This window comes from Arachis hypogaea, chromosome 6 (genome assembly GCF_003086295.3).
Source record: "Arachis hypogaea cultivar Tifrunner chromosome 6, arahy.Tifrunner.gnm2.J5K5, whole genome shotgun sequence".
Taxonomy (NCBI): Eukaryota; Viridiplantae; Streptophyta; class Magnoliopsida; order Fabales; family Fabaceae; genus Arachis; species Arachis hypogaea.
The window spans coordinates 73,603,682-73,675,770 of record NC_092041.1 but is presented as its reverse complement, the minus strand read 5'-3'; the positions used below and the strand labels follow the sequence as shown (position 1 = coordinate 73,675,770).

Here is a 72,089-nt window from a genome sequence, read left to right as displayed (position 1 = left end):
AAATGATAAGCTAATTTTCGTGGATGTCTATTTGCCAGGCTGTCCACCTAAACCAGAGGCCATTATAGATGCTATAACAAAACTTCTTAAGAAAATATCTCGAGAAATTGATGAAGATCATATTAGGTCTCAACAAGAAAATAGGTGTTTTACTACGAACCACAAGTTTCATGTTGAACGCAGTACTCATACCGGCAATTATAATCAAGGATTTTTCTATCAACCACCATTCACTTCGGAGATAACCTCGGACATATTTTTCAAATATAAAAAAAGTAAGCATCCTGCCACGAAGCGAAGTAATTAATTAGACCAAATCCTTTTTGTTTTTTACAACAATATACAATAAATAAAAAATAGCAAGTCAATCTTCAAGAATTTCACCGTAATGGAAATGGAAATGGAAAAGACTCATACAAAACTTATACAACAAAAATAGCAGGAGAAATAAAAAATGCAGGGTCCTTTGTCTGCTTGGTTAGTCAAACATGGACTTGTTCATAGATCTTTGGGTTTCGACTACCAAGGAATCGAAACTTTACAAATAAAGCCCGAAGATTGGCATTCCATTGCTGTCATCTTATATGTATATGGTTACAATTATCTACGTTCCCAATGTGCCTATAATGTAGCACCAGGAGGACTGTTAGCTAGTGTGTATCATCTTACAAGAATAGAGTCTGGGATAGATCAACCGGAAAAGGTATACATAAAAGTATATGTACCAAGGAAAAATCCCTGAATTCCTTCTATTTTCTGGGTTTGGAAAAGTGCGGATTTTCAAGAGAGAGAATCTTATGATATGTTAGGAATCTCTTATGAAAATCATCCGCGTCTGAAACGTATTTTAATGCCCGAAAATTGGATAGCATGGCCTTTGCGTAAAGATTATATCGCCCCCAATTTTTATGAAATACAAGATGCTTACTAAATGATAAAAATACAAAAACAAATCTGGCATTTCGACAACCAAAAAGAAAAATATTCAAGGAATATCCATTCATTCTCTTAGAGACCAAAAAAGTAATTGAAGTTCAATCAGACAGAATAAAAGAATAATGGAAGTCCCATTCCCATATAGGGATTGGATAGATAACAAAATTCACAACAATAATGTTGGTATTGCAAAAGAGATTTGGGTAAGGATTCATTGAGATTGTAAATTTTGAACAATACTTTTTTCGTATGAGCCAAGCCAATAGGATGAACTGAAAAAGTTCTGCATCATGAACTATGTAACGTTCACATCAATATCTATTCTATTATATTGCCGCGAAAAAAAAGGAACATGAAAGCAAAGGAGATGCAGAAAATAGAAATGAAATATCAAAGGAAAATACATAGGTCCGATTCTCTTTGTAATGTATCCGAGATTTTTTTTGACTATTCCCACCCTTGAACTTTCCAAGACGAGACTTTTTGATCTTTCAACCATTTAATATAACCATTCGAATATTATTGAACTATTAATATTCTTTTGGGAGCCCTCCACAAAAAAAGGGGGTTCACTTTTTTACATATTCTATTTAATTTAATGTTATAGACATAAACATATACCGGGAACATACACCTATTCTTTACTCATCTAGTAAACATCTCCAGACACCTAGATGGATAAATTAATATGTATCAACATCCGATAAAAAAGAATACATATCTATTATTCACAATCCATATTCCTATTTCATTTTAATGAATATAGATTATGGATAAAAGATACTCATACAAATTCATCATGTGCCAGGAACCAGATTTGAACTGGTGACACGAGGATTTTCAGTCCTCTGCTCTACCAGCTGAGCTATCCCGACCTCTCTTGAGGCATCATATTAATCTTATTAGATTACTTAAATATATGTCAATGACTCCATATCAACTAAAAACAAGACAAAAAAATTCTAATTAGAATATATATTATTATTATTAGCATATATATATAAGAATATATTATTCTTATTCCATAGTCCAAATAGATTCCAATGTATTCCAATACATATTCCAAACAAATACTTATGATTGTTGATTGTGATAAGAAAAAGAAAGAAAAACTCTACTCGAATCCATTTGTGAAAGACTATACTAAATAAGACACATAACGAATTTCCAAAATTGAAAAAAAAAACTAACATATGGGAAAAAGAATTAGAGAGTTAAGCAGGTCTTTTGGGGATAGAGGGACTTGAACCCTCACGATTTCTTAAGTCGACGGATTTTCCTCTTCCTATAAATTTCATTGTTGTCGAGATTGACATGTGGAATGGGACTCTATCTTTATTCTCGTCCGATTAATCAGTTCTTCAGAGGATCTATCAGACTAGGATGGAGTGAATAAATTGATCAGTTAATATGAATATTCAATTATTTCTTTAACTTGGAATTGATTTGATTCACATCTTTCATTTGTGATAGACATCTTTCCATTTGTGATATAAGGATTCAAAAATAGGGATTTCGAGTAGTGTATTCATTAATCAATTGAAATAGTATTTCAGTACAAATACGTAAACAAGTCTATATACATATTTCTGTATAGCCTTTCGAGAATTTCATTTGTACAGAAGGATTCCTTTCCTCACGCGAAAGGAAAGGTCGTCAACTCCATTTGTTAGAACAGCTTCCATTGAGTCTCTGCACCTATCCCTTTTTTATTCTCGCTTTCTTAATGTTTATTTCCTTTCCGAAAACGGGATTTGGCTCAGGATTACCCATTGTTAATTCCAGGGTTTCGCTGAATTTGAAAGTTATCACTTGTTTATTCCTTGTTGATACTCCCATCCACCATTAGCATATTAACATGAATTATTTTGTGGTGTTGGGTAGCATTCCATGGAATTCTCTTGATTAGCATATCCTCACTGATTGGATTGCTCAAAATCTATAGTTTCTTGGTGATATTCACAGCCACCATTAGAATAATAACTTGAATCATTTTGTGGTGAAGGGACATATCCTATGAAATTGCCTTGCTCATCTTGTGGTTCTGAGACATATCTCCATGGATTGGAGTGATCAGAATTTGTATTTTCTTGGTGATATTCCCAGCCATCATTAGAAATTGGTGATGGTGGGTAATATCCCATAAAATTTGTTTGATCATAAAATGAGTTGAACTCCATTTGAATTTTGTAAAACACAACCCCAATGAAAATTGAAATTCATGTCACTCAAACACCTTGCTATCAGCAGAAAACAAAAACAAAGAAAATGCTTAATCTAGACTTCTCACCCACTTAATTATTGTTGATCTAAATCAATTCCCAGCAACTACGCCAAAAACTTGATGGGTTGGAAAATGAATTCCAACACAAAACTACCGGCAAGTGTACCAGGTCGCATCAAGTAGTAATAGCTCACTTAGAGTGAGGTCGATCCCACAGGAATTGATGGATCAAGCAATTTTAGTGGGTGATTAGTTTAGTCAAGCTAACATTGGTGATTTGAGTGAAAAGTGAGCAACAGAAAGTAAATTGCAATGAATTTTAAATTGCAGAAAGTAAAGTGGCCAGAAGCTTAAATTGGCAAAAACTTAAGGAGCAAGAAAAGTAAATTGCATCAAATGTAAAAGGGGGCTGGGTACTGGAAAATAAAAAAGGCAATAGATCAATCAATCAGAACAATCACATAAAATGTAAAGGTGCAGGAAAGTAAATCAAGCTCAATATGAAAGTGAAATTGCAGAAGAGAATTGCTCAGATTGTAGGAAGAGCAAATCAAGCTCAATGGAAAATGAAACTGTAAAATTGAATTCAAGACTGAAATATGACAATTGCAGAAAAGTGTATCAAAGAGAATTTCTATTCTACTCCTACTCCTAATGCTCTCTAGCAGAGCCAGCCTACTTTTCATCTTCAAACATTCTTCTATTTATAGGCTTCTTCTTGGATCTTCAGTGTACTTGGATGTGGGCCTTGGCCTTAATTGAAGCAAAGATTAATTGGATTGTTGCCTAACAAAATTGAGGAGAAAGAGTGTGCCAATTATGCCTTTCTAGTTGCTGTCACTCACGTTTGACCCAATGTTAGAGTGCCAACGTCTCGCTACCCACGCATACGCGTACCGTGCGCATCTGCGCACTTGGATCACGAAGCTCATCCACGCGTGTGTGGTATGTACGCGTCTACGTGGATGCTCAAAAGTTGAATTTGCACGTACACGCCATAGACGTGAGCGCGCCCTTGTGCTTTTTTAAACTTAAAATCCCAGATTCAAAATCGCGCGCGTTGGCCTTCACGTTTGAAGTAGCATTTGGGGTCCAACGTCGCCTGTCGACGCGTATGCGGCATGCGTGTGTCCGCGTGGATGCTAAAATTTCCCAATCCACGTGTGTGTGGCATGTGCGCGTCCGTGCCCCTACAATTTTTCATGAAAGCTGGGAACAAAGAATCGAGCATCGAACCCTCACCAGAAGTGTATACACTCTAATTACTCAAGTGTTTAAGGTTCGATTCTCTCAATTCTCTACTAACCTTGCTTTCTTAGACTTGCTTTTCTTCTACCAATCAATAGAAATTTAATGCACAAATACACAAATCAAAAGGTCTTTTAAGGGTTGTAATGGGGTCAAGGTCAAGGTAGGATTGTATTTGGTCAAGTGGACTAAAATCTGAATCCTTAATTAACCTAAAATTTTCACCTAACTTAGGACAATCCATATAATCATAATGTAAAATCAATAACTACCCATTAACTGTGTTTTGCCACATATTCATGCATCCGAATTTGAATACAACTCATATGCATTGCTACCATCATTTACTTTGGGGCATTTTTTCCCATTTTTATTGTTTGCTCTTTTTCTTTTCTTTTTCTCTTTTTTTTCTTTTTTTCTATTTTTTTCTATTTTTCTTTTCTTTTCTTTTGTTTTTCTCAATGCATATGTTTAAAGTATTAAATGCAAAAATATGTGCTCAACGATTATTTTGCACATTTTCCCAAGAATATACAACACCCAATTCTCAAACCAAATGTTTCCAAACCCAATTTTCCCACACTTAAATCATGAGCACTCTCACTAGTCTAAGCTAACCAAGGATTCAAATTAGGGACATTATTATTTTTCGCTTAGAGTTTGTGATGAGCTAAAGTAAAGAATAAATAGGGTAAAATAGGCTCAAATTAGTTTGCAAAGGATAATGAAAATGTTAAGTCCATATGGGTATGTAGGCTAAGTGAAATAAAGCCTCAATCATATAAGTATATGCATACATTAAACCAAAACAAAATATTGGTTGATAAAATGCAACCAATCAAATAGGCTCAAAATCTCACTAGTTTTGTGTGTTCGAGCTCTAGACCATGTTCCAAAATAAAATTTCTTCAAACAAGTTTAACAAAAGTTTTAATTCAAATTAGTGAAATACTCTAAAAAGTTTTTTAAAAAGAATTCATCATTTCAACCAAGTAATGGTAATGTATGCACAAAATCAAACAAATATGCAATCAAACATGCAAATGCAACAATGAACTAACAAAGAAAAACAAAAATTGGTGTTGAGAAGAAAGTGACTAACCCACGAAGATCGGTATCGACTTCCCCACACTTAAAGATTGCACCGTCCTCGGTGCATGCTGAGATGTGCAAGTGGACGGTTTGTGAGTTACAACTACTGCGCTTACTCCAAAGAATGCGCATATGGACTTGTTTGTCTCCCCATTAAGAAGCTTTTCCTTTTCCCTCTTGGTGGCCATCCTGAAAAAGGGAGAAAGGAAAGGGACATGTAATTCAAATAGCAAGAACCGGGAGGAAGAAAGTCCAAGTGATAATCAATGCCAAGGTAAAAGATAATGTCTTAAATACATGGTCGCGACTACATATAAATAGGACATCAGTTGAAGTCAATGAAGGCATTTTAAAGCAACTAGATGCAAGAGGTTTAAAAGCATGCAAGCGAAGGTATGAGAAGCATAACTCAAGCATCAAGTAATAAATGTGCCAAATAAAAGAGCATTTGTAATGATGACAATTGTGAATGATAATCCCAATTCTATGTGGAATGCAAGTGTTTTGAGAAAGAGGCATTTTAAGTAAAAGAGGACTAAACAAAATAGAGTTCAAGATGCCATACACTTTTTCACAAACACTTGGTGAGCAAGGTAAGGTAGGAATGAAAATAATATAATCTAAATGTATCTGAGAGCCAAATTAAAATATCAATTGTCAAATCACTCTGCATAATATTTACAGGCTCAATTACAATAAGGTAGAACTCAAATAAAGCTCTAACACCAACATAAAAATGTATGAAAATGAAAAAAGAAAGAAGAAGAAACCATGAAGTTAAAATGCCATGAATGCGAGTATGCAAATGTAAAAAAAATAGAAGAAAAGAAAGGGAATAAGGATGAGAGAGGAGGAGAAAAGAGTGGGAAGGGAGGAAAGAAGGAGAAAAGAGTAAAGAGAGAAGAAGAAAAAGAATGGAGAATAAAGAAGAAAGAAAAAGAAAGAAGGAGGAAAGAAGAAAGAAGTTAGAAAAGAAAATATAAGATATGAAAAACAGGGCTGCGCAGGGTTCAGGTGATATTTTCTGCATGACGCGTACGCGTGGTCTATGTGTACGGGTGTGATGCGCAGAGAGGGAGGCGACGCGTAAGCGTCGGTCATGCGTATGCGTGACTATGTTTGTGCTACTCGCACGAGGGCATCGTGGCACTCGCACAACCCTCTAATCGTTTTGGGATATGTGCCAAAATGTCATATGACGCGTGCGCGTCTGGCACGCGCACGCGTGGTTGTGCTTATTGTGAAAGTGACACGCACGCGTCCACAACGCGTACGCGTGATGTAATTTATGCCTCGAGCACAGTGCCAGCACCAAGCCAACCCAACTTTCGGCCAATACACCTTTTACATCAATTTTGCTGGATCACGTGTGCGCGTATTGATGCGTACGACTGAAGTGCCAAATTCTCAGATGACGCGTATGCGTGGTGATGCTTGTGTGATTGGCACACTTTCTGCACTGTTCCCACGCAACTTTCTGTTCTTTTTTTTTAATTTTTTTATGCAGATGAAAATGCAAACTATATGCAATACTAATGAGAAGAGTCACTAAAATAAAACTAAGGAGAGAAAAGAAAGAACGATCATACCATGGTGGGTTGTCTCCCACCTAGTACTTTTAGTTAATGTCCTTAAGTTGGACATTTGGTGAGCTTCTTGTCATGGTGGCTTGTGCTTGAACTCGTCTTGAAACTTCCACCAATGCTTGGATTTCCAATAAGCGCTATCAATACCAAGTAAATTTCTCAAGCTTTGATGGAGTTCTTCACAAGCTTTGAGCTCCCAAATTTGATCCTCATATATTCTCGGATCCCAAATCTTGTTTCTACACCCGTCTTCAAGTGGATCATGATTATTCCATCTGGGTGGTTCAGCCTTAGAATTCTCATTTAGGCACCCAAACATCCTCCTAGACCCAATTAATTGAGAATTATGCAAACCCCTACAATCAGGCCATGAGCTTCCAACTATAACGAGCCTAGGATGGTGTTGCGAACCACTACCCATCTCCCTTTTACTCTTAATGCCACAAAGAGCTCTAAGTTGACAATCTGTCTCAAGTAAACCATATTCAAGTGGGAAAGTAAAGGTCAAGGATAAGAATTTTACCCACTTGAATGTTGTACTAGATGGTAATGGCTTTGGGAGAGTTGTTTCTAATGATCTTGCAAGCTCCACTCCCTTGTGCTCTTCTTTGAATTCTTCCACCTCCTTGTATGCTTCTTCAATTTCAACCTCTTCCTCTTGGTAGCTTTCTTCCAATTCAATCTCCTCTTCATTGCTTTCCAAGGGCATGGAAGGTTATGCTTCTTCTTCTTTAATCTCCATGTCAAGTCCAATGGGAGAGGATTCAATTGTAAATAAGGAGTCATCAATGATTGAGTCCATCTCTTGATCAACCTCTTCAAAGTCTTCAACCAGGCTATGCCTTGGAGGTTGTACACTCTCCTCAACATCAATTTCAAACATCTTTGAAGGAGGCTCTATAACTTGACTTTCCCATGGAGGTTCAGCATCTCCTAAGTTTTCAACCACTTCTTTCTCTTCAATAATTACGGCTTCCTCCAATTGTTTTAGCATAAAATCGTACTCCTCCTTGATGATTTTCTTTCTATGACAACTCCCTTCAACTACTTCTTCATCTTCAAGGGTCTCTCCTACCTATACATTTTGGGCCTCCTCTTGCTCCTCTGGAAATAAGGCCACGTGTAACCGATCCATTGTGATTGCGTCCCTAAGACAATCCCTTCTTTCTTGTTTCATGTTAATAGCATCATTGGGATCATGTTGCTCTTGGATTGATGGATGTGGGTGCTCTTCCATGGAAGGTGGTGATGGGATGGAAAGATCATTATGTGGTTGAAAAGAAATTGCACTAGAGCTTAAAGGTTGAGTATTCGAGGTGGAGGATCGGTCCATGCGGGATATAAGAGCTTGGAGAGTAGAGGTGAGACTAGTGATAGAGACAAGTGTGGTATGAAGCTCTGTTTGCCCTTGGTAAATAACACCAAGGGTGTTGTCATCCAGTGGAGGTTGGGGTGGATAGGAGGGTTCATTATTTTGGAGAAAGGGTGCATGGTAAGAAGGTGGTTCTTTTTGGTAAAGGCATGGAGATGGTGAATATTGAGGTGGTGGCTCATGAGAGTAATTGTGTTGGAGTGGGGGTGGTTCTATGTATGGTTCATTTGGCTCATAAGGTGGTTGGTATAGTGGATATAAGTTAGGGTCATATGGAGGTGAATGGTGGAACGGGGCTTGTGAGTATGGTGGTTCAAAGCTATGTTGAGGAGGGGGTTCATAGACATGTTGTGGTGGGTATTGAGTGTCACGTAGAGGTCCACCATAACCATTGTCTTTGTATGCATCATGGAATGGTTGTTTCTTGTGGTATATTGGAGGGGGTTGTTGCCAAGAGGGTTGATCAAATCCTTGTGGCTCCTCCCATCTTTGCTTGTTCCAACCATGGTGCATATTGTCATTATAATCTCTTCGTTCTGCAACATAATTTGAACTAAACTCATAGCAACAGGGGTGAGAATTCATAGTAGTTAATAAAGATTAAAAACAAAAACGAACAAACAAGCAAAAAAGCAAATATTTATAATAACCAATAATAAGGCACACGTTTGCAATTCCCCAGCAACGGCACCATTTTGATGAGAGAACTTTTGTATGGTCTAGAATTCACAAATAACTCTCATTGCTAGTATAGTTTCTAAACCAAAAAAAATCCTTCATGCAAAAATTTGGTTGTCACAAGTAACAAACCCAATAAAAATAAACTGAAGTATTCAAACCTCGGGTCGTCTCTCAAGGAATTGCAGGGAAATGTTCTTGTTATTGGTTATGGGTTTTTGTTTTCTGGGAAATTTGGAGTTTGGGCAATGGGCACATAAATGATTATAAATTAAAGCAATGGAAATTAACAAGAGGTTTTATGTAATTAAATTAAAAAGTCTTGACTAGGAAAAGATTAATCTGAAGTTCTATCATTGTTAGATTTCCCAAGATTAATTAGTAATAGGTTGTTGTTCTACTTGGTTATCCTTCATTGAATAAAGGAAACTCATGTTGAGAGCCAACTTCTATTCACAAGAAAATAATCATTTCCCTTTAGAAGGGTTAGTGTTAGTAACTAGAAAGCTGGCCAACAACTTCCAATTACCAATTAACTCTTGAGTATTCCAACTCAAGGGTCTCAAATATTAATCAACTCCAAAGTCAAGTTAAAGCCTATTCCATTGACATGGATGCCAAATTCGCATTCATGTAAAGGGAGTAGGAAGAAGACATAGCAATTAAACTCAATTGAAAATAATCAAGAAATAATGGAAATCAAATAGGAAGTAAAAGAGTAAGGAAATAGAAAACAAACTAGAATGATAAAAAATTCACAGAGGTAGTAACTCTTTGTAATATCCAACTCAAAAACATAAAACTAGGAATCCTAAATCCTAGAGAGAGGAGAGAGCCTCTCTCCCTAGAAACTACATCTAAAACCTAAAAATGTGAATAATGAGAAGTGTATGATGAATCAATGGATTCCCCCACTCTATAGCCTCTAATCTGTGTTTTCTGGGCTGAAAACTGGGTCAAAAACAGCCCAAAAATTGATACGTACAGGTCGCGGCTCTTTCACGCGTACGCGTCGTCCACGCTTACGTGTCACTTGTCTGCGGCACAATCCACGTGTACGCGTGCTTCACGCATGCGCATCGCCCAACAGCCAAGAAACTGTGGCAAATTATATGTCATTGCGAAGCCCTTGATGTTAGCTTTCCAACGCAACTAGAACCGCCTCATTTAAATCTCTATAGCTCAAGTTATGGTCGATTGAGTGCAAAGAGGTCAGGCTGGACAGCTCAGCAATTCCTTCAGTTTCTTGTATTCCTTCCACTTTTTCATGCTTCCTTTCCATCCTCTAAGCCATCTGCCCTATAATCTCTGAAAACACTTAACACACATATAAGGCATCGAATAGTAATAAGAGAGGATTAAAAATATTGAATTAAAGGCCAAAGAAGCATGTTTTCAATCATAGCACAAAATCAGGAAGGAAAGTGTAAAACATGCGGATTCTGTGAATAAGTGTGAGATTAGTGGATAAAATCCACTCAATTAAGAACAAGATTTACCAGGAAAAATTGGTGCATCACCCGGCCAAGGATGTAAAAATTTAGGTCATTGTAGATTTTCTTGTTGACAATTCGAACCATCTGAATGACCAGGGGGCTAATATAATTGATATTGAAGTCGATTATTGGAAGTTATATTTTGATGGATCGAAGCACAAAGATGGTGCAGGAGTAGGAATTCTTATTATTTCACCAGAATGAATTTCATCAGAATTTTTATTTGAGTTGAACTATCCTTGCTCGAATAATATGGCGGAGTATGAAGTTTTATTTTTGGGCCTCGAAATATTGATCGATAAAGGGGCTCTGGAAGTTCAAATTCTTGGGGATTCTCAGTTAGTCCTAAAGCAGATATTGAAAGAATTTAAATGAAATAATAAGAAGTTATAGAAATATTTAGCAATGGCTTGGGAATTATTAACTTCTTTTCGAAAATTTTCTTTGGTTCACATCCCAAGGATTCATAATGAAATTGCTAACGAGTTAGCCCAAATTGCTTCGAGATATAGAATCGACCAGAAACTTAAAAAGTTGGCTAGTATCCATCAAATATTAGTGCCTGCGGATGAAAGGGAAGCTTTATGTATAGGTGAATGGGAAGATAATGATTGGAGAAAGCCTATTGCTGAGTATTTAAAGAATCCCAACATCCCAGTTGAAAGAAAAGTAAAACTACAGGTGATAAATTTTGTCTTGGTGGCTGATGAGTTGTATAAGAAAGGAAATAATGAAAGTTTATCGAGATGTTTAGGCCAAGATAATCAAAATATTGCTTTGGGCAAAGTCCATCCATAAAGGGATATGTGCTGCCCATCAGGCTGGGAAGAAGATGACATGGGTGTTTTATCGTAATCATGTGTATTGGCCAACTATGATCAAAGATTGTATTGGATATGCAAAAGCATGTCAGGAATGTCAAAGCATGGTTCGATACAATAGATCCCAGCATCTAAGTTGCATTCAATCATAAAACCATGGCCATTTAGAAGTTGGGCTTTGGATCTAATTGGTTTGATTCACCCTCTTTCATCGAAACATCATAAATTTATCTTGGTTGTAATTGATTATTTCACGAAGTGGGTTGAAGTAGTTCCTCCGATGGAAGTTGGTCAAAGTGAAATAATTGACTTCATCGAGGAACATATAATCCATCTATTTGGAATTCCTCAAACATTGAGTACTGATCAAGGAACCATGTTTACTGGTTAGCGAATTAAAAATTTTGCAAATTCGAGGAATATTAATATGGTCAGTTCAACTCCTTATTAAACACAGGCTAATGGGCAAGTTGAGGCAGGAAATAAAATCCTGATAAGTTTGATCAAAAAGCATATTGAGAATAAACCTCGAACGTGGCATGAAACTTTAAGCCAGATATTATGGGCTTATCAAAATTCACCAAGGGGGTCGACAGGTACTTCGCCCTTTAAATTAGTTTATGGCCATGATGCGGTGCTACCATTAGAAATTAATTTGAATACTTTGAGAGTATCAAAGCAAAATGACTTGCCAGTTGATGACTATTGGAATGCAATGTTTGATGAGTTGAATGAATTAAACTCAGAGCGAATATTGGCACTTGAAAATATGATTCGACAAAAAGAAAGTGTTGCTCGAAGTTATAATCGTCGAATAAAAGAGAAATATTTTAGTATAGGTGAGTTAGTTTTAAAAGTTATTTTGCCGATGGAAAAGAAATCGAAATTCCTTGGCAAATGATCCCATACTTGGGAAAGCCCTTTTCAAGTGATAGGGTCATATTTTGGAAATGCATATCAAATCAAGGATATCGAGTCAGGAAAAATAATTAACCCGGTTAATGGAAAGTACTTGAAGTGATGTTATTGTTTACTAAATTAAAGTCAAACATGCATAAGTACAGGAAAAAGGAAAACCATTACCAAAACTAAAGCCTAAAGTGAAGAAATTCAAGGTGCCAGGAGTTTTGCCAAGTCTGAGCGTAGCCTTGCCCTCTCATTGTTCAGAGATGAAACTGCCTCAGTATATCTAAATTTTTCATATTGGACCTTGTCAAGTTGTTTCCCACATTCTTCTTGTTTGGTCTCAATAGAAACAATTTCTTGGATGAGTTGTTGTTGTTCCTGCTGGGCAATAGCCAGGGGTGTGGCTATATCAGCTCTTCTCTTGCAAATTTTAGCAAGCTTTTCATTAATTTGGGCCAATTCTACTTCAAGTTTTATCTCTTCCCTGTCATAATGAGCTTGGACAGAGATGGCCTGGGAAATTCTCAAATTGAATTCTTCACGGGAAGCTTTGACTGGATGAAGGGATGCAGTATAGCCTTCTACGTCAGTTTTGATTTCAGCTTCCTCATTTTTTAGTTCTTGAAGCTTGTTTTGGAAAGCTACGCTATTGTTGGTCAGTTGTTTGAATTGGTGGATTATGGCAGAATGTGGAGTAGAAGCCAGAAGTATAAAGGCAAAATTCAATAGATCAGATAAAAGCTGGTTGAGAACTGCATCATTGATCCATGCAGCAGGTGGATGATCTAAGAGTTTAAGAAGTGACCGAAGTTGTTCTCGAGTATCAACAATCAACTCGAATGAAGGACTATATGTAGAAGGTCTAGGGAGTATCGGGGCAGGAATAGGCACTTCGTCCTCTTGAATGGCTTGATTTAAGATGGAGATCAGGCTAGCCAAAGTTTGAAATTCAGCTTGATGGAGAGGATTGGATGCTCTTGGAGGAGAAGGAAAGGTCTTTGGGACTCTGGATGGAGGAGAATCGGAAGTAGTGGTTTTAGCAACTCGAGAGAGGGAATTAGAGTCAGGGACTACTTGATATTCAGTAGAAAGTGCAGCTTGATTGATCGGGGAGGCATGTCCAAGGATCAGAGTCTGTGTTGGTGAATGCAGAGTTTGTTCTTTTCTTAAAGCAATCACTTATGTCCTGGTGGGAAGCGGAAAAGCAACTTGTAGTGGTTGATTAGACTCAGTAGCTTGGATTGAATCATGAGATGTGGTGTAAGGTCCCACATCGGTTGGAGAGGGGAACAAAGCATGCCTTATAAGGGTGTGGATACCTCTCCCTAGCATGACGCGTTTTGACGAGTGAGTGTGGGGGGCTTCGGCTATCATCCCTATCATCAAAAGCAAAACCGTGAGGCCTTGTGTGCCAAAGCAGACAATATCGTGCTAGTGGGTGTCTGGGCTGTTACAGATGGTATCAGAGCCAGAGCCCGGATCGATGTGCTAGCGAGGGTGCTGGACTCCCTTAGGGGGGTGGATTGTAAGGTCCCACATTGGTTGGAGAGGGGAACGAATCAGCCTTATAAGGGTGTGGATACCTCTCCCTAGCATGACGCGTTTTGACAAGTGAGTGTGGGGTGCTTCGGCTATCATCCCTATCATCAAAGGCAAAACTATGAGGCATTGTGTGTCAAAGCAGACAATATCGTGCTAGCGGGTATCTGGGCTGCTACATGTGGATTGTCCCTGGTCAGGTTGTTGTTGTTGAAGTGGTTGAGTAGGTGCCAGAGGTGAGGTGGTTAATTGAGCAGCAGTAGTGGGCTGACACACAAGGTCCACAATTATAAGTTAATATTTAATCTGACTTAATCGAAATATGTAGAAATGATAATGTTACCAGAATGAGTCTTGGCTTTCGATTGAATTGAGGACTCGAATCTGAATCAGCTGTGTCCTCCGATTGAGAAGAAGAAATAAGGATGCTCCGGATGGATTGCTCACTTCCATCAGAGGTCTCACTCGATAGTTGTAACCATATATGATGAAAAGATCAAAATCAAGGGTTGTTAAGTAAATGTGATTAAGAAGTATTTCAGTTAAAAGTGCATGGGTATATGTAGAAATAGTTACCCTTCTGAAAGTTCTTGTGGGAGTCCTTCGACTCTTGTGTTGTGGTTGTTGTAAGGAAGCTGTGGTGTCAGCTTTTCTTTTTTGAGATTTTTTGGGAGAACATTCAGCAGCAGGGGCTGTTCGAATGGCAGATTGCTGGATTTCCTCTAAAGTACGACTGTACATAGAATAATAAGTAGTCCACCATTCGAAGCAAGATTTGGTGATATATGAGCTGCGATCATAAATGAGGAAATTGAAATGCTCCCTTTGTTGTTGATTTTTTAAGAGGCAGAAATCAAGTTCATTTTGAGAAGTCAGAGTGATGTGGCAAAATGGTTTGTTGTTTCGAGAAAGAATGGTTGGAATGGCTTGTGAGAAAACCAGTTGCTTGGCTGTAAAATAAGGGGTGTATAGGGTCACCTTGAACCTTTCTTTTTTGTGTTAGGGCAGCCGTGTAGGGATTACTTGAACCGCCAGCAAATTTGCCCAATTTTGATTAGCCAGCTCATTTTACTCGGTGTCATTTGGAAAGAGTAAATGATCAAGCCATGCAGGACCACAATTTCGATGCATGAAAAGAGCGAAATTGAGGATTTCATTGTAAAAGTCTTTACAGGAATGGAAGAGAGAAAAAATAGCCTAAAATTGATCTTCGTCCGATTGTGTATCTGGGAAGTTTGGCTTATAATCAGCCAATCAGAAGCCTTCGATATGCTATTTCTCAGTAGCACCATCTCCAAGCTTTGTCATATATTTTTCGAAAATAGCATTAAGCCATAGTTGTAGAAGCCAGAGAAGGCCACCGGTACTGATCAGACAATTGTCTCGGAGACAATGTACAAATTGACAAGCTCTTCAGAAACATGCCCTAGAAGAAGTTTGGCCAAATTAAGAGTATTTCCTTCATAAAGTAGAGCAGCCAGGGGAAGGAAAAACTTCGACATCTGAACACTTAGAGAACAGAAAATAATTGCATTTAGCCAATAAAACAAAAAGGCTACATGCTTGTCATCTGTAATAGGAATGCCCTCTGCACCCATGTTTTGAGCAATGAAATTACTATAGGAATTGGTGGAGACAATATTGAATTGGTGCCTGGGTTGCATGTCAGAAGTACAATCTGGAGGATTTATCGGAAGCCCTATAATAGCGGATTATGAGCGGATATTTTATACGCTTTTTTGGGGGTAATTTCATGTAATTTTTAGTATGTTTTAGTTAGTTTTTAGTATATTTTTATTAGTTTTTAGGCAAAATTCACATTTCTAGAATTTACTATGATTTTGTGTGTTTTTCTGTGATTTCAGGTATTTTCTGGCTGAAATTGAGGGAGCTGAGCAAAAATTTGATTCAGGCTGAAAAAGGACTGCTGATGTTGTTGGATTCTGACCTCCCTACACTCGGAATGGATTTTTTGGAGCTACAAGAGTCCAATTGGTGCTCTCTTAATTGGGTTGGAAATTAGACATCTAGGGCTTTCCAGCAATATATAATAGTCCATACTTTGCTCGAAGATAAATGACGTAAACTGGCGTTTAACATCAGTTCCATGTTCCATTCTGGCGTTAAACGCCAGAAACAGGTTACCAGTTGGAGTTAAATGCCCAAAACAGGTCACAACCTGACGTTTAACTCCAGAAACAGCCCAGGCACGTGAGAAGCTCAAGTCTCAGCCCAGCACACACCAAGTGGGCCCCAGAAGTGGATTTCTGTACTATCTATCTTAGTTTACTCATTTTTTGTAAACCTAGGTTACTAGTTTAGTATTTAAACAACTTCTAGAGACTTATTTTGTACCTCATGACATTTTAGATCTGAACTTTGTACTTTTTGATGGCATGAGTCTCTAAACTCCATTGTTGGGGGTGAGGAGCTCTGCAGCGTCTCGATGAATTAATGCAATTATTTCTGTTTTCTATTCAAACACGCTTGTTTCTATCTAAGATGTTCATTCGCACTTCACTATGATGAATGTGATGATCTGTGACACTCATCACTATTCTCAATCTATGACACGTGCCTGACAACCACCTCTGTTCTACATTCGAATGAATGAGTATCTCTTGGATTCCTTAATCAGAATCTTCATGGTATAAGCTAGAATCCATTGGCAGCATTCTTGAGAATCCGGAAAGTCTAAACCTTGTCTGTGGTATTCTGAGTAGGATTCAGGGATTGAATGACTGTGACGAGCTTCAAATTCACAAGGGTTGGGCGTAGTGACAGACGCAAAAGGATCATTGGATCCTATTCCAGCATGAGTGAGAACCGACAGATGATTAGTCGTGCTGTGACAGAGCACCTGTACCATTTTCACTGAGAGGACGGATGGTAGCCATTGACAACGGTGATCCACCAACACACAGCTTGTCATAGGAGGAACCTTGCGTGCGTGAAAAAGAAGACATGGAGAAAGCAAATATTCAGAAGACAAAGCACCTCCAAAACTCCAACACATTCTCCATTACTGCGTAACAAATACTCAATTCATGCTCTTTCACTTTTTATAATTGAAACTAAATAACCATATTGGTATCCTGACTAAGAATAATAAGATAACCATAGCTTGCTTCAAGCCAACAATCTCCGTGGGATTCGACCCTTACTCACGTAAGGTATTACTTGGACGACCCAGTGTACTTGCTAGTTAGTTGTGCGGAATTACATAGTGTGAGTGTAATTTTCGTGTACCAAGTTTTTGGCGCCGTTGCCGGGGATTGTTTGAGTTTGAACAACTGACGGTGAATCTTGTTGCTTAGATTAGGAAAATTTTGTCTTTTGGGTCAGAGTCTTTTATTTTCTTTTCAAAAATTTTTCAAAAAAATATTATTTTTCTTTATTAATTTTTAGTTTTTATGTGAGTTTAGTGTCATGTTTTAAGTTTGGTGACAATTGCATGCTTTTCTTTGTCTTTCAATTTTCGAATTGCATGTTCTTTGTTCATCTTTGACCTTCAAGTTGTTCTTGTCTATTTTCCTTGTTTGATCTTTAGTTTGTCTTGTTTTGTGTCTTTTCTTGTTTTTCTTGTGCTTTTTCAAACTACTAGTTTTCAATAAAAAATTTATTTATTAAAAATACCTCTTTAAAACACGTTACATTTATAGCTCAATTGGCTAGAGCATTGTGTTTGTGTTCTTGATAATTGGGTGTCTTCCTTTTAAAACTTTTTTAAAAATAATTTTTCTTTGATTAAATCTTGTGCCAAACTTTAAGTTTGGTGTTCTCTTGTTAATTTTATTTAGTTTTCAAAAATTTTAATTTGGTTTTCTAAAAATTTTAAGTTTGGTGTTTTTTCTTTTGTTCTTGGTGTTCTTGTGAGTCTTCAAGGTGTTCTTGAGTCTTCTTTGTGTTTTGATCTTAAAATTTTTAAGTTTGGTGTGCCTTGGTGTTTTTCCTCCAAAATTTTCGAAAACAAGGAGCATTGGATTTAAAAATTTTAAGTCTTGTGTCTTTTGTGTGTTTTCCTCTTTCATAATAAAATTCAAAAATAAAAAAATATCTTTTCTAACTTCTTTTTAAGCAATTATTTCGAATTTTTTTAAAAAAAATTTTCAAACTTCAATTTCAAAACTTTTCAAATCTTATCCTTTTAAGATTTTTAAAAATCATATCTTTTCCAAAAAATCCTAACCACTTTCTCTCTCCTCACTTTTTCGAAAATCCTCATAAAATATTTTCAAATCTTTTTTTATTTTATTTTTATTTTTATTTTAGTTTTTATTTTATTTTATTATTTCGAAATTTTTTTAAAAAAATATAATAAAATAAATAAAACTTTTATCTACATCATCTCCCTTACTCCATCATAGACCTAAGTGGAAATGAACAGTCCAGAAGGACTCTGGGGTCATATGCTAACCCCACTACTGCTTCATATGGGAGTAGTATCTGTATACCCTCCATCGGAGTCAGTAGTTTTGAGTTGAATCCTTAGCTCATTATCATGGTGCAGCAAAATTGCCAGTATTCCGGTATTCCACAGGAAGAACCTACAGAGTTTCTGGCACAGTTTTTACAAATTACTGACACAGTACATGATAAGGAAGTAGATCAGGATGTCTACAAATTATTACTGTTTCCATTTGCTGTAAAAGACCAAGCTAAGAGGTGGTTAAATAACCAACCTAAGGCTAGCATAAGGACATGGAAACAGCTGTCAGAAAAATTTCTGAATCAATATTTCCTTCCAAAACGGATGACACAGCTAAGGCTGAACATCCAAGGCTTTAAACAAGGAAATAATGAATCCCTTTATGATGCCTGGGAGAGATACAGAGAGATGCTAAGAAAATGCCCCTCTGAAATATTTTCAGAGTGGGTGCAGTTAGACATCTTCTATTATGGGCTTACAGAGAAAGCTCAGATGTCTTTGGACCACTCAGCTGGTGGATCTATACACATGAGAAAGACAATTGAAGAAGCTAAAGAGCTCATTGATACAGTTGCCAGAAATCAGCATCTGTACCTAAGTAGTGAGTCATCCATGAAAGAAGAGGCTAAAACAGTAACTGCTAAACTTAGTCCTGTAGAACAAGTTACTGAATTCAATCAGCAATTAGATTTTCTAACAAAATAGCTAGCCAAATTCAAGGAGATATCACAAGACACAAGAATGGCCAATATGAACATAGAAGTACAGTTGAAGCAAACAGAACAGTAGTTATCAAAACAAATAACAGAAGAGTGCCAAGCAGTTCAATTAAGAAGTGGGAAAACATTAAATACTTCACTTCAAGGCAGCAGAAAGTCAAGAAATGAACAAACTGATACCCAAAATCCCTCTGAGGACAGTAAGAGCCCAGAGAGGACTAATTCTGGCACTCAAACGCCAGAAAAGGGTGAAGAGCTGGCGTTAAACGCCCAACCCATGCTCAGTTTTGGCATTCAAATGCTACAAACAAGCAAGGAGTTGGCGTTAAACGCCCAAAGGAAGCTCAGTTTTGGCGTTCAGACGCCAGAAACAAGTAAGTAGTTGGCGTCTAACGCCACTCCAGCTTCCAACCCTGGCATTCAAACGCCAGTGAGGGATCAGACACATACAAGTGCTGATAGCAACCCCTCTAAAAAGGCTTTTTTAACCACATCTATAAGAAATAAACCTACAACAACTAAGGTTGAGGAATACAAAGCCAAAATGCCTTATCCTTAGAAACTCCGCCAAGCGAAACAGGATAAGCAATTTGCTCGCTTTGCAGACTATCTCAGGACTCTTGAAATAAAGATTCCGTTTGCAGAGGCACTTGAGCAAATACCCTCTTATGCTAAGTTCATGAAAGAGATATTAAGTCATAAGAAGGATTGGAGAGAAATTGAAAAAGTTTACCTCACTGAAGAATGTAGTGCAGTCATTTTGAAAAGCTTACCAGAAAAGCTTAAAGATCCCGGAAGCTTTATGATACCATACACATTAGAGGGTACTTGTACCAAGCAAGCTCTATGTGATCTTGGGGCAAGTATCAACCTAATACCTGCATCTACTATCAGAAAGCTTGGTTTGACTAAAGAAGTCAAACCAACCTGGATATGTCTTCAACTTGCTGATGGCTCCATTAAATACCCATCAGGCGTGATTGAAGACATGATTGTCAAGGTTGGGCCATTTGCCTTTCCCACTGACTTTGTGGTGCTGGAAATGGAGGAGCACAAGAGTGCAACTCTCATTCTAGGAAGACCTTTCCTAGCAACTAGACGAACCCTCATTTACGTCCAAAAAGGGGAATTAACCCTGAGAGTCAATGAGAACGAGTTTAAGTTGAATGTTGTCAAAGCTATGCAGCATCCAGACACCCCAAATGACTGCATGAGCATTGATATTATTGACTCTCTAGTGAAAGAGGTCAATATGACTGAGAGTCTCGAATCAGAGCAAGAAGATATCTTTAAAGATGCTCAGCCTGATTGGAAGGAACCAGAGAGAATAATAGAACCTTTGAAAATCCCTCAGGAAGAGGAGAAACCTCCTAAACCCGAGCTCAAACCATTACCACCATCCCTGAAATATGCATTTCTGGGAGAAGGTGACACTTTTCCTGTAATCATAAGCTCTACCTTAGAGCCACAGGAAGAGGAAGCACTAATTCAAGTGCTAAGGACACACAAGAAAGCTCTTGGGTGGTCCATCAGTGATCTTAAGGGCATTAGCCCAGCCAGATGCATGCACAAAATCCTATTGGAGGATGACGCTAAGCCAGTGGTTCAACCACAGAGGCGGCTGAATCCAGCCATGAAGGAGGTGGTACAGAAGGAGGTCACTAAATTACTAGAGGCTGGGATTATTTATCCAATTTCTGATAGCCCCTGGGTAAGCCCTGTCCAAGTCGTCCATAAGAAGGGTGGCATGACAGTGGTTCATAATGAAAAAAATGAACTGGTTCCTACAAGAACAGCTACAGGGTGGCGTATGTGTATTGATTACAGAAGGCTCAATACAGTTACCAGAAAGGATCATTTTCCTTTACCATTCATAGACCAGATGCTAGAAAGACTAGCAGGTCATGAATACTACTGCTTCCTGGATGGATATTCAAGTTATAATCAAATTGCAATAGATCCCCAGGATCAAGAGAAAACAGCATTCACATGTCCATCCAGAGTATTTGCATACAGAAGGATGCCATTTGGTCTGTGCAATGCACCTGCAACCTTTCAAAGGTGCATGCTCTCTATTTTCTCTGATATGGTGGAAAAATTTTTGGAAGTCTTCATGGATGACTTTTCAGTATTTGGAGACTCATTCAGCTCCTGTCTTGACCATCTAGCACTTGTTCTAAAGAGGTGCCAATAGACTAACCTGGTTTTAAACTGGGAGAAATGTCACTTTATGGTGACTGAAGGAATTGTCCTTGGAAACAGAACTTCGAACAAGGGAATAGAGGTGGATCAAGCTAAGGTAGAGGTAATTGAAAAATTACCACCACCTGCCAATGTTAAAGGCAATCAGAAGCTTTCTGGAGCATGCAGGATTCTATAGGAGGTTTATAAAAGATTTTTCAAAAATCGCCAAACTTCTGAGTAATCTGCTAGCTGCTGACATGCCATCTATCTTTGATAAGGAGTATCTGCAGGCGTTTGAGACTCTGAAAGCTAAGCTGGTCACAGCACTAGTCATCTCTGCACCAGACTGGACATTACCATTTGAACTAATGTGTGATGCCAGTGACCATGCCATTGGTGCAGTGTTGGGACAAAGGCATGACAAGCTTCTGCACGTCATTTATTATGCCAGTCGTGTTTTAAATGACGCACAGAAAAACTAAACAACCACAGAAAAAGAGTTACTTGCAGTGGTTTACGCCATTGACAAGTTCAGATCTTATTTAGTAGGATCAAAAGTGATTGTGTACACTGACCATGCTGCTCTTAAATATCTACTCATAAAGCAGGATTCAAAACCAGACTCATAAGATGGGTGTTGCTTCTGCAAGAGTTTGATATAGAAATAAGAGACAGAAAAGGGACAGAGAACCAAGTAGTAGATCACCTGTCCCGAATAGAACCAATAGCAGGGGCGTCCCTCCCTCTTACTGAGATTTCTGAAAAATTTCTGGATGAGCAACTCTTTTCCATCCAGGAAATACCATGGTTTGCAGATATTGCAAACTACAAGGCTGTGAGATTCATACCCAAAGCGTATAGTAGGCAGCAATCAAAGAAATTGATCACGAATGCAAAGTACTATCTTTGGGATGAACCATATCTCTTCAAGAGATGTGCAGATGGAGTAATCCGTAGATGTGTGCCTAAAGAAGAAGCACAGAAGATCCTCTGGCATTGCCATGAATCACAATATGGAGGACATTTTGGAAGTGAGCGAACAGCCACAAGAGTCCTCCAATGTGGCTTCTATTGGCCTACTCTCTATAAAAACTCCCGAGAGTTTGTACTTAATTGTGACAGTTGCCAAAGATCTGGCAATCTGCCTCACAGTTATGCCATGCCTCAACAAGGGATCTTGGAGATTGAGTTGTTTGATGTATGGGGTATTGACTTCATGGGGCCTTTCCCACCATCATACTCAAACATTTATATTCTGGTGGCAGTGGATTATGTATCCAAATGGGTGGAAGCTATTGCAACACCCACTAATAATACTAAGACAGTGCTAAAATTCTACCAGAAACATATCTTCTACAGATTTGGTGTCCCTAAGGGCGCTCATTTCTGTAATAAACAGCTTTACTTTACTATGGTTTGATATGGAGTTAGCCACAGGGTAGCAACTCCATATCATCCACAGACAAATGGGCAAGCTGAAGTCTCTAATAGAGAACTTAAAAGAATCCTAAAACAGACTGTGATTAACCGTAAAAGGGATTGGGCAAGAAGCTTGGATGATGCTCTGTGGGCATACAGAACAGCATTCAAGACTCCTATAGGGACCTCTCCATACTAGCATGTGTATGGAAAAGCCTGTCACTTGCCAATGGAACTAAAGCATAAGGCCTACTGGGCAACCAGATTCCTAAACCTTGATGCCAAGTTAGCTGGAGAAAAACAATTGCTCCAGTTAAATAAGCTAGAGGAATTCAGACTCAATGCTTTCAAAAATGCAAAAATTACAAAGAGAAAGCAAAAAGATGGCATGACAAGAAGCTATCATCCAGAGTCTTTGAGCCAGTGCAGAAAATTTTGCTGTTTAATTCTAGGCTCAGATTATTCCCCGGAAAATTGAAATCCCAGTGGAGAGGACCATATGTGATTACAGGTGTGTCACCATATGGATACGTAGAGCTTCAGGATAATGATTCTGACAAAAAGTTCATTGTTAATGGACAGAGAGTCAAACATTATCTTGAAAGCAATTTTGAGCAAGAATGCTCAAAACTGAGACTTGATTAAAGCTCAGAAATAGTCCAGCTAAAGACAATAAAGAAGCGCTTGCTGGGAGGCAACCCAGCCATTAACAAAGCTTATTTGTTAATTAATTGAATTTTACAGGTACATATTAATTATCTTTAAGGTAAAATAGCAATTGCATGAGTTCACAGAGCTATAGAAGGATTCAGAGGATAAAACAGCAAAAAGAAGCTCACTGGTACGAAAAAGCCAGTAAGAGCTATTTTGGGCGTTAAACGCCCAAAAGAAGCATCTACTGGCATTTAACACCAGTAGAGATAGCCATCTGGGCGATAAACACCAGAAAGAAGTAGCTTCTGGGCGTTTAATGCCAGATTTACAGCATCCTGGGCGTTCAGAAAAACGCCCAATGATAAAGGAGTTTCTGGCGTTTAACGCCAGCTAGAAGCAATAGCTGGGCGTTAAACGCCCAGACCAAGCAACAACTGGGCGTTAAACGCCCAAAACATGCAGCAGTTGGGCGTTTAAAGCCAGGATTGTGGAAGGGAGGAAGTTTTTGTTCCCAACTTGATTTTTTTCAAATTTTCATGTTTCCATCCATAATTTCTTGCATAAACATATTACAAATCCTAATTTTTCAAATCCCTTTTCAAAGATATCAAATGTATCTTAATTCTAAACATAAATCTTTTTTTAAATCCTCTTCAACTTATTTTCAAATCTTTTTCAAAACTCAATTATCTTTTTGAATTCTTTTCAAATCCTTTTAAATTCTTCTCAAATCTTTTTAAACTCATCATATCTTCTTTTCAAAATTCAGATTTATCATTTTCAAATATCTTTCATATCTTTTCAATTTTAAATTGCATCTTTTTCCTATCATACTTATCTTTTACAAATCATATCTTCTATCATATCTTCTTCAAAATTTTCGAAAACCCACCCCCTTCCCTTTAAATCCTAGTTCGGCCTCCCCCTCTCCTCCACAATTCGAACTTGGCTCTCCATCTATCCCTCTCCTTTCCTTTCTTTTGCTTGAGGACAAGCAAACCTCTAAGTTTGGTGTGTTTATCTGTGATCACTAAACCAATACCCACTAAGATCATGGCTCCTAAGGGAAAATAAACCACTCTAAGAGGCAAGAAAGAGAATATTCCAAAACCACTTTAGAATCAAGGGAAGTTCTTAACCAAAGAACATTCAGAACATTACTACAAAATAATGGGTCTAAGGTCAGTGATCCCGGAAGTTAAATTTGATCTGAAAGAAAATGAATATCCGAAGATCCAAGAGCAAATTTGAAACAGGAGCTGGGAAATCCTAGCTAATCCTGAAACAAAGATGGGAAGAAATATGGTTCAGGAATTCTATTCTAATCTGTGGCAAACAGACAGGCAGAAAATAGCTGGAACCTCCTTCTATGACTATCAAACTCTGGTCAGAGGGAAGATTGTTCACCTCCATCCTGACAAAATAAGAGAGATCTTCAAGCTGCCTCAACTGCAAGATGACCCAGACTCCTTTAATAGGAGAATGATGAGAACAGATAAGGGCTTGGACAAAATCTTAGAGGACATATGCCTCCTTGGAACCAAGTGGACAACCAACACAAAAGGAGTCCCGAACCAACTCAAGAGAGAATATCTAAAACCAGTCGCCAGAGGCTGGCTGGACTTCATTGGGCGTTCTATACTGCCCACTAGCAACCGCTCTAAAGTCACCATCAAAAGAGCAATAATGATCCATTGCATTATGTTGGGAAAAGAAGTGGAAGTTCATCAGCTGATTTCTTGTGAACTTTACACAATTACAAACAAGAACTCCAAAAATGCCAAATTGGCTTATCCAAGCTTAATCTCTATGCTATGTAGAGATGCTGGGGTAAAGATGGGAGTAAATGAGTATATCTCAGTTGAGCAACCAATCACTAAAAAGTCAATGGAAGGACAACAAGTGCAGGACGACCCCATCAAGAGGAAAGCACAGGAGTTCCTCCCGGAAATCCCTCAAATTAAATATTGGGAGCGTCTTAAAGCATCTATCACCAAGTTGCAAGAAGCTATGGACCAACTAAAGAAAGAACAGCAAAATCAAAGTAGCATGCTTTGCAAACTGCTTAGGAAACAAGAAGAGCAAGGGCGTGAACTGAAGCAACTGAAGCGTCAGAAGCTGTCTCTTGAAGAGCCAAGCACCACACAGATTAAAGGAGTATCCACCTTCCAAAATAAAGGTTGTTGAGTCTTAATCTTAGCCTTAACTCTGTGATAATTGATCTTATTAGGAATTTACCTTAGAAGTTATATATGAGTAGTAGTAATTAGTATCTCTATTTTGATTTTATCTCCAATTAAGCTATAATTTATTTTTCTCATCATCATCAAACATGAATAAAATAGTAGATTTTTAGAATTAGGAGGCAATATTTTTTCGAGTTTTTAATAAGGAAAATTCTAATTATTTATATGTGGTGGCAATACTTTTTGTCTTCTAAATGAATGCCTGAACAGTGCATATTTTTTATATTGAATTTTATAAATGTTAAAATTGTTGGCTCTTGAAAGAATGATGAACAAGAGAAATGTTATTGATGATCTGAAAAATCATGAAATTGATTCTTAAAGCAAGAAAAAGCAGTGAAAAAAAAAAAGAGAAGGAGCAGTAGAAAAAGCCAATAGCCCTTTAAACCAAAAGGCAAGGGTAAAAAGGATCCAAGGCTTTGAGCATCAATGGATAGGAGGGCCCAAGGAAATAAATCCAAGCCTAAGCGGCTAAATCAAGCTGTCCCCAACCATGTACTTGTGGCATGCAGGTCCAAGTGAAAAGCTTGAGACTGAGTGGTTAAAGTCATGATCCAAAGCAAAAGAGTGTGCTTAAGAACTATGGACACCTCTAATTGGGGACTTTAGCAAGCTAAGTCACAATCTGAAAAGGTTCACCCAGTTATGTGTCTGTGGCATTTATGTATCCGGTGGTAATACTGGAAAACAAAGTGCTTAGGGCCACGGCCAAGACTCATAAAATAGCTGTGTTCAAGAATCAACATACTAAACTAGGAGAATCAATAATACTATCTGAACTTTGAGTTCCTATGAATGCCAATCATTCTTAATTTCAAAGGATAAAGTGAGATGCCAAAACTGTTTGGAAGCAAAAAGCTACTAGCCCCGCTCATCTAATTAGAATCTGAGCATCACTTGAAACTCTAAGATATTATTTCTTCTTATTTCTTTTTATCCTATTTTATTTATCTAGTTACTTGGGGACAAGCAACAGTTTAAGTTTGGTGTTGTGATGAGCGGATATTTTATACACTTTTTGGGGGTAATTTCATGTAGTTTTTAGTATGTTTTAGTTAGTTTTTAGTATATTTTTATTAGTTTTTAGGCAAAATTCACATTTTTGGAATTTACTATAAGTTTGTATTTTTTCTGTGATTTCAGGTATTTTTTGGCTAAAATTGAGGGAGCTGAGCAAAAATCTTATTCAGGCTGAAAAAGGACTGCTGATGTTGTTGGATTCTGACCTCCCTGCACTAGAAATGGATTTTTTGGAGCTACAGAAGTCCAATTGGCCCTCTCTCAATTGGGTTGGAAATTAGACATCTAGGGCTTTCCAGCAATATATAATAGTCCATACTTTGGTTGAAGATAAATGACGTAAATTGGCGTTTAATGCCAGTTCCATGTTCCATTCTGGCGTTAAACGCCAGAAACAAGTTACCAGTTGGAGTTAAACGCCCAAAATAGGTCACAACCTGACGTTTAACTCCAGAAACAGCCCAGGCACGTGAGAAGCTCAAGTCTCAGCCCTAGCACACACTAAGTGGGCCCCAGAAGTGGATTTCTGTACTATCTATCTTAGTTTACTCATTTTCTGTAAACATAGGTTACTAGTTTAGTATTTAAACAACTTTTAGAGACTTATTTTATACCTCATGACATTTTAGATCTGAACTTTGTACTTTTTTACGGCATGAGTCTCTAAACTCCATTGTTGGGGGTGAGGAGCTCTGCAGCGTCTCGATGAATTAATGCAATTATTTCTGTTTTCTATTCAAACACACTTGTTTCTATCTAAGATGTTCATTCGCACTTCACTATGATGAATGTTATGATCTGTGACACTCATCACTATTCTCAATCTATGAACGCGTGCCTGACAACCACCTCCGTTCTACATTCGAATGAATGAGTATCTCTTAGATTCCTTAATCAGAATCTTCGTGGTATAAGCTAGAATCCATTGGCAGCATTCTTGAGAATTCGAAAAGTCTAAACCTTGTCTGTGGTATTCCGAGTAGGATTTAGGGATTGAATGACTGTGACGAGTTTCAAACTCACAAGGGTTGGGCGTAGTGACAGACGCAAAAGGATCAATGGATCCTATTCCAGCATGAGTGAGAACTGACAGATGATTAGCCGTGCTGTGACATAGCACCTGGATCATTTTCACTGAGAGGACGAATGGTAGCCATTGACAATGGTAATCCACCAACACACAGCTTGCCATAGGAGGAATCTTGCGTGCGTGAAAAAGAAGACAGGGAGAAAGCAGAGATTCAGAAGACAAAGCACCTCCAAAACTCCAACACATTCTCCATTACTGCGTAACAAATACTCAATTCATGCTCTTTCACTTTTTACAATTGAAACTAAAGAACCCTATTGATATCCTGACTAAGAATAATAAGATAATCATAGCTTGCTTCAAGCCAACAATCTCTGTGGGATTCGACACTTACTCATGTAAGGTATTACTTGGACAACCCAGTGCACTTGCTGGTTAGTTGTGCGGAATTACAAAGTGTGAGTGTAATTTTCATGCACCAGCGGCTACATCCAAAAGAGTCATACCAATCATTCCACAAAGGAGGTAGAAATTGTTGGTTGTCCTGTTCCTAAAGCAGGTTATAGTTCCAATCATCCAAGGGAGCGTTGAAGGTGAGAAGTGGGAAAGCCTTAGGAGTTCCTGAATCCCCAAAGCCCCCCCCCCCAAGCAGCCCTTTTTGTAGGGGGTAATGCGCTGATGCCAGGCTGTGAAGTCAGTCTCTCAAGGGTTAATCTTTGGATTATTTCTGAAGGATTTCCAATTGATGAAGAAAGAGATATTGAGGGTTTGGTTGATCAACAAATCCTCCCCTTGAGCACTAGGAAAGAAAGGTAGTTTCTTGTTTGCTCTTTCCAGGGTTTCAACAGGTCCAATGAAGCAATGAACATCTCCACCTACTGTGAATGGGATTAGGATTCTTATATCATTGATTTGAAGTTCTAGTTGTCAATGACCTCATCATTGACTTGATTCAACACATGGAGGGCTGGAGGAGCTGGTGGTGTCACCACAGGACCTTTGCCTTTGTCCTGAGTAGCAGCATGAGATGAAGAAACGGCCATTGCAGAATAGAGAAGAGTGAAGTCTGGGGATTGAAGAATAATGGTCATGTAGAAGATGAATGCAAGAGAAATTGAGAGAATAAAGGTTCGAGAAAGTTCAACGAAGACAGAAAGTGTCAAGTTTAAAGGGGTTTTACTATAGCAGTTATCACATATGGAATTCAAGGTGAAAAGAGGTAACTTTGCAAAGAAGGTGAAGTGGTGGAGAGAGAAAGCATGAATTGTGGGAGACGTGTCGAACGGGTTAGTATTAATATGGAAAGTTAAATGGTAATTATTACTGACTCAGGAGATTGGAATTTGAAATTGAATTTGGATTAAGTGTTTCATTTTTCAAAGGTGATTTCGAAAACAAACACATTAATCCAAGGAGGCAATTTGTTGGTCGAAAAATATTTCGATTGGAATGAATTAGATCGAAATGTTGAAAAGTGCATGTGCAGGTATAAGTTGAGGGTTACTCGACACAATGCAAGCTCGATTTCGGACACATTATTAAATCGAGTGAGCTTAGTCGAATGGATATTCGAAGGAAAAATTGAATGGACGCTCGGAGTAAGTGAATTGAATGGTTACATAACTGGAGAAGTTGAGGGCTTTCACCACGTGAAGAATTAATCAGTAAACGTTTTATTAGCCAAAGAATGGGAACAGTTACCAGGGAGTGCACATACAAGATTACACCATGTAATTAATTATCAATTACAGAAGTAGACTATAAATACTAGAAATTTTTAAGGAATAAAAGTTAGAACTTCACTTCAGAAAATACTTAAGCACACTCACATCCCCAATGAATTTCTGAGTCTGCGATCAAGTCTCTTTTCTGTAGGGTTCCTTCTATATTTTTATCTTTTCAATTTACAATTTATGCAAGAACTTTACTTTCCATGTTTAATTTACCTTTCAAACAATTTTAATTTCCTGATCAAATTTACATTTCAGCATCTTTTAATTTCCATGTCGAAAGTACTTTGATTCACTCGAAGGCATTTAATCGCTTTGTTTAATTTTAATGCAATCTTTTTCAATTTCGGTCAATTTACTTTTTAATTTATTTTGTTCTTTTACAAATCTTAATTTAATATCTATTTCAAAACTCGTCTACTTCAAGGCGCTTTGATGCACTTATAGAAAACTGGTACCTGCAAAAGTGGAGGAGGTTTTGCTCCCAGACTATTAGAATCGAACCACCATCGATTTGTTAAAAATAGAAAAAACACATGGATGTAGGGGTTAAAATATTAGTGAGGATATGTATTTTAAATTTTAAATTTAAATTTTTTACTATTTTATATTTTTTATTTACGTAAAACCAGATCAACCGGTTTAACCAATGACTCACCGATTGAACCAGTGATCCAGTAACCCAATAGTTTGACCGATTTGATTATCGATTCAGTTCTAACAACTATGGTTAAAAATAAGGAAGAAAAGTGAAAGAGGAGATGAAAAAAAGAGGAGGATCGTGACATTAAAAAAATGAGAGATAAAAAATGTGCTTGATTAAAATATAATTTGGAGATAATTACCAAAGTTAGATATTCTTGAGAGTATATTTTTACTTTACCAAAACAAATATATAAGCTACCAGTATATATGACATTAGTAATATGATTATCTTTATTATTAAGTATCCTTTAGAGTATTTTAATATATTTAAGTTAATGAAATAGTATTGGTATTAATTTTTATCGATTAAATTTAGATCTAATTATTATATTATTAAACTTATCTCAAAGTTGATTTTTTTTTCTTAAGATTCGAGTTCAGTTTGACAAATAGAGTTTAACTATATCACTCAAATTTTTGAAACTTGATTTACTGTGAAACTTAATTGACTGTAACCCTAAGTAAAAAGTTAGTTTGCTATAAACTTAAGTTGCTATACCTGTTCCTTTTCTGAGACAAAAACGGGCGCATATCAGACGAGTTATACTTCAACATCATGGCTAATCTATTACTTGTATAATGATCGTGGCTCCTGAAGCCACGCGTCATTCTCTCAATTAACCAGAATAAAAAATCTCTCCTATTATCTATCTATCTATCTTTCACTTCAATTTCTCTCTCTCCCTTTTGAAACTCTAAATCCCCCCTTCTGCTTTGTTCTCTCCTCCATAGCCCACAAACTCATTCAGGTCCATATAATTGCTGCCCATCCACGATCTCTTTATGGCTCTTCCTGGTTCTCAAAACCTCATTTCAGTAAGCCATATATCTCCATCTGAAACGCCATCTCTTAAATACCATTTTCGGCAACCCCCATCTGGAAACCCTAACTCACCGAGCTGAGCGGAATCTTCGTCTCAAATCACAATCACGACGATGGCGCTGTTAGTTTCAGCTGGTGAAATGCCAGCGATGCTGGGCGACTAAGATATCTATTGCGTTGTTGATGCACTCTTGAACGTCAACAGCCTTGGTAATACATGTTGGGTCGAGATCTCAACCAGCGCTCCCCCGTGAAGGTATTCTCTCGATTTATTTTTTTGTCTAGGACTGGGTCTTTAATCTCTTTGATTTAGGATTTTTCTGTCTGTTTTTGTTGTATTTGATTTGAGGTTTGGTATGTTTTCTATTTCTGGATGGCTTCAGATGTTCTGGAGGTTTAATTTTAGGAAGATTAAGAAGATTGGTTTCCGTATGTGTTGTTGCGGTAAAAAAACCTCTGCCTTTATGATCTTTGGAAGAAATCTGACCATTCTGGTAGTTGCTATAGATGATTTGTGGCGTCGCCTCTGTGCCTTGAATCTTCCCCATTTCGTTGGGTAAGTCACATTGATTTCGCATTATACCAACAACATCAAGCTGTATCATTTTTGTTCATTGCAAAATATAGTCTTCAAATTAATCTTCATGTCTCTTCAAGAAATGGTTTTGGTATTATGTAGGCCGGTAATGATAATAATACAACAGCAACTCTCTATCTTTTTGATCCATATATACATTTTTGTTTCACATGAAAATGTGGCTGGGTGTTGATCTGATTGGGGGAAAGTGGGAGAAAAGGTAATTGCAGGAAGAAGATAGAAAACATTTGTGCTTTCAGCAAGTGCAGTGATTTGATAGAATCTCAAGAGTGGTTTGGAATTATATATTGGTATTTGTACCTTTTTAGTGGTTGGTGTTCATATCCATTATTTTCTTTTGCATTATTAGTGTCTAGAGAAAATGAGTTATTTGGGTGTAGGTGTTAGTCCTAGAACAGTTCCAGCGTACCATAGCACAAACCTAAAATTGTTCGATAAGAGGATCAAGATAGCTGAGTTGGTGTTAAGGTTTATGATTCTTGGTCTTGGAGTTGTTGCAGCTGCTCTTATTAGAACTGATTCACAAGTGAAGGTGTTTTTCTCCTTTGAGAAGGAAGCTAAATTCACTGATGTTAAGACTTTGGTGTAAGTATCTATTAATCTATGTTCTATGTTAATTTCTAGCAATAAAAGTGTTGCATATTTTGTTGTCCTAATTCATTAGTTTTGGATGGATTAAAAAACTTTGCAGATTCTTGGTAGTTGCGAATGGTTTGGCTGCTGGATACTCTTTGATTCAAGGACTCCGTTGTGTTGTGAGTTTGATTAGGGGAAGTGTTCTCTTCAACAAGCCCTTGGCTTGGGCCATTTTCTCTGCTGATCAGGTATCCTTTTATATTTGAAAGATCACATCCTACTTTTTTTGTTGTTTTATACATTATGGTCAAAACACAAGATTATCAAGATTCTTGCATCAACATCTTGCTTTTTCTTCGAGCATTTTGTTGCCATGTTAATTAATATCACTTATTTTTTTATAAATTCATGCAAAGACATAATAAAAAAATAATTTGTCATTATGTCCATAGTGATATAACTGAGTGACAATATATATTTTTTTATTTTATAATTTTAAGTTTTCTAGGTTCCACAAGTTTAGGTAAACTTTTAAGTTTGATAGGCTTAATTTAAAAAAGAAATTTTATTTATTTGTTCTCACAATTAATACTTAATATTAGTTTATTTGGGGCCAGCTTTTAACATTTATCCATGAACCTTGCAATTCTGGTCCCTGCTGTGAATAGGTCGGTCTGGTGTTGATGAAGAGCTTCGGGTGGTGCTTATTAAAGGTCATGTAAAAGCTACTTGATTAGTAAGTTGTGTTTTAGTCCCAATTTGATAGTGCTAAATATTGTGGCTAAATTTATTGAAGGTTATAAAAATTCATGAATCTATAAATTCTAAAACTTTAAATGTTTCAGATTTTACAACTTTTGTGTTTGTTTAGGATTGTTTTAAATCAATTTTGGGTGACTTCATTGTATATCATTATTTAAATAAAATTTTACATTATTTAAATAGGTTCTTTTTATATCATTGGTCACTCTAAAGAGGTCTTATATATGTTTCTTATACTGTGTTCATTGTTGCGTGTTCTGAATGTTCAATTTCAAATTCCTCTTTTGTTGTGAGAGTCACAGTTTTCTCACCTCTTTCTAGCTCATTGTGTTGTTTTTTTTATAAAATTTGTTTTAGTATTTGGCCTCTATTTTTTCTTTCAAGTTTTTCATCCCATTTCAATGTGAGAATTGCCATGGATACGATAAATAAGATTAATCCTAAAGTCACCTATCTTTTGCTGGGAATTTCACATTTTGGAGTTCATTACAGGAGAGTAAAAATAGGAGATAGATAGTAAATACTGCACCATAAGCTTTTGACACTAAGAGATAGTCAAAATCCTTTATGGCTAGATTTCTTTTTAAAAAGAACCAATTATATGCATTACCAGCTATTCCTCTCGCTTTACATCTCATATTTTTTACTTACCAAGTCTTGCATTATCATTTGATAAAAATATGAACTCATATCAGTTCCAAGAAGTATTTAAATTTTGAAGTATGCATTTAAGTTTGTATTTCTATTATCATGATAAAAATTGAGTTTCATGTTAACTGTATGACTAAGCAATAAATAATTCAATTAAGGAGCATCATTGATATGTTTATTGCTTTTATGCAATGAACAGAAGGGTCAAAATAGTAAAAATATGCTTCTGAAGTTATTTGTGATATGTTTTGTGAATTTCAGTGAATAATATTCTAACTCATGAAACTGAAGTTACTTCACGGCTAATGAACACGCTCCAGAAAAAGGACCAATTATTCTCTGATTTCGAGGTCAGTTCCTTAACCAAAAAAATGAAAAGCAACTTTTAACATTCAAGTGCATTGTTACTTATACTTTGGTAGCTGCTTTCATTGCCCTGTTTACATATTTTACCTTTTTCTCTCACATTTGGTTAAGTTATACGTAGGCCAATCTTGTGCCTATCTTGCTATTTCAACCCACTATGATTTTCAATTGATGCCTTTTACATTCTATGTTAATGCACTCTTTAATGAAAAGAAACAAAAGATTGGACAATATTGTTAATTGTAAGTGGCCAATGTACAATTTTGGAATTGATATTTGAATTGTAAATCATTTGTTATTTGTTGGAAATTCAAAAAATTATGTGCACAATTGTACAACTGTTAAAATTAACTTTAGATTCCAAATGTGAGTTTGACTATAACTTTACTTTGCTTAAAGATTTTGTCTTTATGATAAATATATTTTGCTTCTTGATTAAAAAAAATAGAAGATGAAGAATACTTTGGAATTTTAAACTTAGTCTATGAAAATGTAGTTTTTTTAAAAAAGAAATTTTAGCTTCTTTCTTTATAATAATACCATTTTGTGTAAGAAAATTGGAAATAACTACGCATTGAACTGAATCTCTTACTTATTCAGTGAAATAACTTCTTTTGAGCTAAAAGTTTGTTCTTATTTCTCCTTATTTTTGAGAATTCTTTGATGGATTTGCACTTTAATTTCGTTGCATGTTTAATGAGGTTCAGTAACCAATATATTTATGTATTTGCCACAAAACACTCAATTTTATTTTGTAATGTCATAGATTCTAATGACCATTTTGATTTCGAAGTATTTTTTTGTTCATTCATTACTTTCGAAGTATTTCTTTGTTCATTCATTACTTGGAGATGTTGGTTTGATTTTATGAATTTCAGAGGGATAGAGATAAGATGCTTTAAGTACATTATAAAGATATGGCAAATGAGGTGTCGAATAATTTCAGGTTCATGAAGAAATAATGGGATGGTTTAGCACCAAGCATGTTGAGCTATTAAACTGGTTTATTTTAATGAAAAAATTGTAACACTAGAGACAACTTATGTAGTTGTGGGATTTTACCAGCCTCTATGAATGTCCAATGTGTGGTAGAGCCAGAGAATGTACGCCATCTTTTCTTTAGTTGTGATGTAGCATTGAGTATTTGGGGTGATGTACTATATAATATGGGTCTGCATTGTAGATGAGCTAAGGAATGCTTCAAGTCATGGATTGCAGCACCGATTCCAGCGAGGTATAAGCAGCAGTGGGAGATAAATACACATATTTTGAAATGGGAGATAAAGTATTGGAGTCAAGCTTGGGTGTCGAATAAAGAAGAGCGCAGGAGAGGAGAATTTAAAATTCAATAATATAATGATTTGAGGAGTGGATGAAATATGTACATATGCTTTGTCTTATTGTAGTCTTTATTATTATTATAGGATGGTTTTTATCTTCTTTGCTTGATTTAGAATAGTAGTTTCTTTAAGTTGTTCTATTTAGCAAGATAGTAGTGGGTTTATGTTTTGCTTTAAGCCTTTGTAACTACTATTGACCTTATGTCTCTGATAGGTTTAGTGCGTGATTTCTTATTAAAAAAAAAAGATGCAGGCAAGACAAGCTATTAGCTCTAAGGTATAGCAATAGGGGACTAGGGGTAGAAGGTAATTTTTTTCGGGGTTAAATTTCTATTTTCATTTTTTTTATTGAACAGTTTTATTGTTTTAACTGCCATTACTAATGTTATTGTCATTGATGATGATTATTAGTTTGGGAGAAATTATGTGTGATTTTTTTATTATGGAGGATAGGGTATAACTTTAAAGGTTATTATTATTACTTCTAATCAAGTACAAAAATTGCACCAAGGACTCCGTGGAGCTACTGCTACTACTGCCTAAGATTTTCAAAAGTTGTTTTCAAAAATTTGTTTTTTTTTTACTCAATTTATAGGATTGCAGGGATTTTATATATTAAGACAAAGTTCATTGAGATATTACTTATCAATTTTAAGTTCTTTTATAATTTTTTAACAAAGACTTTGTTTTATATCAATGAGCGTTTTTGACATATATATTTTTGCTCATTATGTTAGCCAATTCTGTTATATTAAGATTTGTAATTATCTAAATTGTGGTGAAGCTGTGTTGATTTTTCTGTTTTGAAGAAAAATTGATTTGATCAGACTTAGACAATACTCATGAAAGGCAAGAGAGTTAGTTAATTAGTACAGAAATTATACTATATAAAATAAAATAAAAAATTGTCTTTTTTCAGGTGAAGTATCTTTTCATTTTTTTTATTTATGTTCTCTCTTAACAAATATTTTTTTAAGCATTTATAATATTCAAACATAGAGAAAATATTCACACCCTAATTTATTAATCTTCTATTCAATTTTATCAAGTTAAAATCTTCCTTTTTCATAAAATCTTAGAGCATTGCCTAGAATAGCAATTAACTGAATTTAACACCATGTGTGATGTGTTTAATAAGTAACAAATTTTTGAGAGATACTTTTTAGTATGTTATTTTTTTCATTTAATATTATAACGGATAAATAAAGAACAAATTATTTTTGTACGTAAAAATTATACAAAATAAATTAATTATTATTTTTAAAATTATATACTAAGTTTGATTAATTCGTTTATAATGTTTAATTTCATTAAAAATATAAAAATCACATTATATCACTCAATAACCTATTAAAATTACAAACAATTCAAAGTCTCAAATAATCTCAATCGTATTTCATTGATGGGTCACTTTTACAACATTTAAGAATAAATAATAAAAGAAAAAATAAAAAGGAAGAAATAAAAGTTAAAGAAAGTCTATCAAAAAAGTCTATTGCTCATATTTATATTTTTTTTTTTTGGTGACTCATTCATCTGTATTTGAGAAGAATATAAAATTATTGTTTTATAAAATGCAATAATTTTTAAAAAATTTTACCAAATTATTTTACTTACAAATAAAATGAAAAATTATCCTATTAAGACACCATAAATTTTAGAAAAAGTATTCAAATTATGATATTTTAGAGTTGATGTGTTTATTTTTTTAAGATAATATAAATTATATATTTTTTAATAAAAAATAATTAAATATTTTTTGAATTAAATTGAATAAAAAAGTTTAGCTAATAGATATTTTTTACCCGTGCGTTGCGCGAATTTTCTGCTAGTTGGCTACATACACGAGCACAATAATAAATATAAAAGTTGTTATTTTTATTGATACAATAATAAATTATCAAAAATAAATAGCTAAATTATAATGTTTGGACATTAAATAATTAAAAATTAAAATAATAAAATTAGAACAAAAGCTCGGGTATAGCAGGGATTAGGCAAGTTGAAAAAGCCTCCCTCCATTGTCCAAACACAAAATAATATTTATTCATTCTGTCACAGTGCCTCTATTCTTATCTAACACCACCCACAATTTCTCAAACCACATCTCTTTTTCTTTCCCACCGCTTGCGTCCAAATATCTCTCTAATTTCCAACTCCTCTTCACTTTCTACATTCGCTAACTACCATGCCACAGGTTGATTTGGAAACACTCGTTTCAGCCTGCGCCGGCGGGTCCACCGACCGCAAAATCACCTGCGAGTCCCTAGCCCCCGCCGACGAAGACGCCGACGCCCATATTTATCCTCCGGAGCCTCACCCTGATTCGCCGCCGGAGTCATTTTGGCTCTCCAGAGACGAAGAATACGACTGGTGGGACCGCAACGCCGTCTATGAGCGCAAGGATTCCACAAAAGGAAACTCAAACTCCAATTCCAATTCCACCAACCTGAATCCTAACTTCAACGCCAACAACACCAACTCCAACTCGCAGAGATTCTCTCTTAACATCAAATCCAAGGCAGCAATCATTGGCCTTCCGAAGCCTCAGAAACCTACCTTCGTCGACTCCAAGCACCGTCGCAACCACAAGTTAGGAAACTCCGGGCTGTTTCCAAAGCGGAGCTCCTCCGTCGCTAAATCGGAGTCATCGCTCAACGAACCATCGTCGCCCAAGGTGTCTTGCATGGGAAGGGTTAGATCCAAGCGCGATCGTAATCGAAGGTTGAGAAACTCCCGGAGATCCTCCTCCGTCGCCGAAAACGAGAAACCGGCCAGAACACGCAAAAAACTCGGTTTCTTCGAGAGTTTCCGCGCAATTTTCCGCACCGGTCGAAGAGATAAACCAGACAGAAAAACCGGTTCTTTTCCGGGTGCGGATTCATCCGCGGAGAATAGCACGGTTATTGAGGCGTCGTCAAAGGCGCGGCCACGGCGTAGCACGGGGAGCATGACTGACGCGTCGTTTGCGGAGTCAGTCACGCGAAATAGCGTGTCGGAGGGTGAACCGCCTGGTTTGGGAGGAATGATGCGGTTCGCGTCAGGAAGGAGGTACGAGTCGTGGGTAGCAGGTGAGCCCGAGATCCACGTGGCGCAGTAATATTGGTCAAGGTAAAACTGCTTCCACGATGGCTACGACGAAGTGGGCCCCACCTATCGCCCCTGGCTGCAAGCAATCGATAAAAAAAATCTCGCGAGTCAGTGTTTGTGGGGACCGCAATTTGAATAGTCCGTTTGGATGGGTGATGTGACACGTTGAATAATGAACAGAACGTGTATGGAGGGTTGAGGCAAGGTGAGTCTTTTTTTATTGACGTGATTGATTTTGGTTTTGTTGGTGTCTTCATCACTGTATATTAGCAACTGAGCTATGTAAATAATTAAATATACCAGTCATGGGTTTGTTGTGCCTTTCTTATCTGAAGTGAGGAGCTGTGTAAATTTTCTATTTCAATAATGATCTCACTGTTACTTTAAGTGCATGTTTATTTATGCTTGATTTCCTGTGCTTTCAATTAAAGGAAATCATCATCAGGCATGATAATGTTAGTAATAACTTGAACTGAAGCTATGCAGATAGAGAATTGCCATGAATCAATGGATTACACATAACAGACATTCGGAAGATTCAATATTATGCCCGAGTGTTTTAAGCCATCCTTTTCTTTTTTGGTGAACTTTTAAGCCATCCTTTAAAATCATAATACAATAATGTAACTTTTACTCGTCTAGAAACCCAGAAAGATTATCGCAGAAATAAATGAAAAAGGCGTAACTTTTCTTATGGGAAATGTCTAATACTAGATTATTAGTGTACGTTTGAACGAGCTTTTGTTAAATTGAATTTTTTTTAAATAAATAAAATAAATAATTTATAGGGCAAAAAACAGAAATAAACCAAGGGTGGAAAGAATTTACATGAATCAGTCAAACTGAAAATTATTTCACGAATGAGCCAAAGTACAATACTATATAATTCGAACCAGCTTGGTTCGAACTACAATAATACATAATTCGAACCAAGGAAGCTCGAATAATGATGGAACTCGTGATGAACGTAATTCGAACCTATATGGTTCGAACTAAAATTGCATATAGTTCGAATTACACTTTTGGACGCTTCACCAAGTAATTCGAACCTAGTTGGTTCGAATTAGTCAAAGTTTGCCTCGAATAGTAATTCGAACTAGGCTGGTTCGAATTACACAGGACTCCGCTATATAAGGAGTTCAAATCAGCCTCATTCCAATCAGTTTTCCATCCTCATACCCCACCAAATCCTAGAGAAAATGACCCGGATTTGATCCGACAAAGACTCGAACAGAATACTCAGCCAATGGGGGACAATCCGAAAAGGCTATATCGGTTGGACGTAGTTGCTCATATAGCCGGGGTTATCAACGACGAGGTTAGTAGATAGAAAACTTTATGCTAGCGGTTTATCCGAGTTAGTGGTTTTGCATGCTGTTTTAGTTGGTGGTTTAGTTGGTGGTTTATGTTAGTGGTTTTATGTTAGTGGTTTTGTATGCAGTTTTGTTGATGGTTTATGTTGGAGGTTTTATTTTGGTGGTATTGGAAGTGGTTTATTATGTGATTTTGTGTGCGGTTTATGATAGTGGTTTTGCATGTGGTTTTCGAAGTGGATTTGTATGCGGTTTATGTTAGCGGTTTGAGCATGTGGTTTTGCAACTGGTTTGTTATATTGTTTTTGCATGTAGATTCTATTAGTGGGGCCCATTAGTGGTTTCTGGTGTTGGTTTTTTTTGTCAGTGGTTTTCTACGTGGTTCTAATAATGCGATGCATGTAATGTGCAGCCATAGCGATGCATCAGGAGCATGCGGCGGCAGCAGGGCATGCGACTCGATGAGCGGTATATTCCGTACTTGCAGATGACCAGATTATACCATCTTACGAGGTTGGATGATAGATGGTTCTAGTTAGATGAGCCCCTTGTCAGTGCCTTCGTCGAGCGGTGACGTCCGGAGACGCACACCTTCCATATGCCGTTCAGAGAGTGCACTATCACACTTCAGGACGTGGCGTACCAGTTGGGGTTGCCAGTGGATGGGCATTATGTCAGTGGTTGCCTTACAGATTTTCAGATATACATCCAGGGTGACCGTCCAGCTTGGGTGTGGTTCCAGGAGTTGCTTGGAGTGATTCCTCCTCCGAGCCAGGTTCAGAAGTTCGCAGTAAACTGCACCTGGTTCCAGGAGACTTTTGGAGAGTGCCCTAAGGGAGCCGATGAGGAGACTGTGCGACGCTTTGCTCGTGCCTACATCATGATATTGTTGGGCACTCAACTGTTTGTCGACAAGTCCGGGAACCGCATTCACATCAGATGGCTTCCCTACGTAGCTAGGCTTGAGGAGATGGGGACCTACAGCTGGGGGTCTGCAGCACTGGCATGGTTGTACCGGTGCATGTGCCGAGTGTTGAACAGACATGTGGTCAAGTTAGCGGGCCCACTTCAGCTACTTCAGTCCTGGATCTTCTGGCGCTTTCCTAGGTTTAGGCCTGCCGGGTATGATACGTGCAGCTGGCCGTTGGCCTCGAGGTACTTTAGTCAAGCTTCTCTATTTCAATTTAACAATATCTAAGATCATGTACGCTTATTACAAATCTGTCACACATCTAATTAGCCATAACACCCATGTGAGTTGCAGGTGGTCAGGTTACAGCCCTTCCGGTAGTGAGAAGGGTCCTAGAGTGCAGATGTGGAGACTGAGGATAGACATGTTACAGGACAGGGATGTGAGTATACTACTGCCTAAGTTTATTTAGTTAACCAAACATTATGAGGTTAGTGCATGAGTTGGCCTGACAATGTTTAGTTCTTTGTGCAGTTTATCTGGATGCCGTATAGCTTGCCCGAGGTACTGCAGGTTGTGCATCCAGAGGTATTGGAGCCTCGGCATACGACGTTCTGGCGGTTTGTGATGTCACTGATATACTTTGCCGTCATAGAGTGGCATCAGATAGATAGGGTTCTACCGCAGTTCGGCGGAGTCCAGCCCCGTCCGCATCTCGCCCTGAACATCGACTTTCTGATGTCGAAGGACGGCAGAGGCGGTGATCGTTGGTTCCCGTATGCTTTGCAGTCATGGCATCTCCATTGGGTGGCCTGTGCGGACCACGTGCTCAGGTTCGATGTTGTTGCAGACCCTGAACCATCATGAGTTCCTGGAGTGGTGGAGTCAGCATGGAAAGAGGTTCTTGTCTTTGGAGATGTACTTGGGTGATCCGAGAGCCGTTCCTATTCCTGTGGAGGCGTCACAGAGGGGTGCTGGGCGAGTTTCTGACATGGATCGTGTTGACGACGTGCCGGACAGGCGTCGGGTCGAGAGGAGAGCTCGTGTGGGGACACGACGGAGCTAGCGTGAGTGGAGGTGGCTGGACCAGGCTATGGACGAGGCTGACGGGAGCGGTCGACGTGGAGGTGGACGATGAGGGCATGGAGGGAAATGGAGAGAGCATGCTGCGGCAGCCAAGCACGGTGATCATGGTGACGACAATAACGACAATCAGCACAGGCCCGTGGGGGGGGGGTTGCTGCAGGGCATGTGGCAGTTAGTGGTGTTAGTCCCCATGATGGCGGATATGGAGGCGAGTGGTATGGGTCAGGTATGGGTGACGGGGCTGACTCTGGTGATGGTGGACTTGGTTCGGGGCCGCTTGGAGATTACTTCGTTGGTGTACTAGCCCATGACCAGACCCTTCAAGAGAGTACGCCATGGGTTAGTCCGGGGTCGATGTTTTCAGACTTCCTTGCATTAGATGGGCTTGATGCGGACTTCGGCGGGTCACACTTTCTAGACGAGATTACTGCCATCATGCAGGAGGATGTGGCGGCCCGTAGGCGTGGTCAGAGCTCTGGCACACAGGCACCTTTAGATGTCGATGTGAACGAGCCTCCTACGATGCCTATTGCTGACCATTTTGCATTGGGGGTACCCCTCCTTTCGCATACACTGCTACGTCACATTCAGTTGCCGGGCCATCTATGGCACCCGTCCAGCCTAGGCCACCTACACAGCCTGCCCCGGATGATGAGGAGGATGAGATCGAGGACGAGGAGCCGCTTATCCGCAGAGGTCAGAGGACACGGGTACCCTGTCATTGCTTCACCGGCTTGCATCTGTTTAGATGATTCATGTGTCATGTATGTTGTTTGTTCATGTTCATTGTTGTATGTTAGCCAGTTTTACTTTTGTCGTTGATGTACACTGACGATCGAATATGTAGGTTGCTTATTTATGTTTCAGTTTGTTGCTCCGAATCATGATATTGTACTTTGAAAATGGCTGTTTAGTTATTATTTCAGTGACTACCATAGTTTCCGCATCATGTATCAATTTAATATGTAGATTTATTTATTGCCGTTTGCATTCATTTGACTTGTTGTTCAAAACTCCGGAAACAGAACATATTCATTAATTAATGCACCATGCACAGTACAACGCATTAACATTAACAAAATAAATGACTTATCAACTACAAGTTCGGAAAGCCGTAACAGTGGAATATAAACGCGAGAGTTAAATAAACTAAGTACCAAACCTAAGAATACACCTACTCATGGCCCCCTGAGTGTGCTGCTCCTTCGACCTGTGGGCAACTCCGACGTGTGTGTCCGGGTTGACGACAGAGGCTACATCTCTTTGGCCGGTTCGAATCTTCCTCGTCCATATTGGTCTGTATCCTAGTGGACCTCGGACGACCCTCTCTTGCAAGCCTCTTGTTAGGGTCCGGGATCACAGTCGGCCCGTCATATGGTGGCCAGAAACCCTCCAAAATGGGAGGTGTGAATCCCATCCGATACACACTGAACACCGAACTAAGACGATACACCCGATGGACGTAAGCGGTCCAGTTAACCCGTGAGTAGGCACAGCATGCCAGTGCGTGCGGACACAGGAAATAAAGTGCCTGGAAGGATCTGCAGTCACATGTCTGATTTGCAAGCGAGCACAACAAAGTCACCGTGAAGCACCTCACCATTTTCAAGTTGGCCTCAATACACTTCACCAAGTGCTGACTGAATTCTTTTCTGGTTCCCAGCTGGGCCTTAGCCTCTCTCCCCTTGCGAACAAACAGTTTGGCAAGCCTTCCATATGTTGCCTTCACCAGCGAGCACACAGGGAGGTTTCTGACACTATTGAGGATTGAGTTCATACACTCGGAGATATTCGTCGTCATGTGCCCGAATCTCCGCCCCTCATCACAATGCTGAGTCCACAAGGAATACACTATCCGGTTCGCCCACTCACACATCGCCGGGTCTTCAGTTCGCAGAATATCAAACTAGTAATCAAACTCTACCTCGGTCTTAGCGTATGTCGTGTTGACAAGAAGCCTCCGTGCGTCTTTGCCCTTGAAGGTTAGGGTGAAATTTGCCGCTACATGTCGAATGCAGAATGCCCAGTATGCAGATGGAGGTAACCAGCCTCTGTCGGGAGCCTCAAGCTCGGCCTTGATGCCGTTATGCATGTCCGATATAACCAGCAGACCCAGGTGCGGTGTCACGTGCTGACGCAGATGGGAGAGAAAGAATGACCAAGACTCAGCATTCTCACCCTCGACTAGTGCGAATGCAACAGGGAGTATGTTGGAGTTCCCGTCCTGTGCAATCGCTACAAGCAACGTTCCCCCATACTTGCCATATAGATGGGTGCCATCAATACTAACCAGCGGCTTGCAATGACGGAATGCCTCGATACACGGTGGAAACGTCCAGAACAGTCTATGAAAATAAGCTTGAGACTCGTCCAGCTGTCTACCAACTCGAACAGGGCTCGTCCTAAGGACTGCAATAGTACCAGGCATCGTCAACTGGACTCCCAACACCCACCTGGGGACCTCGTTGTACGACTCATCCCAGTCACCATAGATGAGGGCAATATCCTTCTACTTCGCCAACCAGACCCTCCTGTACGTCGGCCTAAACCCAAAGTGTGCGGCCGTGGCATTTAGGAGCACCTTGATGCTGACGGATGCATTAGCCCTAACCATTGGCATAATGAATGCCGATATCACATGATAATCCAAACTCCTGTGGTCGCTGGAGATGGAGTTGGCAAGACAGGTATGAGGTCCATTGTACCATTTGACCTCCCAAATGCCCTTGCACTGCCGGAGACTCAGCCGAATCAACCATGTGCACCCATTCCCGAACTCAGAACACTTGCCCACATACCGGCGATAGTCAGACTCCACTACCTTGTACTGTACCCCTCGGCGGATGCTGTAAGTCTTCACACTTAACAGGATCTCATCTTTATCCTGAAATTACTGACCAACCTGGAACTCTGTCAGACCAGCAATCCCTTCTGCATTTCTAGCTCCAAATCCAACAAGCTTTCCAGGAACCCCCTCTTACCTCATGGCATCCAAGTCCAAAGAGGAAAAATGTGGTGGATACTACTGTGTGGCAGAGCTAGAACCACCTCCCGCCCTGGCAGACTCACTCACTCCAATATCATCGCCACTGTCATCATCAATCATATTCGGCTCAACATCATCGTCCTCTGGATCACCCAACAATCCCTCTCTAACCCCAGGCGGTGCAACACACTGTAAAGAGGTCGGCAGAAATTCCCCTGTTGCAACCTCGTTGCCTACACTATCATTGAGATCAACAGTGAACGAAGGGGAGGCGACAGGTTGGACGGGTGGCTCGTATGCAGGGACGGAAGAAGAAGCAACGGTAGGTCTGGAGCTAGAACCGGCTGCCGTGGCTAAAGTGGTGGTATTCCGGTTCAAGCCCCCTGAGCTGGATACCCCATCAACCAACTTTGCCAACAGTTCTAGTGTCCTCACTTCTAGAAACTGTCGGCGACAATGAAACATGACCTGCAAGTCCTCATCACTCTCGATCATGAAACAACCATACTTCACGGTTTCCTAGAACACCGTGATTGGAATGCGATAGAAAAACTTCTTAACCTGCTTCACACCTTCCAGACCAAGTTTCAACAGTACAGACCTAACAAGGTCATTATAGCTTATCGTAGGCCTCACGATAATATAGAGAGGATCCTTATCGGTGAACTTCACACCGGAACGAGTTTTTCTCTTAATCGATCCTCTGTGGTGAACCAACACTACAAAACTCTCCTCACTAGCCATCTTACATCCTCTAATGAGAGTAACTCACGTTTACAACCATATATATACATGTCTAGTGCTCACTAATTCGAACCAGCCTAGTTCGAAATATGGTTTGTGTAATATGAACCAACCTGGTTCGAATTACTTTGGGAAGCTTCCACTTATATAATTCGAACACATCTAGTTCGAATTATGTATGTTTTAAGTTCGAACCAAGCTGGTTCGAATTAGTGTGAATTTTGCCAAGTAATTCGAGCTGATTCAGTTCGAATTATATACAAATGCAATTCGAACTAAGCTAGTTCGAATTGCATAGAGAAGTGCTTTGGTTGATTGATGAAGCAATTTTCAACTTGGCGGATTCATGTAATTTCTGGCTTCCCTTGGCTTATTTCTGTTTTTGCCCTAATTTATAGTATTTTTATTAAAATATATCGTATCTCTTATTTGTTTACAAGGTAAACAAAATAAAGTACGAAACAAGAGACATGTATTTTTCATTTACAATGCAAACAAGATACGTATAGTATTATTTTATTTATACGGTAAATGAGATACATGAATAATTATGACGTTTATAGTGCAAAAGAGATACGTAACAACAAATTTTCAGTAGCTATAAAGGGATGTACAATTTTTTGTATTCTTCACAAATATTTCACTACTTCTCTACTTTTTTTTCTTTCGAAAATAAGCCAAAATATCTGGTAGTAGTGGATATTTGGTTGTAAATGTGTATCTCAATTGCCATATGAGAAATAGTGATAATGAGGTGATATTTGAGTGTGATAATCCCATTCTGTTGTGTACCCAACGAGTAAGTTTTTGTCCGAGCTAAAAATTCTTATATTGAGTAGCATCAGTGGTAGCGAGAGAAAATAAATCGGAAAGGTGGGGTATATGTTGCTAGCACCAATGAAAAATAGAGATTTTCGGTTTCATCTATTTTGCCTCCATGGCGACGAGAATGTGCACCTAATATTTGACATCCATAGGAAAATCATGGCAGAACAAGTGATAGAACTTTTTGCGGAGGTTGATGATGTCGGTGGCGGTAGATCTGGGCAGCTAGACTTTGTGCAGGATGACCCACCACTCGCACCACCACCACTACACATTACTAGTCTAGTGGAAGACATGGATATTGATGGTGAGGACTCAGACAAGAAGTATGTTGTGGATAGCAACGAGAGCAATTCTTCTGAAGATGATGACGAGGAGGAGTTTGTACCGGAGACCCCAATCGAACCATCACTTCGGTATCTTCTGCCTGCTTGTCCTGCACCCAATTCCGGCCTTATCATCTGTACTCAGTCACTATCATACATTGGATCTAGACGTGATGCAAGAAAAAAAAACTATTTTTTAACACGGGTGAAGACGATTACAACTTAGACGGTGTGGAGTTTCGGGTTGGCCATAAATTCAAAAGCAGAGATGCAGTAATGTATGGTGTGAAGAATTACAGCATTTGCAGAAGTGTTGTGTACTGAGTTGTGGAGTCAGATCGATTAAAGTACCATGTGCATTGCTGACAATATGAAGTAGGCTACCCTTGGAGTTTCTATGTTGCTCTCCAACAGAATCTTGTATATCGGTAAGTTCAAGTTTAATTGTATTATATATTCTCAATTATCATTGTTATGCTTACTGTACATGTCAACCACGGTTGTTCTATTTCGTTAAGGAGGTGCGTAAGGTGGGAGGAGTGCACACATATTTAGCACCCACCATATCTCATGACCACCGACAGTTGGACAGCGATCTCATCTGTCATGTCATCCTCCCGTTGATACAATCTAGACCGTTCAAATCCTCATACAAAAAGATCTGGATGGGAAATCAAAAGGTAACTGCGCAGATATACAGTGATTGGGAGGAGTCATATAATAAGATGCTGAGGTTGCTACAAGCACTGCATAGTTGTTGTCCCAGAATGATATGTAAGATTAGTATTGTACTGTACTATGATGGGCACCTTATGGTGTGTGATTGTAGCATGTTTGATAAGGTATTTTGGGACTTTCCTACCTGTGTGGAGGCTTTCAAGCATTGCAAGCCATTTGTCTTTGTTGATGGCATGCATATATATGGCAAATATGGTGGTGTTTTGCTTATTACAATGGCACAAAACGATAACAGGAATATCCTTTTTGTAGCCTTTGCAATTGTTGAGTCTGAGACGACGGAGTCATGGTCTTTCTTCCTTACCAATCTGAGGCGACACGTTACCCCACAGAAAGGCTTGTTGATTATTTCTGATAGATCCTAGGAGATCCAGGCTGCACTGAGAGCTGATGATAGTGGTTGGCATCCTCCTAGAGCATTTCATGCTTACTGTGTCTAGCACATGACAAAGAAATTTATGTCTCCTTTTCAAGTTTGCCAAGAGAAAGTGGTATCTCATAAATTCTGCTTACAATTTAAGTAAGGCTGGGTATGAGTGGTACATGGATGCATTAAGAGGTTTGTCGCAAGAAATGGCAGATTAGGCTGGTAGATTAAACATACATGCAAGGGTCTTTCTGTGTTTGCTTAACGGCTGACACGTGTGATTGTGGCCATTTTCAGTCATATATCCTTAAGCACTTGCCGCTTGTGCTTTCGTGAGTGATGAATGGGGTCTATACGTCCAGTCAGTATACATACAGCAGGTTGTATTCAAGGTGTATGAGGTAGAGTTTTTTCCGATACCAGATGAGAAGTTTTGGCCGGAGTGGTATGGGACACCGCTTCGGCCTAACACTGCCATGCGCAATAAGTCTACTAGCAGACCTATTTTCACCAGGTTTTGTAATGAGATGGACGAGGGTCAGTGCCAAGAAAAAATGTGTGGTCTTTGTAGACAAACCGGTCACACCCGAAAAGGTTGTCCGAATTAGCCGACGGACGAGGCAAAGTTTACGGTTGCTACTTTGTATGTGTTTATTGAGGTTGTTGTTTGGGTAGTTCATGTTGGATTGTGTGATTCATGTCATGGTTTACTTTGTTATATTTTCATTAAGCATATTTTGTACTCAAATTTTATGCGATTTAAGTTATCCATGAAAATGGTATTTATGTTGGACTTGAATTCTAAAGCTTAAACCACAACACATAACCACATTTACATCAAACATGCACATGACGAGTCCTATAACATGGATATAAGAAGATCATAAATAGCATACCAAAATATAACATAAATAGTGTTCTAAAATACAACATGGATAGTGTGTCAAAATACATCAATGGAAACATATGGAATAACAAAATACAAAAATAATAATGATGTCATCAATGGTGATCACTCGGAAAATGCAGTCGATGTCTGGTGCCACATGGTGGAGGCTGTGCCTATTGCTGAGGTCTGCTAGGACGTGAGTCCGCAGGAGGCTATGGGTGACAAGAGGGCTCTTGTGGCTTATGAGGTGGCTGTGATGGGAGTGGATGATGTGGGATACTATAACTCTCCGAGTGGGTCATTGGCTGATACCGAGGTAGGTAAGGTGGAGCAACATGTGGTGCAGACATCGGTTGGAATGCCATCATCAATAGACTATAATCTACCGAAGGCAGTGTCGCATACTGAGCACTAGGTCGGAAGTATGTGTCGTATGAAGTGCTAGAACCCGAAAAAATGTATGAAACCCAAACAGTAGTGGACATAAGGGCAAACGAATGCTGTTGTGGCTGACCCATGCTCTGCTCCGTACCTGTACGGAACTGCTCCGCAATGTGCTGCATGGTAAGCTAGTTGGTGGTATGAATATGAAAAGCATCATTGATCTCTATCTTGTAACCATCGATGCCTCCTAATGACTACTGGATGCACCGAGGTCATGCCAACCAGGAGGGCAACATCCCAATTATAATGACCTAACTTTCAGTACATCATGATCGTACTAAAAGTAAGGCGTTACTAACCACTTTTTCTTTATTATCTATTTAATACCGAGCCTTTACGTTAATATCACGTTTCAATTTTTAAGAAAATTCTAGAAAAATCCATTTTTATTAATTAAACTCATATTAAAGATTTTCAAGTAATAATATTCACATAATTACTAATAATAATAAATGTTATAAAAAAGAATTCAAATGAAACTCAGATACAACTTCTATCTCTCTGTATAAAATAAAATCGTAAGCAAAAAGAGCGGGGGGACTCTATAAAAACAACTTAATTCATAAAACAAAATCCACATTCATCCATAGGTCCATACTGAGTCTTCAAGCCTGTGTTGTTGAAAGGGTAAAAAATTTTGGGGGTGAGAACAAACCACTCATTCTTTGTAGGGAATAAGAATGCCATAAAAGTAATGAATAAAATACAAATAATCATGAAACCTTTATTAAACCTTTTAAAAACTCCTTAAGTCTTACTTTAAACTATTTAGTTGTGTTTACATTAGTTACATTAGTCCTCAATTTCATTAGCTGTTCCTCAGTTACATAAATTAGATAGTTACAAACCTCAGTTCTGAGTTACCTTAATCCTTAACATACTCAGGAATCAACAAACACAAACAAGCACACATTACAAACATATAAATAATTCACAAATAACACAACACAACACAGGCACACTTAAGCAATTCATACAGATGTATATGATGAATGTCTGTCCTAAACAGGCTATGAGCTTACGTGTCGGTTTACACCCGGCAGCCTGACATTACCTAGGCGTTAGTCATAGATATGGTTTTCCATTATGTCCTTTGTGCATACGCGTTGGTGGTTAAGAATATCACTCATTCGTGACTACCGACAGTCAGTGCAAAGCTCGACGCCAAAATATACGCATAAGGGGAAACAACGATCCTCAGTTCCTTGGTGTCCCTGAGATCAACACACAATAAAACAACAATCTTCAGTTTGTGGGCTATACCTAAGATCAACACACCATAAAACAGTGATCCTCATCTCGTGGGCTATTTCCGAGATCAAGACACAATAATTCGTAGGTTATTCCCGTAATTAATGATTATCAATTCGTGGATTTTCTGCATATAAAACAATTAATAGTTGTAGGTTTCTTCGAGACTAATGATTATTTAGTTTGTGAGTACTTCTCGTATTTAACCAATTATCAGTTCATGGGTTTTTCTCATAGTTTAACAACTAACAATTTGTGGAATTTTTTCGCCTTTTATTATTTTTCATTATTCTTTATAAATATCAACAATTCATTTCCAGTTATCAAGTTTCAAATTCTTCAATTAAACATCTAAGGTGTAGTTCACAAAATTCTTTTTATTTAAATCCTTATATTTTATAAAAATTCGAACATACCCTCCTCTAAAAATGGACTTAAACCACCCTTACGAGTTCTCTCAATCTCAACAACTCATCAATATTTTTTTCAATAATTATCAAACAAAAGATTCTCAATTAATCAGAAATTCACAAATTGCAACCTAACTTAGAAATTCTGCAGAAAACAGATTTGATGACCAAACTTCAGAAATTTACCATAAATTATATATTTAACAAATAACTCTGCAACTTTCCAGCCTAATCCTAAACATCTTAATATTCACCCCCCAACTTTGTCCTACACAATTCTAATCATGGGAAAAATAGTTATAGCCTTTCAAAGTTCCTAGCCTCTTTCAAAGGTAATGCAAAAAATCAGATTTTGCACTCCAACTTTGAAAATTCATAACTAATTCCTTAAGTAATTCAAACCACTCAAACTTAAACTCTAACAACTACATTTACTCTAGTTTACCTAGCATTTAACATCATACAGTTATGTTCACTATCGAGTTACTGATTCATTTTCGAAGTTACTATTTTGTCCTAAAATTCAAGTTTCAAGAAAATCGATTTGGTGATCAAACTTTAAATCCTTTAACAGATTTCAAACCCAAATCTAATTAATTATAAACCAATATTAACAACCACCATAATGTCATCAAATGAACAATTCAATAGCAACCAACTTGACATAATCAGCTAAAATCAGAATTTCCAGCAATTCCAAAACCATTAGAAAACCAGTAACAGTCACTGCCTCAAACCAAAATCAATCTCATCAGTTAATCACTCATAATAATGAAACAAGTCACAATCAGAGCCATAACCAAACTCAATTCATCAATTATCAAAATGACATCTTTTCAATAATTAAGTTATCATATTTCAATTTAATAAGTAATACCAAATTAATCACCATTTACAACTGCATCCAATTTCAATCATAATTCAGAATCATAATAGCTAACAATTCCCAAACATATTTCAAGTCATTCACATAAGTTAATCAATTCTTAACCATTATTAACTATTTGCAATTAACCAATAAACTTTATAAGCATTCTAAAATTAAAATGGTTAAACTTTAAAAATAAATCTCCTACCTCAATGTCACATTTAGGAGAAATCAGAGATGGAACTATTGCGGTAGCGGCTGAGCCAGCAAGAACAGTAGCTTCAACACACATCGGCATTGATAGTAGCAGCTCTAGCGATGATGGCTTCCCCCAAACGTGTAAACGATAGCCACCATGGCAACAATGGCTTCGGCGGAGAAAGACTAAACAAAAACAGGGGGGAGCTGAGCAGGGAACAATGGCATTTTTCGACGTCAATGGCGGTGTTCCCCGATGACCAGCGGTGCGGTAGCAAGACCTCCCTCTCCTCTGTGAATTTCTCCTCCCTTTTTACGTTCACATTCCCCTTCTCTTCATAGCATCGACGATGGCGGCTTCCTTCAAAGCAGCGGCGACGACAGCTTCGTTTCGACAAGACGCGACAGCGACTGGGACTCCAGCCAGCTCTAACGGTAACGAGAACTCCTCTTTACTCCATTGCGTCGCATCTTCGTTCCCTTTCGTGTGCAACAGCTTCGGTCTCTTTCTCCCCCTCGTCCTTGTGCTCGACGCGAGCACTCGACAGCAGGCTGACGGCATCACAGGAAGCTTCAGCGATGGCGTCAACGTTGGTGATGGCGGCAGAGCCCTAGTCGGGATGCTCTTCTTCCTTTTTTTCTCTTCTTCCTCGCAGCTCCCTCACTCTCTAAATCTCGTTTCTTTCTTTCTTTTATAAACATATTAATCACATTCTATAAAGTACAGTTTAAATTCAAATATCAATTATTTAAATTAAATTATATACATTTTTTTATCATTTTTCCATCACCAGAATCTTAATTTCAAATTATATAAAATAATCTATTATAATAAAATTACACAAAAATATTAATTAACTTAAACTCAAAGTATTTATAAAATCAATTTAATCATTCTTAATAGATTATTTTTTAAAAATAAGAAACTCAAATTAAATCATAATTTATTCATAATAGAAGTTACTTAAATTAAATTATACAATTATTTCTTATTTTTCAATCACCGAAGTTATAATAATATAATTTCAAACAAATATCTAATTATAATAAATATTATATAAAAATCCTAATTAATTTAAACTCCAATTATTATGAAATTACATATGACTCCTAATTTTTTTTAAATTCAAGATATCATAGAGTTTTATTTAATTACTTTTAGTAAAATAGTTTTCTTTGAATAAAATTTTCAATAAATATAATAAATTTAATTTTTCAAAAACTCGGGTTGGTACACCAATCATCCCGAAATGCCTATGAGCTTGACCCTAAAGGCGGATGTGGTGGTGGAGGTGGAGGAGCGGGTGGTGGTAGTGATGGAGGAGGCGGTGAGTACCCTGGTCATCTGGAATATCATTGTGCTCCTCCTGTCGGTGATACTCTGCCTCGTCCTCAGACTCCATTTCCAAGCGCTCCCTGTGAGACCTAGCCCTATCCCTCTAGCGTCCTGCAGCTCCTCCGTGCTCTCTAACACCCCTCTCTCTCCTGGTAGGCCTCTGGGTGTCCGGTCGAACCTTCTTGGCCCGCCAATGATGGATAGAGACGTCCTAGGGAAGGTCTAGGACGTCCCTCGACTGGCTGGTATAAGGCTGCAAGTCTCCTAATAAGTTCAGCAGCCTGGGATCGTCAAGCATATCTTGTCCTGACAAGTATCTAATATAGCAAGCCAGCCGATACAAATTCTAATACTCCCGCGTTGACCGATAGTCTAAGCACCACTGAATGGATATCCGGTATCCCTCCTAAAATTGAGCCCTCCACCGATCGTACCACTCACGAAGCTTGGTAGGTCAGCAGACATCCTTGCCCCTCCTGTGGTAGTAAAAAACTTGTCAATGTTAACCGGGTCTCCTGGCACTGGCTACTTGATAAACCACTATTTTATGGTTTACAATGTGTTTAATTGTGTGGTTTTATCATGGTCTTTACCCACTTATTCATATAATTAGCATGCATTTATATTTCCTTCCTAAAATTATTACATGATTGAAAACATGCTTCTTTGGTCTTAATTTATTTAATCTTAATCCTCTCTTATTACCATTCGATGTCTTGATCTGTGTGTTAAGTGTTCCAGGCTTCATAATGCATGAATGAGTGAGAGATTGGGAAGGAAGCTTGCAAAAAAGGAAGGAACACAAGAAATTGAGGAGATGACCAGCGAGAAGTGACGCGTACGCGTCAGCGACGCGACCGCATGGAAGAAAGGAATCCGCAGTGACGCGGTCGCATGGCTCATGCAACCGCGCAGATTGGAAAAGCACAAGTGACGCGGAAGCGTGGATGACATGAACGCGTAGCAAGAAAAATGCGAATGACGCATCCGCATGGATGACGCGATCGCGTGATGTGCGCGATCTGCAAAATTACAAAAGTTGCTGGCAGAGATTTTGGGCCATATTTCAACCCAGTTTTTGGCCCAAAAAAACAGAGTAAAGTCAGGAAACTTGCAGAGACTCATCATGCTTTGATAATTCACTTTTTAGGATTTAGATGTAGTTTTTAGAGAGAGAGGTTCTCTCCTCTCTCTTAGGATTAGGATTAGGATTTTTATTAGGATTATGAATATCTCTTCTGCATCCCAGGTTCAATATTCTTTGTATTTATTTATTTTCAATGTTCCATGTTTGGATTGATTTTCTTAATTAATGTTATTTGAGGTATTTCAGTTTATGATTGTTTTATTTATGAATGCTTTTAATTTAATTTAGATAGTTTTCCTTTTGGCTTTGGTTAAATAAGTGGTAACTCTTGAGATATCAAACTCATTGTTGATTGAAAATTGGAATTCTTCAATAATTAATTCAAGATCCAATAACATTAACTTTTCCCAAGGAAAGACTGGGACTTGAGGATTCGAATTAATTCGTCCACTTAACTTACCTTCATAGTTAGAGGTTAACAAAGTGGAAGAAAAATCCAATTCTCATCACAATTGATAAGGATAACTAGGATAGGACTTCCAGTTCTTCATACCTTGCCAAGAGATTTTATGATTATTAATTTATTTTCCTTTATGTCTGTGCCCATTGCCCAAATTCCAAAACCCCCAATTTACAAAACTCATAACCAATAATAAGAACACTTCCTTGCAATTACTTGAGAAAATGACCCGAGGTTTGAATACTTCGGTTATCAATTTATTTGGGGGTTTGTTACTTGTGACAACCAAAACGTTTGCACGAAGGGATTTTTGTTGGTTTAGAAACTATATCTACAACGCGAATATTTTTATAAATTCTTTACTAGTAAAAATCCTAACGTCACTGCTCGCCATTGAACTAGTGATCCAGGTTGACATGGTAGAATTCAACTATGTTGAAGCAGATGAGGGAAACAACAAACATTCATGTCCCCCATTCCACCTCTTTCTTCAGTGCAGGGTCATCGTATGGCGTCCACAGGAACTACAATGGACATAGTGAAATAATGATCAGTGATAGGTCCTAAAAACGTTTGAGCAATTTATGCAAGTTAAACAAAAAAAGAGTAACTCGCTTATCTCATCCTAGAGTAACTGATCTAACTTTTAACACCATCGCAGGACTCTCTGCTCGTGCTGGTCCATGCTCTACTGTGTCATGGTAATCAACATGTGGACATTTACAAGAATAACCACGATTCAGTTAATTGTACATCATATTAAATTGCAAAAATGAAGAATAGTAAAACCAAACTAAACAATTACCTCGCAGCCATAGGGTACATGTAAACCTGTCGCTCAGGTGGACACCACTTAGGGAATCTCTGGTTTATCCAAGATACAAGCAGATGAGTGCATCCTGCGATATCTGTGGTAGAGCAGTGTGCTGCAGAGCATAGGAAATGGTACATTCATGCTAGCACCGTAGATCTACAAGAATGAGAATGACACATTTGAAAGTCATCTATTAGTGGAAGCCATCAGAGATGGACCTGATTATTGGGCTTATCAGTCATCATGTAACCCCCGATCATCAATAGTATGTAACATCTTACGTACTGTTGGAGGGTGGCTGGATCATTAGTATCAGGCATCTGTCGGACATGCTCCCGAAGTCATGTAAGATTCGAGGAGAAAGACTCCTTCCTCTATGCTTTCTGCTATTGGATTGCAGGAGGTCTGGCACCGAGTAGCTACTCAACTATCTCCCAAGTCTGGGTACCGTACCATGTATGGAAGTCACAAAAGCACCCATCCACTGGCTCTCCATTAGCGTGCAGTCCGAGGTGGTATGCAACGTCCTGCAGAGTGATGGTGCACTCACCCTATGACAAGTAGAAGGTGTGGATTTCTAGACGCCAACACTCCATAAATATCGTGATCAAGGAGTTGTAAAACACAAAATTTTTGGGTGGCACCACGTCGCTGAAGCCAGCCTCCCTCAGGTAGGGGACAATGGCGTCCAGTGGTGGAAGTGTGTGACTTACTCTCCTGAAGGAAGTAAGCGAAGCCTCCGGTAAACAATAAAAAACCCGAATAAAAAATGTGTAAACCTATAAAGCTATAAAAATTCAAAGTAATATATTCTACCAACAAACGTTTACATAACAAATTAATTTGAATTATAAATAAACTATTTTAACAAATAACTATAGACATTTATATTATAAATTCATTTAAATACAAATATTTACTTAAATAATTAATAACTAAATTAATAAACGTCTATATAATTAAATTTAAATAAAATTATTTAGTTAAATAATTAGTAACAACATTAATTTCCCATCTCGTTCATAAATTAGATTAAATAAAAATATTTACTTAAATAACTAACAACAAATACACCATCAACTAAATAACTTAATTTCAGTAATAACAAATTAAAAAAAATTATTTACTTGAATATTTAGTAAATTAGTATATAAACATCTTGTTACTTAAATAAGTTTACTAAAAAATTTTAATAACCTTAATTAATAACTAAAGTAATAAACATATGCTTAATAACTTAAATTAAAGAAAGACAAACCTAAATAAACATTTAACTAACAAATCTATTTCAAAGTATGACGAACATTATATCCTATCAATTAAATCATTCCTAACAATATATTCATTCGTCTAACATATACTGCATACTACTTCTATAAAAGTACACTAAGTATGGCAACACATCTATACTTTAACATAAACATAAAACAAAAAACAACATCAACTTCAAAGTCAACTGCTCCAGTAATATGCCACGTCACGTTCATTCGGTTGATGTCTGCATCGTGATTATCGGTGCGCGCCATAATCTTGAAGTAATTCAAAAATTTGTTTAGAAAAGGAGAAAATTTGAAGAAATGGATGTAACAAGCTATAAACAGCCGCTATGGATGAAATGCATATATATAGGCCTCGTCGAGTCTTATCTCGTTTACAATGTAAATGAAATAACACTCCACGTATCTTGTTTACAATATTATTTCGTTTATATTGTAAACGAGATAAGAGATACAATGCATTTTGGTAAAAATGTTACAAATTATTTATTTTGGTAAATAAAATATTTATTTTATTTATTTAAAAAAATTCGTCAAACTGGAATTTGAATAAAAGTAATTTTATAAAATTGATTTTGGGTAGAAGTAAGTTTGTGTCAACATGATTTATGTTTGGTAACATTTTGATAAAATAAATATTATTTGGATAACATTAGTTAAAATCACTTTTAGATAAATAATTACTAAAAAGGACATTCCATTCAATTATACTATTATTTTTTAAGCATATTTAATTCTTTATACGTTTTTTTAGTATGTTTATAATATTTTTTCTAGTACTCTTAGTAACTTTTTAGTACGCTATAATTTTTTACTACTATTATTATTTATGCTTAATTTTTTTCTTTAATTTACTCTACCTATTAGAATTAATAAATTATATTATAAAAAGATAATAATAAATATAATACATAAGAATCACAATTATTAAAGTGTCCAATATCAAACAAAAAATTAAAAAAAATAAAAATAATAAATAAAATAATTTTATAAATAAAATAATAACATATATGAACTATGAAGAATATGATTGGTAGAAGAAAATTAAAAAATACAGAAATTAGTTAATAAAATGTAAAAACTAAGATTTATTACTTTTTGTAAACCTGAGTATACAATCACTTTTGCATTTAAAAAAAAAGAGTAGCTAAACCAAAAATGAAAGCATTCAAAAAATTTGGACATACTTTTCCCCTTTCAAACATAAAAACAAACACACCCTGAAAAAGTTGTTCGTAATTCTTTATCTATCGAGGTCTGTTGAGTTAAGAAATTAACTAATATAATTGATGATGACAAATATTAGATTATTAGGTTAATTACCCAATTGGTTTTGATTGTTTTGATTTAGTGATGTAGGCCATAATCAATACAATAAAGCAGCCCAAATTGAATGAAATCAAAAAACAAGGTTGGCGGGTTACAAAGCAATGAAAGCCCAAAGAAAAAAAACAAAGCAAGAAATCTAATGGGCTGAACTTGAGTGATAACCAACCCAAGCCCGATTTGATTTCAGCAAGTTAATCCCTCCATCATTGCTTCCAAAGCAACGTACACATTTTCCTGCTTTGGTCAGAACTCAAAGAAAGTGAGAAAAAGCTTCTTCCCTAAGCTGATCACCAAAGAAGCAAGAAAGAGAAAGATTAAGCTTGAAAGGCAGAAGTCTAATCAACCATTTCAAACCACATTAAGATAAGACAGAGCGAAAAGGTAACCCATTTCCTTATACATGCATCATATCTTCTTCTCTTTATCTTCAACATTCTGCCTATCCCTTCTGAAATACATGGAAAAGATGAAGTCTATTCTTCACTGGTATGCATCTATGGTCACAAGTGTGTCTTGGGGACTAAGTTGTTTTTCAATGGCTAAGATTTGGGTTTACCATTAAAAATATTTGTTTCTACTGCTCTGTGGCTTTCGGTCAATAAGAGAAGGTCAGAACCAAAGTTTCCATTCCAAGGATTAACGGGAAAAAAATGAGTTGGTGGGTTGGTAAAGCACACTACTCAAGGGTTGACCTAGGGAGAGCAACCCAGCAACATGCAAGGAGATAAAATAAGATTTTTCATCATTCAGAAGACAAGGAGAGATAACCCAGTGTATTGAAGTTTTGTTCTGTGAAGAAGTTCTCTGAAGAAGTTCATCTACTTGGACAGTGCTTTCTTTCAAAGAAGCATTCCACCAAAGATGAAGAACTGAAACAGAGACATGTAAATCTGGTTTATCACATAGCAAAGAGGCTGTTGAAGAGTCAATCTACTTCATGTTTTACAGATTGTAATTTATTTTTCAATGTTTATCTTTCTGTACTTTCTTGAGTGAAAAGGCATAATGAGAGATCTCAAGTAAAAACCAATGAGTGAAAAAAGGCTGAGTGATACACTTGAAAAAAAAGCCTAGAGTTATTTCAGATTTCTTTAGGTAAGTTTGTGTCTTGTATCTAGTATTAATAAGGTATCCATTTCTTTGTTGGGTGAGCACTAAGAATGAAGAGTTAGGTATTAGCATAGCCAATGTCAAGTTAGGTTAGAACTTGAGTGTGAGAGGATTGTGTCAATCCTATGGAATTGGTGTATGTAATACTTTAAATATAGTGGAAATTCCACCACTATTATGGTGGAGACTGGACATAGGTTGCATAGCACAATGCAACCGATCCAGGATACATGATGGTGTTAGCTTTTCTCTTCTATGCTCTGTCTTGTTTTCTGATATTTAGGATACAAAATAAAATTGTCTCATAAATTTTTTACTGCTACGTTCAAACAGATTCAGACAGCAAGTTTGTTTTAAAGGGTTAAGTTTATTAAAGTAAAAGAAGGTCATAGATTCAACCCCCCTTCTCTAAGCCTTCTACAACCTTCAATTGGTATCAAAGCTAAGGTCTCAAGAATCAAGCTTAACCGCTTGGAGCAAAGTTCCAATGGCGAACAACTTGGACACAACCACAGTTGCCTACACCCTCACTGAAGGCCAATCAAATAACAGGCCTCCTTTCTTCAACGGAAAGAACTATGCCTACTGGAAAGAGAGGATGAGGATCTTCATCCAATCCATTGACTGTAATATATGGAAGATTGTTGTGAGCGGTCCCAAGATCCCAATAAAAACAAGTGTTGATGGAGTGGTGACTCCAAAAGAAGAAGCTGAATGGAATGAAGACGATAAGAAGAAGATGGAGCTGAATGCTAAAGCAATCAACCTTCTTCACTATGCTATTAGCTTTGAAGAGTACCGAAAGGTGTCTAGATGCAAGATAGCCAAAGAAATCTGGGAGAAACTCCAGGTTACACACGAAGGCACTAAACAGGTCAAAGAAAGGAGGATTGATATGCTGCGAAAAGAGTACAAGATGTTTAACATGAAGGATGGAGAAAGCATTGGTGAAGTATTTGAGAGATTCTCAATCATAATCAACAACCTTGATAATATGGGTACAAACTACTCAGAACAAACCCTAGTGAGAAAACTCCTTAGAAGCCTTACAAAAGAATGGGAAACCACTGCCACTATCCTAGCCGAGAGCAATAACCTAAGCCCTATAACCTATGATGAGCTGAAAGGAAAACTCCTTGCCTATGAAACCACACACACAAACCCAGACTCAAAGAAAAATGGAATAGCCCTCAAGTCAAAAATAGAACCAAAAGAAAGTGAGTCTAGTGATGGTATTTCAAATGATGAGCTTATGTTTTTTGTTAGGAGATTTAGAAGGATGATGAAGAACAAGGGCTAGTACAAGGGTTCAAGCTCAAAGGAACACAAGATGGACTTGAGCAAGGTGACGTGTCATCATCGCAAGGAGGCTGGACATTTCAAGCTAAATTGTCCAAAGCTCAAGAAGGAGGACAAAGCAAAGAAAGAAAGGAAAAGAGTGCTCATGGCAGCTTGGGAGGATCTTGAGAATGACTCCAATGAAGAAGAAGATTATGAAGGTGAAGATAAAGACTGCTTCATGGCTGGAAACAATAATCTTGATGAGGTAAACTACTATGACTTGTCTATAGATGATTTACATGCCATTATTGATGATCTCACTCTAAACACCTCAAAATTGCTAGATAAGTACAATAAGCACAGATCTGAAAAAGATGTGTTAAAAGCTGAAAATGATTTATTAAAAGAAAAAGTGAAGAAAACTGAATGTGCTTTGGACATTATTGGAGAAAACAGATTTCTAAAATCTGAACTTGAAAAATTAAAAGGAAAGAACATTGTGGATCCTTCTCATGAGTTAATTGCTGAAAATGAAAGATTAAATGATATGATTAAAAGGCTGAATGGTGACTTAGCAAAATTTGCTCAAAGTTTTAGTAACTTGGACAAATTAATTTCAAGACAAAGACCATTGTTTAAAAAATCTGGTTTAGGTTATATAACCAAGGAAAGTGTAGTTTTTAATGATTCCTCTATGAAATTTGTAGCTTCTTCATCAAATACCAAATCCACATCCAACAAATCTGGGATTGGATATGTTCCCACTGATAAACCCCTATTTCATGGTTTATCTTGTGCACAATTGAGTGGTTTTTATCAAGTCTTTGCCCACTTATTCATATGATTTGCATGGTTTTACATTATTCTTCCTGATTTTGTGCTATAATTGAAAACATGCTTCTTTGACATTATATTTGCTAATATTAATCCTCTCTTATTACCATTAGATGCCTTGATATGTCTGTTAAGTGATTTCAGAGATTATAGGGCAGGAATGGCTCAGAGGATGGAAAGGTAGCATGCAAAAGTGGAAGGAATACAAGAAGTTGAAGGAACTGCAAAGCTGTCAGCCTGACCCTCTCACACTAAAACGATCATAACTTGAACTACAGAGGTCCAAATGATGCGATTCTAGTTGCGTTGGAAAGCTAACATCCAGGGCTTCAATTTGATATATAATTTGCCATAGTTGACGTATAGATAGGCGACGCAAACGCGCGCTCTACGCGGACGCGTTGCATCTGCGAATCTCAACCCACACAAACGCGTGGACGACGCCTCTGCGTCACTTTACCACGACCTGTACGGACCAGATTTCACAATCAGCGATTTCTGAGCTGTTTCTGACCCAGTTTCAAGCCTAGAAAATAAAGATTAGAGGTTGCAAAGTGGAAGAATGAAGGGGACACTTCAAATCAGATCATAATTCACTTTTCACAATTTAGATGTAGTTTTTAGAGAGAGAGGCTCTCTCCTCTCTCTTAGGATTTAGGATTAGAATTCCTCTTAAAGGATTTAGGATTTATGATTATTTCAACTTCCAATTTTTCTTATCCATCACAGGTTCAATATTCTTTTTTTTATTTATTTTCTCTTTTATTTGTTTATGAACTTTTCTATGTTAGATTTGATTTCTTTTATTAAATATAATTTGAGATATTTCAGGCATATGATTTTTATTTAGATTATTTACTATTGGCTTTGGTTAAGTAATTGTTGACGCTTGAGTTATCAAATAAAGCAGTGGTTGAAATTGGCAGATCGCTCTAAAACTAGTCTTCCCACAGTGATTGACTAGGACTTGAGGATCAAATTAATTACTCCACTTGACTTTCCTTTGCTTTAGTAAAGGCTAACTAAGTGGGATTAAAATCCAATTCACATCACAATTGATAAGGATAGGACTTCCAGTTCTAATACATTGCCAAAAGTTATTTTATTATTACTATTTAATTTTCTTATCATTTAACATACTTCTTTCTTACTTTCAAAACCTCCAATTTACAAGACTCATAACCAATAATAAGAACATACCTCCCTGCAATTCCTTGAGAAGACGACCCAAGGTTTGAATACTTCGGTTATCAATTTATTTAGGATTTTGTTACTTGTGACAACCAAAACGTTTGCACGAAGAGATTTCTGTTGGTTTAGGATCTATATCTAAAACGCAATTATTTTTATAAAATTCTTTACTAGCAAAAATTCCAACGTTACCCACACTTGAGGAGAAAATTGATGAAGTTTACACAAGTGAAATGACCTTCAGCAAGAACCGAACCTAATTCAAATAGGTCAGGTCTGGGGTACACTTCAAAAAATGAGGTTGCTTTCAAGAAACCACCATTTTACAACAAAACCTCCTTCTCGAAAAGTCTAAAAGTTCTCAAAAATTCTGGTGAAAATGCTTTTGCAAAGAGGAACAATTATAACAAAAATTAATTTGTCAAAAGAAATACATTTCTTCCAAAAACCAAAAAATTTCAACCTTTTAATCATTTCCAGTATGGTAGCTCATCTCAATTTCAGCAACATGCATCAGGAAATCATTGTTTTAATTGCAAAAAATTTGGTCATTCATATTCAAAATGCTTCATTGAAAAAAGAATTGTTGGAAACCAAATTTACAATGTTGTGTGTGATTTCAATGCACTTGGGCAACCAAGATGGATTAACTTCAAGGGATCCAAATTAATTTGGATACCTAAGGTTACTTGAAGTTTTTCATACAGATTTGTCTAGCATCCAAGAACAAAAAGGATATGTGGTACTTAGATAGTGGATGCTCAAGACACATGACTGGAAGGTCAACTTATTTCATCAAACTAAACAAGTATGATGGAGGTTTTGTGACCTTTGGAGATGATAGAAAATGTAAACTAATTGTTGTTGGAAAGGTAGGTAATGATCACTCTACCTTCATTGATGATGTATTTTTGGTATATGGATTGAAGCACAATCTTTTGAGTATAAGGCAGCTATGTGACTTGGGATTTTTAGTGACTTTCAAAAGACTTGAGTGCTGTGTTGTAAATGCAACGACTAATGAAGTGCTTTTTGTTGCCAAGCGCTGTAATAATATGTATGGACTTACCCTTGATGAACTAAAGGATCAAAATGTGGCTTGTTTTCATTCTAAAGAATCTAAAAAGTGGCTATGGCACAAGAGATTGGGTCATGCAAGTATGTTTCAAATAAACCAACTTATTAAGAAAGGTTTAGTAAAAGGTCTTTCTTTGATTAGGTTTGACAAAGACATCACTTGTGATGCTTGCCAAATGGGAAAACAAACAAAAAATTCATTTAAATCAAAGGAAGGCATCTCTACTAAAAGGCCACTTGAATTGCTACATATTGATTTATTTAGTCCAACAAGAACTCAAAGCCTAGGAGGTAAACATTATGGTTTAGTGATTGTGGATGACTATTCTAGGTTTGGTTGGGTTTTATTTCTTGCACACAAAAATAAAGCCTTTTCGGCCTTTAAAATCTTTTTCAAGAAAATTCAAAATGAAAAGGATTTAAAGATCACTTCTATAAGAAGTGACCATGGAACCGAATTTGAAAACCATTTATTTGAATCCTTTTGTGAGAAATTTGGAATATCTCACAACTTCTCTTGTCCAAGGACACCACAACAAAATGGTGTTGTGGAAAGAAGGAATAGAGCATTCAAGAAATGAAAAGAGCTATGCTTTGTGAGAGCAATGTTCCAAAATTCCTTTGGGCTGAAGTGGTTAACACAGTTTGCCACATTTTGAATAGAACTATCATAAGGAAATTTTTGAAGAAAACCCCTTATGAACTTTGGAAAGGTTACCCACCAAACTTAGACTACTTGCACATCTTTAGATGCAAATGTTTTGTTCTTAATAACAAAGGTAATTTGGGAAAATTTGATCCAAAGGCGTATAAGTGTTTATTTGTATGATATTCCACAACTAGTAAAGCATATAGAGTTTATCATCAATATGCTAGGATTATTGAGGAGTCCATACATGTTATATTTTGTGATACGAACTTGGTTTAAAGTGTTTTGGAAGATTGTGATGCAGGGAATCAAGCTTAAAAGGATAATGAGACTACACAAAATCATGAAAATGAAAATTCTGGACAAGCTGAACCAGAAACTGCAGTTGCTCAAAATTCAAGAGACAATTCCATTTTGTTTCATGAATCTGAAGGAAAATCCTGAAACCAGCAGCTCCCTGAATCCCCTGCCTCCAAGTCTACCAAACCTCATGAATGGAGATTCTTAAAGAATTATCAAGGAATTTGTCATTGGGGACGTCTCTTAATGGGTTAAAACTTGGTCTTCAACTAGAAAGGCAAATGAAGGAACCAACATTGCTTTTCTCTCTTAAATGGAGCCTCAAAATGTCAAGGAAGCCCTTGATGACCCTTCTCGGGTAAAGGCAATGGAAGATGAGCTTCATGAGTTTGAGAAGAACCAAGTGTGGACATTGGTTCCAAGGCCGAATGGAAAAAAAGTGACCGGGACCAAGTGGATTTTTTAGAACAAGCTAGGAGAGGATGGTAGCATTGCAAGAAACAAGGCTAGGCTGGTGGCACAAGGATATGATCAAGAAGAAAGAATAGATGATGAGCGGATAATTTATACGCTTTTTGGCATTGTTTCTATATAGTTTTTAGTAAGTTTGAGCTACTTTTAGGGATGTTTTCATTAGTTTTTATGTTAAATTCACATTTCTGGACTTTACTATGAGTTTGTGTGTTTTTCTGTGATTTCAGGTAAATTCTGGCTGAAATTGAGGGACTTGAGCAAAACTCTGAAGAAGGCGGACAAAAGGACTGCTGATGCTGTTGGAATCTAACCTCCCTGCACTCGAAATGGATTTTCTGGAGCTACAGAACTCCAATTGGCGCGCTCTCAACGGCGTTGGAAAGTAGACATCCATAGCTTTCCAGAAATATATAATAGTCCATACTTTATTCGAAGATTGACGACGTAACATGGCGTTGAACGCCAAGTTCATGCTGCTGTCTGGAGTTAAACGCCAGAAAAACGTCACGATCCGGAGTTGAACGCCCAAAACACGTCATAACTCGGAGTTCAACTCCAAGAGAAGCCTCAGCTCGTGGATTGATCAAGCTCAGCCCAAGCATACACCAAGTGGGCCCCGGAAGTGGATTTATGCATCAAATACTTACTCATGTAAACCCTAGTAGCTAGTCTAGTATAAATAGGATAAGTTACTATTGTATTAGACATCTTTTGACAGTTTAATCTCTTGAATATTTGGTCATTTGATCATGGAGAGGGCTGGCCATTCGGCCATGCCTGAACCTCTTTCACTTATGTATCTTCAACGGTGGAGTTTCTGCACACCATAGATTAAGGGTGTGGAGCTCTGCTGTACCTCAAGTATTAATGCAATTCTATTTTCTTTTATTCAAATCTCTCTTATTCTTATTCCAAGATATTCATTCGTACCCAAGAACATGATGAGTGTAATGATGAAAGTGACGATCATTATCATTCTCACTTATGAACGCACGTGATTGACAACCACTTCCGTTCTACATGCAACAGAGCTTGAATGTGTATCTCTTAGATTCCCCAACAGAATCTTCGTGGTATAAGCTAGATAGATGGCGGCATTTATGAGGATCCGGAAAGTCTCACCTTGTCTGTGGTATTCCGAGTAGGATCCTGGGAATCCGGAAAGTCTCACCTTGTCTGTGGTATTCCGAGTAGGATTCCGGTAATGAATGACTGTGACGTGCTTCAAACTTGCAAGTGCTGGGCGTTAGTGACAGACGCAAAAGAATCAAGGGATTCTATTCCAGTAGGCGCAGGAACCAACCAGTGATTAGCCGTGCTGTGACAGAGCGCGTGAGCGTAGTTTTCACTGCGAGGATGGGATGTAGCCATCAACCATGGGTGATGCCTCCAGACGATTAGCCATGCGAGTGACAGCCGCATAGGATTATTTTCCCGAGAGGATTGAAAGTAGCCACCGCTGATGGTGAACCCCTATACACAGCTTGCCATGGAAAGGAGTAAGAAGGATTGAGTTGAAGCAGTAGGAAAGCAGGCGTCCTTGAGCCATACAGTATCTCCATATGCTTATCTGAAATTCCCACCAATGAATCTACATAAGTATTCTATCCCTTTTATTTATTTTATTTATCCAATTTAATTCCATTTGACTCTATGATTCCACTCACTAACTGAGATCTACAAGATGACCATAGCTTGCTTCATACCAACAATCTCTGTGGGATCGACCCTTACTCGCGTAAGGTTTATTACTTGGACGACCCAGTACACTTGCTGGTTAGTTGAACGGAGTTGTGAATTCAACTGGTGCCACAATAATAATTTCATACAACTTAAAGAACAGTGATCACAATTTCGTCCACCAAGTTTTTGGCGCCATTGCCGGGGATTGTTCGAGTATGGACAACTGACGGTTCATCTTGTTGCTCAGATTAGGTAATTTTCTTTTCAAAAATCTTTTTCAAAATTTTTCTTTTATTTTTCGTTTTTCCAAAAATGTTTTTCGAAAAAAAATTAAAATAAAAATACAAAAAAAAAAATTAGAAAATCATAAAAATCAAAAAAAAAATATTTTGTGTTTCTTGTTTGAGTCTTGAGTCAATTTTTAAGTTTGATGTCAATTGCATGCTTTTAAAAATTTTTCTTGCAATTTTCGAAAATCTCATGCATTCATAGTGTTCTTCATGATCTTCAAGTTGTTCTTGACAAGTCTTCTTGTTTGATCTTGATGATTTCTTGTTTTGTGTCTTTTGTTGTTTTTCATGTGCATCTTTGCATTCATATTTTTCATGCATTAAAGATTTCTAAGTTTGGTGTCCTGCATGTTTTCTTTGCATCAAAAATTTTTCAAAAATATGTTCTTGATGTTCATCATGATCTTCAAAGTGTTCTTGGTGTTCATCTTGACATTCATAGCATTCTTGCATGCATTCATTGTTTTGATCTAAAAATTTCATGCATTGATTATTTTTGTTGTTTTTCTCTTTCATAATTAAAAATTCAAAAATTAAAAAAAAATTATCTTTTTCTTATTTCCCTCCAAATTTTCGAAATTTTGGGTTGACTTGGTCAAAAATTTTTAAAATTAGTTGTTTCTTACAAGTCAAGTCAAAATTTCAATTTTAAAAATCTTATCTTTTCAAAATCTTTTTCAAAAATCTTTGTCTTATCTTTATATCAAATTTTCGAAAATTAGCTAACAATTAATGTGATTGGTTCAAAAATTTGAAGTTTGTTACTTTCTTGTTAAGAAAGGTTCAATCTTTAAGTTCTAGAATCTTATCTTGTAGTTTCTTGTTAGTTGAGTCTTTTTAAAAATTAAATCTTTTTCAAAATATCTTTTTATTAAAATTTTTATCTTATCTTTTTATCTTTTATCTTATCTTTTTCAAAAATTTTATCTTTTTCAAAATTTGATTTCAAAATATCTTATCTAACTTCTTATCCTCTTATCTTTTTCAAAATTTGATTTCAAATCTTTTTCAACTAACTAATTAACTTTTTGTTTGTTTCTTATCTTTTTCAAAACCAACTAACTACCTATCCCTCTCTAATTTTCGAAAATTCTCCCTCTCTTTTTCAAAAATTCTTTTTGTTTTAAATTTTAATTTTAATCTCATCTTATCTTTAAATTTCGAAAATTACTATCCTCTTTTTCAAAATTATTTTCGAATTTCTCCTTCTCTTTTCTTCTTTTATTTAATTATTTAATTACTAACACTTCTCTTCACCTCTCTTCATCCAAAAATCCGAATCCTTCCTTCTTCTTTCTTATGCCCCTTTCTTCTTCTACTAACATAAGGGAATCTCTATACTGTGACATAGAGGATTCCTCTTTCTTTTCTTGTTTTCTTCTCTTTCATATGAGCAGGAACAGGGAAAAAGGCACTCTTGTTGAAATTGATCCAGAACCTGAAAGGACTCTGAAGAGAAAATTAAGAGAAGCTAAATTACAACAATCCAGAAACAACCTTTCAGAAATTTTCGAACAAGAGAAGGACATGGCAGCCGAAAATAATAATAATAATAATGCAAGGAGAATGCTTGGTGACTTCACAAAACCAACATCCAAGTTTGATGGAAGAAGCATCTCCATTCCTGCCATTGGAGCCAATAACTTTGAGCTTAAGCCTCAACTAGTTGCATTAATGCAACAAAACTGCAAGTTTTATGGACTTCCATCTGAAGATCCTTATCAGTTTTTAACTGAGTTCTTGCAGATCTGTGAGACTGTAAAGACGAATGGAGTTGATCCTGAAGTCTACAGACTCATGCTTTTCCCTTTTGCAGTAAGAGACAGAGCTAGAATATGGTTGGATTCACAACCTAAGGATAGCCTGGACTCCTGGGATAAGCTGGTCACTGCCTTCTTGGATAAATTCTTTCCTCCTCAAAAGCTGAGCAAGCTGAGAGTGGATGTTCAAACCTTCAAAGAAAAAGATGGTGAATCCCTCTATGAAGCTTGGGAAAGATACAAGCAGCTGACCAAAAGATGTCCATCTGACATGTTTTCAGAATGGACCCTATTAGATATATTCTATTATGGTCTCTCTGAATTTTTGAAAATGTCATTGGACCATTCTGCAGGTGGATCTATTCACCAGAAGAAAACGCCTGAAGAGGCTCAAGAACTCATTGACATGGTTACAAACAACCAGTTCATGTATACCTCTGAGAGGAATTCTGTGAATAATGGGATACCTCAGAAGAAAGGAGTTCTTGAAATTGATGCTCTGAATGCCATATTGGCTCAGAACAAAATGTTGACTCAACAGGTCAACATGATCTCTCAAAATCTGAATGGATTGCAACATGCATCCAACAGTACTAGAGAGGCAGCTTCTGAAGAAGCTTATGATCCTGAGAACCCTGCCATGGCAGAGGTTAATTACATGGGTGAACCTTATGGAAACACCTATAACCCATCATGGAGAAATCATCCAAATTTCTCCTGGAAGGATCAACAAAAGCCTCAACAAGGCTTTAACAATGGTGGACGCAATAGGCTGAGCAATAGTAAGCCATATCCATCATCTTCTCAGCAACAGACAGAGAATTCTGAACAAAACACTTCTAATCTAGCCAATATAGTCTCTGATCTGTCAAAGGCCACTTTCAGTTTCATGAATGAAACAAGATCCTCCATTAGAAATTTGGAGGCACAAGTGGGCCAGCTGAGTAAGAAAGTTATTGAAACTCCTCCCAGTATTCTCCCAAGCAATACAGAAGAGAATCCAAAAGGAGAGTGCAAGGCCATTGATTTAATCAAAGTGGCCGAATGCACTAGGGAGGAGGAGGACGAAAATCCTAGTGAGGAAGACCTCCTGGGACGTCCTTCAAGCAAGAAGGAGTTTCCTAATAAGGATCCAGAGGAATCTGAGGCTCATATAAAGACCATAGAGATTCCATTAAATCTCCTTCTGCCATTCATGAGCTCTGAAGACTATTCTTCCTCTGAAGAGGATGAAGATGTGACTGGAGAGTAAGTTGCTCAATATTTAGGAGCTATCATGAAGCTGAATGCCAAGTTGTTTGGTAATGAGACTTGGGAAAGTGAACCTCCCTTGCTCATTAGTGAACTAGATACTTGGATTCAGGAAACTCTACCTCAAAAGAAACAAGATCCTGGCAAGTTCTTAATACCTTGTACCATTGGCACCATGAGCTTTGAAAAAGCCCTGTGTGATCTAGGGTCAGGGATAAATCTTATGCCACTCTCTGTAATGGAGAAGCTAGGGATCATTGAGGTACAACCTGCCTTGTTCTCATTGAAATTGGCAGATAAGTCATTGAGACAAGCTTATGGAATAGTAGAGGACATGCTGGTAAAGGTTGAAGGCCTTTACATCCCTGCTGATTTCATAATCCTAGACACTAGGAAGGAAGAGGATGATTGCATCATCCTTGGAAGACCCTTCCTAGCCACAGCAGGAGCTGTGATAGATGTCAACAGAGGCGAATTAGTCCTTCAACTGAATGGGGACTACCTTGTGTTTAAGGCACATGGCCACCCCTCTGTGACAAAAGAGAGTAAGCAGGAAGAGCTTCTCTCAGTTCAGAGTCAAGAAGAACCCACACAGTCAAACTCTAAGTTTGGTGTTGTGAGGCCACAACCAAACTCTAAGTTTGGTGTTAAGACCCCATATCCAAACTCTAAGTTTGGTGTTTGGACTACACTAACATTGACCTGATCACCTTGTGGCTCCATGAAAGCCACTGTCAAGCTATTGACATTAAAGAAGCGCCTGTTGGGAGGCAACCCAATTTTAATTATCTACTTTTTATTTTATTGTTATTTTGTGTTTTATTAGGTACATGATCATGAGGAGTCACGAAAAAAATCAAAAAAATTAAAAACAGAGTCAAAAACAAAAGAAAAAATTTTTTTCACCCTGGAGGACGCACGGGCTGGCGTTCAACGCCAGTAAGGTGCATCTGGCCGGCGTTCAACACCAGAACAGAGCACCATTCTGGCGCTGAACGCCAGAAACAAGCAACATCCTGGCGCTGAACGCCAGGAATGTGCCCAGAGAGGAAAAACTGGCGCTGAACGCCAGTAACAAGCATGAAACTGGCGTTCAACGCCAGAAACATGCTTTACATGGGCGTTGAACGCCCAGAATGTGCACCAATGGGCGTTTAAACGCCAGAATGATGCACGAAGGCATTTTACATGCCTATATGGTGAAGGAATGGTATTTCTTTTCACCTCAGGATCTGTGGACCCCACAGGATCATCTCAGGATCTGTGGACCTCACAGGATCCCCACCTACCTCGCCCTCTCTCTTTCCATTCATGGTCATCCCTTCTATTTTTCATTCACCACCTACATCTATCCACTCTTCCCCATACACCTCACCTACCTTTACAATTCAACTTCTCTTTCCCACCCAATCCCACCCATATAGCCGAATCCATCTCCCCACACTCACCTCCATTTTCTTCTTCTTCTTCTTCCTCTCTTCTTTCTTCTCTTGCTCGAGGGCGAGCAATATTTTAAGTTTGGTGTGGTAAAAGCATAGCTTTTTTGCTGTTCCATTACCATTAATGGCACCTAAGGCCAGAGAAACCTCAAAGGGAAGACAAAAGCTTCCACCTCTGAGTCTTGGGAGATGGAAAGACTATAAGCCGTCATAGCTCAGTGGTAGAACATGTGGCTATAAATCAAGAGATCCCTGAGATACCTCAGGGAATAAGTTATCCTCCACACAAATATTGGAAGCAACTCAGGGTAGAAACACCAAAATTACTAGGAATCATTCAACAGAAGCAAGGAAGAGACATAGAGGAGCTCAAAAAGCACCATTGGACCTTCAAGAAGGTGCCACCCTCACTCAGGTGGATTCATTCCTTGTTCTTTATTTCTTTCTGTTTTCGGTTTTTAATGTTGTGTTTATCTATGTTTTGTGTCTCTACTTCATGATCATTAGTATGTAACCATGCCTTAAAGCTATGAATAAAATCCATTAATCCTTCACCTCTCTTAAATGAAAAATGTTTTAATTCAAAAGAACAAGAAGTACATGAATTTCGAATTTATCCTTGAATTTAATTTAATTATATTGATGTGGTGGCAATACTTTTTCTTTCTGAATGAATGCTTGAACAGTGCATATTTTTGATCTTGTTGTTTATGAGTGTTAAAATTGTTGGCTCTTGAAAGAATGATGAACAAAGAGAAATGTTATTGATGATCTGAAAAATCATGAAATTGATTCTTGAAGCAAGAAAAAGCAGTAAACTTGCGAAAAAAAAGTGGCGAAAAAAAAATAGAA

The 72,089-nt window shown here is 37.6% G+C and overlaps 3 protein-coding genes, 1 long non-coding RNA gene and 1 other non-coding gene across 5 annotated transcripts; 3 read left to right on the top strand and 2 right to left on the bottom strand.

Annotated features, from left to right (window-relative positions):
* Positions 1-1,738: 1,738 nt before the first annotated feature.
* TRNAF-GAA (transfer RNA phenylalanine (anticodon GAA)) lies at positions 1,739-1,811 on the bottom strand. Its single transcript has one exon. It is a non-coding gene; the product is annotated as a tRNA-Phe (tRNA).
* Positions 1,812-32,152: 30,341 nt separating this feature from the next.
* Positions 32,153-35,818, top strand: LOC140173358 (uncharacterized). Its single transcript, XR_011861981.1, has 3 exons — positions 32,153-32,279; positions 32,700-33,794; positions 34,994-35,818. It is a non-coding gene; the product is annotated as an uncharacterized lncRNA (long non-coding RNA).
* A 1,520-nt stretch (positions 35,819-37,338) lies between these two features.
* Positions 37,339-40,044, top strand: LOC114927830 (uncharacterized). Its single transcript, XM_029298885.1, has 3 exons — positions 37,339-38,221; positions 39,767-39,842; positions 39,966-40,044. The coding sequence occupies exons 1-3, from the start codon at positions 37,339-37,341 to the stop codon at positions 40,042-40,044; spliced, it is 1,038 nt and encodes a 345-aa protein (XP_029154718.1).
* Positions 39,358-42,498, top strand: LOC112696711 (protein MAIN-LIKE 1-like). The gene is made up of 4 exons (XM_025749550.2): positions 39,358-39,558; positions 39,966-40,708; positions 40,818-40,905; positions 40,998-42,498. Exons 2-4 carry the CDS (start codon positions 40,152-40,154, stop codon positions 41,328-41,330), a joined length of 978 nt encoding a protein of 325 aa, XP_025605335.1. The 5' UTR covers positions 39,358-39,558; positions 39,966-40,151; the 3' UTR covers positions 41,331-42,498.
* A 225-nt stretch (positions 42,499-42,723) lies between these two features.
* Positions 42,724-43,350, bottom strand: LOC114927829 (uncharacterized). The gene has a single exon (XM_029298884.1). The coding sequence runs from the start codon at positions 43,348-43,350 to the stop codon at positions 42,724-42,726; it is 627 nt and encodes a 208-aa protein (XP_029154717.1).
* Positions 43,351-72,089: the final 28,739 nt, after the last annotated feature.

Excerpts from the sequence above, each read along its gene's own strand:
- LOC112696711 (XM_025749550.2), top strand. The coding sequence starts at position 40,152 with ATGCCGTTCAGAGAGTGCACTATCACACTTCAGGACGTGGCGTACCAG. Across the intron at positions 40,709-40,817 it reads AGCTGGCCGTTGGCCTCGAG|GTGGTCAGGTTACAGCCCTT; the intron begins GTACTTTAGTCA and ends TGTGAGTTGCAG. Across the intron at positions 40,906-40,997 it reads ACATGTTACAGGACAGGGAT|TTTATCTGGATGCCGTATAG; the intron begins GTGAGTATACTA and ends TTCTTTGTGCAG.
- LOC114927830 (XM_029298885.1), top strand. The coding sequence starts at position 37,339 with ATGCCACAGGTTGATTTGGAAACACTCGTTTCAGCCTGCGCCGGCGGG. Across the intron at positions 38,222-39,766 it reads GTACGAGTCGTGGGTAGCAG|TGGTTTTGCATGTGGTTTTC; the intron begins GTGAGCCCGAGA and ends GGTTTATGATAG. Across the intron at positions 39,843-39,965 it reads AGCATGTGGTTTTGCAACTG|CCATAGCGATGCATCAGGAG; the intron begins GTTTGTTATATT and ends TGTAATGTGCAG.
- LOC114927829 (XM_029298884.1), bottom strand. The coding sequence starts at position 43,350 with ATGACGACGAATATCTCCGAGTGTATGAACTCAATCCTCAATAGTGTC.